General features: G+C 47.2%; 3 protein-coding genes across 3 annotated transcripts in view; 1 reads left to right on the plus strand and 2 right to left on the minus strand.

Annotated features, from left to right (window-relative positions):
* The first annotated feature begins 575 nt into the window (after nucleotides 1-575).
* On the plus strand, nucleotides 576-27,792 carry PHGDH (phosphoglycerate dehydrogenase). The gene is made up of 12 exons (XM_056845456.1): nucleotides 576-714; nucleotides 8,082-8,233; nucleotides 11,052-11,117; nucleotides 12,512-12,566; nucleotides 12,653-12,751; nucleotides 14,438-14,570; nucleotides 20,482-20,630; nucleotides 21,429-21,581; nucleotides 22,613-22,745; nucleotides 24,689-24,816; nucleotides 25,422-25,644; nucleotides 27,609-27,792. The coding sequence occupies exons 1-12, from the start codon at nucleotides 583-585 to the stop codon at nucleotides 27,761-27,763; spliced, it is 1,578 nt and encodes a 525-aa protein (XP_056701434.1). The 5' UTR covers nucleotides 576-582; the 3' UTR covers nucleotides 27,764-27,792.
* Nucleotides 27,793-34,290: 6,498 nt separating this feature from the next.
* On the minus strand, nucleotides 34,291-52,052 carry HMGCS2 (3-hydroxy-3-methylglutaryl-CoA synthase 2). Its single transcript, XM_056844685.1, has 9 exons — nucleotides 51,927-52,052; nucleotides 49,791-50,220; nucleotides 45,608-45,733; nucleotides 40,944-41,108; nucleotides 39,544-39,712; nucleotides 37,567-37,737; nucleotides 35,782-35,888; nucleotides 35,171-35,296; nucleotides 34,291-34,414 (listed from the first exon to the last, which is right to left on the minus strand). Exons 1-9 carry the CDS (start codon nucleotides 52,050-52,052, stop codon nucleotides 34,308-34,310), a joined length of 1,527 nt encoding a protein of 508 aa, XP_056700663.1. The 3' UTR covers nucleotides 34,291-34,307.
* Nucleotides 52,053-70,604: 18,552 nt separating this feature from the next.
* Nucleotides 70,605-71,173, minus strand: part of LOC130473844 (mitotic-spindle organizing protein 2B-like) — a 9,646-nt gene continuing 9,077 nt past the window's right edge. The window contains exon 4 of the mRNA XM_056845455.1: nucleotides 70,605-70,788. Within this exon, the coding sequence (XP_056701433.1) occupies nucleotides 70,655-70,788 (134 nt within the window). The 3' untranslated portion in view covers nucleotides 70,605-70,654. The remainder of the gene's footprint in view (nucleotides 70,789-71,173) is intronic.

Here is a 71,173-nt window from a genome sequence, read left to right on the forward strand (position 1 = left end):
GCAACCCTACTGGGGAGCCAGGATCCAGGAGCGCGCAGAAGGGGAAGCGAAGGGTTCCCAGGCCCTTTACGCACGGGTTTTTTTTGCCCCTCTCTAGATGCGCATTTCCCCCCATCCGAATCCTCCAAACTCAGCCATCACCCCCCATGCAGAGTTCTGAGATTTCGGATGGGGACAACGTGCATCTAGAGAGGGGCAAATCCCAGGCAACCCCGCCCCCCGTGCATAAAGGGCCCCGGAGGGCCTGTCCATCCCCACACCTTTTGGGTATATACACGTGTGCAGCCAGCGGAGGGAGGAAGCGGAGTCCGAAGGGACTTCCACGGGAGGCAGTTTTGGGGATCTTTGGCAGGCGCGCTCGGTGGGCGGCCCCAGAGCCGCCCGGCGCCACGTGTAGAGGAAACCCGCAGGCGGGGGGGGGGCAGAGGGAGGCGTGGGAAAACCCGGGCGGGGAGGGAGGGTCTGCGCGGCGAGCCAATGAAACGGGAGGGCGAGGCCCGGCGGCCCCTAGACCCGGCGCCGGGCTCGCGGCTCCTGCCTCCCTCCCTCCCCGTCTCGCTCCCCTCCTGCCGCCGGGCGACGATGGCGCCGCTGCGCAAAGTGCTGATCAGCGACAGCCTGGACCCGGCTTGCGCGCGGATCCTGCAGGCGGCCGGCCTCCGCGTGCTGGAGAAGGCCGGCCTGGCCAAGGAGCAGCTGCTGGCCGAGATCCGGGTGAGCCGCCGGCGAGGGGAGAGGGGGCGGGAGGGTCTCCTCCACGGCCCGGCCGATGCGCCCCTCTCCCCGGCAGCGGGACCGCCGAGGAGACGCTGGCGATTTACGCGTGGGAGTTTTTGCCTTGGATCTCTCCAGATGCTCATTTTCCCCACCCGAATCCTCCAAACTCTGCATGGGGGGGGGGGCTTCTTGGGGGCTTTCGCGCATCCTAAATAATGCCCTTCCGATCCACTTTCAGTGCGCTCTGACAATCGTTTGCAAATGGGTTTTGCTGTTTCACACTGGCCGTTTATGCCTGGGAGGTTTTGCCTGGGATTTGCCACTCTCTAGATCACTGGTTCCCAACTGGGGGTCCGTGGATCCCCAGGGGTCCGCGAGAACTAAATTAAGGTCCACGAAACAAAGTTATAAACCCATAATAAATTAATATTTTCAATTAAAAGTTCTCCATTATAAAAATATATATATTCAAATATTATTCTAAGTTTAATGTTTAACTAACAGTTATGATTAAAGTTTATTTTCAAATTCTCAGAATTTTTATTTTGAACCTTGGGGTCCCTGCACCGAACAAAAAAGTCCTAGTGGTCCCTGGTCAAAAAAAGGTTGGGAACCAGTGCTCTAGATGCACATTTCCCCCATCCATATTCTCAGAACTCTGCATGGGAGTTTATTGTTGAGTTTTGAGAATTCGGATGGGGGAAATGTGCATCTGAAGCAGTGGGTCCCAAACCTTTTGGGCCACTGCCCCCTCGGTTCCACAAACTAAACCCCAGCACCCCCTACCCTATCCAACAACACAATTGAAGGGGCCTACCTCTAGAGCCCTTCTGTTGCCTCTTAGTGCCCCCCTAGGTAGTCTCACTGCCCCCCAGGGGGCGGTACTACCCACTTTGGCAACCACTGATCTAAAGTGTGGAAAATCCAAGGCAAAACCTCCCATACATAAATGGCCACAGTAAAATCCAGCTGCAAAGTGCATTGAATGTGGATTGAAAGTGCATTATTCGGCATGTGTGAAAGTGCCCACTGAGTTCTGAGAATTCCAATGGGGAAAATGTGCATGAGAGAGTGGCAAATCCAAGGCAAAACTTCCCATGCGTAAATGGCCTCTGTTCCCAGGGCGCAGCAGAGGAGAGGAAAGAGACCCTCCAGTGGGGGGGCTGTAGTGGGCAAGGGGGGGGGAAGGTTGGGTTGGTGGAACACTGCAGCCTGGTAAAATACTGGGGGGGGGCAGCGTGGGTAGGGTCCTGAGAGCCTGGAGATTTGGGGAAGGGGAGGACTTCAGTAGGGTATAATGCCTTAGAGTTCACCCTCCAAAGCAGCCGCTTTCTTCAGGGGAATGGATCTTTGCCGTCTGAAAATCACTTGCAATTGCTGGAGGTCTCCAGGCCCCGCCTGGAGGTTGGCAGCCCTAATAGTGGGGGGTTTCCTCCAGTGTTCAGTCCCCAAGTGACATGTGTAACCCTCCCCCCGGGAACGTGAGTGCCTAGCCCTAGCGCTGCTGGAGCAGAGGGAGGCAAGCCTTGACCCAATTTGTTGGTGTGAAGCTTGGCTCCTCACTGGACAGTGTTGCCATTGGGGAGGGGAGGGGCTCAGTTTGTAGAGCATCTACTTGGCATGCAGAAGGTCCCAGGTTCAATCCCCAGCATCTCCAGTTAAAGGGACCAGGCAAGTAGGTGATGTGAAAAACCTCGGCCTGAGACCCTGGAGAGCTGCTGCCGGTCTGAGTAGACAATACTGACCTGGATGGACCCAAGGGTCTATTTCAGTATAAGGCAGCTTCATGTGTTCATTGTCAGCTGCCTCACATGTAACACTTCTCCCCATCTACACCAGTGATGTGGGCATCCAGACCCACTCACACAGAGAGGAAACAGGTTGGGCCTGGGATCTCTACCCTGCGTAACGTTTAAACCCAGAGTCGAGGGTTCTTATCAGTTCCTGCATTCTGTGCTTTAATGGGACTTGTGGTGGATTGTGCTGGTTGCGTTTCACACATCTTTCACCAACCCTGTTCACATCTCCCAGTGAAGGCATGTGCATCTTGCACGTGCATCTGTTCCTAAGAAAGAGCCAATGCGAGTTCATTTGGCAAATAGACCTGGCATCTAGGTATAGGCGGGGTTTAAATCACATGTTCTGCTGTCTGTGCATGGCAGGTAATAAGAGAACTACTCGACGTACACATAAAAGAGAAATCAAGCGTACGCTGTACATGGGTTGGACTTGCTTACACTAACTGTTGTACAGGACCACTGCCAGTGTGGTGTAGTGGTTAAGAGCAGTGGACTCTAATCTGGAGAACTGGGCTTGATTCCCACTCCACATGAGCGGCGGACTCTAATCTGGAGAACCGGGTTGGTTTCCCCACTCCTCCACACGAGGCTAGCTGGGTGACTTTGGGCTAGTCATAGCTCTCTCCAAACTCTCAGCCCCACCTACCTCACAAGGTTCCTGTTGTGGGGAGAGGAAGGGGAGGCGATTGTTAGCCGGTTTGAGCCCATTGACAGGAGTGTGTGGGCTCCAGCTGAGTTTCAGGCAAGCTGTCTGGGCAACCGTCTGGGAGGCTGGAGACCCCGTGGTGACAGGACTCTGGTGACTGCCAATGGCTGCAGCAGCTGGAGGCAAAGGTGTCCCATTCAGGCTGAGACGCCATTCAGCCGCGGGCGCCTGACCCTGGGGGCCATTCCAACGACTGGGACGGTGGTGAAACGGACTCTTAAGGCAGTGGTGAAACGGGGTTGACCGGAGGAGGAGGAGCCACCCAAGCCTGGAGAACCTGGGAAGTGCCGTGAACTACCGGAGGCAGGAAAGTATAAATCTGGATGGAGGCAATGCCCTCATGAACAGAGAGTACTGCCAAGAATGAGGCAGACCCCAACTGAGCCTGCTGCAATCCCACACGTGCCATGGCGTACGCCCCCCCCCCCCGAATCCAGCCACGGGGTAAACAGAGGTGTTCACATAGGCCTCCTTGCATGCTTTCTGCGTAAAAAGCCAGTGTGGCATAGTGGTTAAGAGCGGTAGACTCTTAATTTGGACAATCGGGTTTGATTTCCCGCTCCTCCACATGAGCGGCAGACTCTAATCTGGCAGGTTGGTTTTCCCACTCCTCCGCATGAAGTCTGCTGGGTGACCTTGGGCTAGTCCCAGTTCTCTCTGAACTCTCTCAGCCCCACCTACCTCACAAGGTGTCTGTTGCGGGGAAGGGGATTGTAAGCCATTTGAGACTCCTTAAAGGTAGAGAAAAGCGGGATATAAAAATCAACTCTTCTGAAATGGTGCTTGGATAATTTCTGACAGAAATCGGATTGGCTTCAAAGAAGCGTTGCCTCTTCCTGGTCTCCAGCTCTACTTGTTTGGACAGGGCCCAAATCATTTGCTTGTGAAGAGAGAGAAGACACTTGCCTCCACCTGCCTGACTGTAGATCATGCCTCTCCGGTAGAGAACATAAAAAAAAAAACAAGCCTTGAAGAGTGAAAGAATCTGAAATCTCTGTCTTGATGCATCAGCATTCCTCACTTAGCCCCTTAGGCCAAAATGGTTACAAATTTCTCTCGCAGTCACAATTCTTCTCGTGAGAAGGACAAGATTGCTCTTTGGAAGCACGTTCACTTAAAATGAGCGGCTGGCCTGAAATCTCACTGCAGAGGCTTGAACAACAGTAGTTTTCCGTGTTTGTGTTTTGTATATGTACCTAAGTAATGATGTATACATAAGTATGTATGTGCCATCAAGTAAAAACTGACATCTGGCAATCCCAGCAAGGAGCTTTCAAGACAAATGAGATGACGACGAAGAAGAGTTGGTTTTTATATGCCGACTTCCTCTAATTTTTTAAAGGCGAATCAAACTGGCTTACAATCTCCTTCCCTCCCTCTCTCCACAACAGCCACCTTGCGAGGTAGGTGGGGCTAGGAGAGTTCTGTGAGAACTGTGACTCGCCCAAGGTCACCCAGCAGGCTTCGTATGGAGGAGTGGGGAAACCAACCCAGTTATTCAGATTAGAGTCCACCATTCTTAACCATGACACCACGCTGGTTAACCATACGTAGAGGCCAATAGCCAAAATGGACAACATCAACCCCAACTGGAAAACATCTGGAAGGGCTTCTGGTAAACATTTGAGCGTGGAATTTGGGGAGACTCCAAGGGGAAAGTGACCGTGGTGTCTCATGAATAAGGTGTTTCTGACCAATCTGAACGTTCGCAAGTGGTTATCATGAAGAGGCACTTCCTTTGAGCTCTCAACATTGAGACTGCTCTGGGTTTTGAAATGAGTTCTCAAAGACTGCAGAAAACTAGTATGGATCCTGGATCAGTGGTGCAAGATGCTCTTGACAGAACTACTTCGATCCCACAGTAGGTGGAGTCTCTGGAGAATCATGAAAAGGAAGCCTCCTGCAGAGTGCTTTATAAAAACATAGAGACCTAAAGCCGGAAGGGAACTCAAGAGTCATCTAGTCCAACCCCCTGTACAACACAGGGCAGTCACAACTACCTTCCCCACCCCACTCCCCCAGTGACCCCTGCTCTATGCCCAGAAGAAGGCAATCCCCCTCCCCCAAACCAACCAGGATCCCTGGCCAATCTGACTTAAGGCTGTATTTTTCAGTTACCATAAGAATGTAAGAAAAGCCCTGCTGGATCAGACCAAGGCCCATCAAGTCCAGCAGTCTGTTCACACAATGGCCAACCAGGTGCCTCCAGGAAGCCCACAAACAAGACGACTGCAGCAGCATTATCCTGTTTCTTTTTATGCATGTCTAAGTAAAAATTATGTCTCGATAAGATTCTAGTCCTCATGATTCCAAAGATGCGGTCGGAAGTGTGCAGGCAGTGAATTGTCTCTGCCGTCTCAGAATGGCGGCTGTGATTTCCGTCCACTGAGAGCGGGCAATTAATGTCATTCCTTTCTCTTTGATAGCTAGACAAGAATAAAATACGTTTGGAGCTTTTTGATCTTTTCAGTTGTTTTACCCAGTGAGAAGCAATGAGTTTCCATCGAAGATGCTGAGTCATCTCCCTAGGATTTACTATGTAGGTGTGAGCTACTCTCACCAGTCTCTGTTAATGTCTGTGTGTAAAAGTGCTGAATCAGACCACGGGGAGCTTTGGAGCCAGGTGTCATCCACATGCTGTTGACAGCCAGCTCTGTTTTTCATTAGCTAAGCAACTGGGAGCGGCTTTCTCTGTCTCAAATCAGTGCTTGGATCCTGCCAGCTTTTCATTAGTAGAAGGACTTCATTCCCTGCTTTCCTCTTCCCCCAGAAGTCCTTTATCACTGTGCTGTTCCTTTTTGCTTGCTAATCAGGAACATACACACACACCCAGCAAAAGGCTGTTCAGGGGACTCCTGAGATCAAAAAGCCATGCAGGACAAGGGGCTGCAGTGAGGAGGGGGAATCAGGTGAGGTCACCATTCCTTCCTCTTACGCATGCAGAAAACGGGTGGTGTCCACCTGGTTTCTAGAAACAGTGATCAAGTGGATGATGGGAGAACAACCTATAAGTGAATCCAGACAGGAAAGAGGTGCTGCTACTGAGGAAGTCCATTTTTATGAATTGCTTTAAATTTTTGTTGCTGTTCTCTTACCTATTTCCATTATTTTTAGTTAATTGTTTTATCTTGTTAGTCACCTGGAATTTTTTAATAACAAAGTATGAATAGATTTTTTTTCTTAAATGAGCATAAAATAAAAATAATATAATGGTGGGGGTCCCCCTCTGTTCATATGAAGAGCCTGTGGGTATTCTTGGACCCTGCCTCCTACTAGGGAAGCAATCCAATAGTGTTACCAAGTAAGTCATTTTACAACGGGTCCATATGTAGAGATAGTGCTATCAGCCATTCTGTTCTGCCCTTCGATTACTTCCAGGTTGGACTACTGTAATGCACTCAACGTGGGGCTGCCCTTGAAGACAACTCAGGAACTTCAGTTGTTGGAAAGTACACCTATGTGTATGTATAGAGCCTAATTTACAGGAACTCCACTGACTTCATATTGGCTGCCAGATCCAGTTCAGAGTGCTGCTTTAGTTCTAAAACCCTTCATGGTCTGGGATCCACATATGATCCCACGATCGCCTCTACCCATACATTGACATGGTTCTACTGAACAGGCCCTTCTGGCAGTACCATCCATCCATATGGGTACAGCTGGAACACATGCCCTTTGAGTGACAACCTCTGTCGAACACCTAAAGCTGCCTTATACCTTATCAGACTGCTTGATCTCTCAAGATCTATATTGTCTGTTCCGATGGGCAGCGGCTTACCAGGGTCCCAGGTAGAAGTCTTTCACACAACCTGCACCTGAATCCTTTTAACTGGAGATGCTGGGGATTGAACTTGGGACTTTCTGCATGTTCTTTGGGACCTTCTTTTTTTCTGCAGTGGACCCAATGCCCTCTTGTGGCTGTCATTTTGCACAAAACAGGCTGACAAGCAATTGCTGACCTCTGTTTGCTAGGCGTTTGGAATTGTATTTTTATATTCTGGTTCATCCTTGTTTCATATTTCAGACTGTAACTGATGTGCTCTGTAATTGTAGTTGATTATACGTGGCTCTGAACTGTAGAAAGACAGGATATTTTTTCTGATGAACACATAGCAAAACTGTGAATAATCTTGTGAAATAAACTAACTTTGCACAGTTTTCCTTCAGTTGTGTAATTCAAACTGGTTGCAGAAGTTGGCTTGGTGCAGGGGTCTATAAAATTATGCATGGTTTGGAGAGAGTGAACAGGGAGAAGTTTTTCTCCCTCTCCCATAATACTAGAACGCGGGGTCATCTGCTGAAGCTGGAGGGTGAGAGATTCAAAACAGATAAAAGGAAGTATTTTTTCACACAACACATAGTTAAATTGTGGAACTCCCTGCCCCAAAATGTGGTGATGGCTGCCAACTTGGAAGGCTTTAAGAGGGGAGTGGACATATTCATGGAGGAAAGGGGTATTCATGGCTACTAGTTGAAATGTATAATAGTCATGCTGCATACCTATTCTCTCCAGGATCAGAGGAGCATGCCTATTATCTTAGGTGCTGTGGAACACAGGCAGGATGGTGCTGCTGCAGTCGTCTTCCTTGTGGGCTTCCTAGAGGCCCCTGGTTGGCCACTGTGTGCACAGACTGCTGGACTTGATGGGCCTTGGTCTGATCCAGCAGGGCCTTTCTTATGTTCTTAGAATTCCAGTCGCAGAATACACATGATGCTGTTTGTGATGCTGCCCTCTGTCCCTGCATGTTGGGAACTGGGGGAGATGCTTCAGGCAGCGGTTTGGGAAATGCTTTTGGAAACCATTCCAGCTTCCAACATCTCTGATCAAGACTGTGTATACCTTGCTTGTGTTCCTTTAGGACTGCGACGGGCTCATCGTTCGCTCAGCAACAAAAGTGACCGCTGACGTCATCAATGCCGCTGAGAAGCTGCAGGTCATCGGGAGGGCTGGCACCGGCGTTGACAATGTGGACGTAGATGCCGCAACGAGGAAGGGGGTCCTTGTTATGAAGTAAGGCACGGTTCTGCCTCCCCAGCGGAGTGCCAAAGATCAGTGGAAGGCTTGGGGTAGCAAGCGTTGGGGGTACAGGGGAGAGGAGGAGCAACTTAATGAGAATCCAGAAGGAGACCTCTCTTGTCAGAGCTTCTTTCCTCTAGCAGAGTAGCTGCAGGATTTTCACCCAACAGGCTTTTTATCCCTTTAGTTATTGAGGTTGTGAGATATGAAGGGACTGTCTAGTTGCACTTAGTTTTGGCGGCAACTGGTTGTTGCACCATCTGTTGTTTTAATTGATTATTGTGAATGTTTTATAGTGGATGGGTTTTATTCTTTTAATGAATTTCTTGGGCCTGTTGGCTGGTTTTAATGTTACCCGCCCTGAGCCTGGCTTCGGCTGGGGAGGGCCAGATAGAAATTGAACATAATAAATACATATTTATTTATACCCTGCTCCAGCCATTTGTTGCTGGCATATTTATTTATACCCCACTCTACCCAACCCATGGGGCAGAGTTTTAAGCTGCAGTACTTCAGTCAAAAGCTCTGCTCATGACCTGAGTTCAATCCCGATGGAAGTTGGTTTCAGGTAGCCGACTCAAGGTTGACTCAGCCTTCCTTCCTTCCGAGGTTGGTGAAACGAGCTCCCAGCTTGCTGCTGGGGGTAAAGGGAAGATTACTGGGGAAGGTCACCCCGTAAACATAGTCTGCCTAGTAAACGTCGGGATGTGAGGAAGGCAATGGCAAACCACCTCTGCTTATCTTCATGTTGTAGTGGTTTGGAGCAATGGACTCTGATCTGGAGAACAGGGTTTGATTCCCCCACTCCTCCACATGAGTGGCGGAGGCTAATCTGGTGAACTGGATTTGTTTCCCCACTCCTACGCATGCAGCCAGCTGGGTGACCCTGGGCTAGGCACAGTTCTTTAGAGCTCTCTCAGCCCCACCTACCTCACAGGGTGTCTTTTGTGGGGAAGGGAAGGTGATTGTAAGCTGGTTTGATTCTGCCTTAAGTGGTAGAGAAAGTCGGCATATAAAAACCAACTTCTCCTCCTCCTCCTCCTTCCTTGAAAACTCCATGAGGTAGAACTTCATAGGGTTGCTATGGGCTGGCTATAATAATAATTTATTAATACGGTCACTGATCAGCAAAAACAAACAGCTATGGGCTGGCTGTGTCTCGATGGTGTCGCAGCGTTTTGATTATATCATCAATTTTCTTGCTGATCATGCATGTTTTCCCTAAAGCATGCACTTATACTAAGTTCAACTATTGGTGAACTCTGATTGCATAAAGATAGATCACGATGGGTAGCTATGTCAATAGCAGCAAAAAAGAGCAAGAGTCCAGTAGCACCTTCAAAACTAACAAAATTTCTGACAGGGTATGAGCTTTAGGCTTTAAGGTGCTACTGGACTCTGCATAAGGTTTTTCTTTTATCTTTTCTATCTTTGACAGCTATTTAAAACAGTTACAGACCTATTAGGTTGATTAGTTTTTAATAGATATTAAGAGATAAGTTTGTCCTTCCTATCTTTCTTTAGAAAAGATAATGAGGACATACCAGATGTATTCTTAGTTATACCTATTTGATTAGCTCATAATCCATTAAGAACCAATCATTTATCTAGGAAAATTAATTACTAAAAATTAATTACTATAATATGGTTAAGAAATGTTAGGAGCTTTGATAAATCTGGCACTTGTTTTTGTAGTAGCTATAGGGTTAATGTTCACCTACTTGGACTTTCAAACGTCTTGCCTAATAAAGATAATTTTTTTCCCAATGAAAGATAAACCTCTCTGCTCTAACGGTGTCCTGCCTGGTTTGCTGGTCTTAGTTCAAAGGACAGAACTCAGTTATTTTATTTCTACTAACAGAATTTAAGAAGAAAGCTGATAGGAAGAAAGTAGATTCCTTTGAAATGTGGTGCTGGAAGAGAGTGTAACCGATACCGTGGATTACCCCCCCAAAAAAACAAATCAGTGGGTTGTAAATCAAATCAAGCCTGAACTGACCCTAGAAGCTAAAATGACTAAACTGAGGCTAATCGTACTTTTGCCAGATTATGAGAAGACAAGTCACTGGAAAAGACTGTCATGCTAGGAAAAGTTGAGGGCAGCAGGAAAAGAGGAAGACCCAACAAGAGATGGACTGACTCTATAAAGGAAGCCCCAGCCCTCAATTTGCAAGACCTGAGCAAGGCTGTCAAAGACAGGACATTTCAGAAGATGTTGATTCATAGAGTCACCGTGAGTCGGAAGCGACCTGTTGGCACTTAACACACACACACACACATCAGAATTTAAAGGTCGATAGACAGCTTTTATCAGATAGCTCCTGGAAATATCTGATACTAAGTTTTAAAATACATTAATTCTTTTTAGAAATATTTAGTCTGGGTTCCCTAATCGGGTGTGGGAGTAAAACATTTCATAACAATGGCACACTTTACATTTTAACATAGGGCTGGAAGCTTCCCTGAGGAGTAGTTATAACCCCTTGTTGGTAAATCTGAACCTCTACTGCAGCAGAATCGGATACAGGAGACACTGAAAAGTCCTTGTGAGCTTTTATGGCTTCCTGTACTCACTGTAGGCTCAATCCAAGGGCGAGTTTGTGAGGCCAGGTCTTAACGTAGGAACATAAGCCTACAAATAAGTGCCTAAGCATGTCCAGAGTGCACAGGCACTTACTATAACTACTAGGAGGCAGGACTTCTTTGCGTGGCCCCAATCAGCCTTGAACCCTTGTATCTTTTGAAAGCTGTGCGCCATGGTCTCTGCCAGGCATGGAATCTAACTTCTTCCTCCCTCTGCTGTACTCCTCAGCACACCTACTGGCAACAGTCTCAGTGCAGCGGAGCTGACATGCGGTATGATCCTGAGCCTAGCCAGGTAAGTGGGTTTGATTCCCCACTCCTCCAAATGAGTGGCGGACTCTAATCTAGAGAACTGGGTTTGTTTCCTTGCTCCTTCACATGAGCGGCAGACTCTAATCTGGAGAATTGGGTTTGTTTCCCCACTCCTTCCTAATAGAGTTGCCAGCTTCCATGTACTATCATAAACTCAAATAACAATAATTACTTAATATATTGTGTTATAACTTCACACAATCATATAAATAATTTTCATATATGTTTGCAGCAATAGATGATTTTCATACACATTTGCAGCAATGAAAAAATAATAATAAAGTACTTGTTTACTTCACAAGTTAAAGAGTTCTTTTCTTTTCTTTTTAACCCAAATAAAGGAAATGAGGTACTTGTTATATTCACAAGTCCAAATGAAAGATTCTTTTCTTATCAACTATATTGTAATCAAGATCTCCTGCTGTTACAACTGATCTCCAGCCGATAGAAATCGGTTCCCCTGGAGAAAATGGCTGCTTTGGCAATTGGAATCTGTGGCTCTGAAGTCCCTCCCCTTTCCAAACCCCACCCTCAGGCTCCGCCCCCAAAATCTCCAGGTATTTCCCAACCCGTAGCTGGCACCCCTACTTCCTAAGGAGGGGAACAGCTAGCAAGTGGCAGCTCAAAGACCACAGCCGGTGCGTGGCAAGAGGCAGTCCTTCATAAAACCATAAAGCAGGGGTGGGGAACGTCAGGCCCGGGGACCATTTAAGGCCCACGAAATCATTCGGTCTGGCCCTTTGTGGGTCCTGGCAGATCTCTAGCTCAGAAGGATCTCAGACTGGTGATCCACCCACTCCTGCAGGCAGGAACAGCCTCCATTCAAGGCAGATGTGAGTTTGTTTTACCAAGAAAAGGAACATTCCCCCCCCCCCCTTGCAGAAGAGTCATTAGTTATGGAGCTGCTAGGACCGCCCAAGAAACTAATTTTTAAGTTGATAACTTTGTACGGCCCATGAATGAAGTTATAAATATCCAAATGGCCCTTGGCAGAAAAAAGGTTCCCCACCCCTGCCATAAAGGGTTTTAAAGGTCATAACCGGCACCTTGAATTGGACTAGGGAACCATCTGGCAGCCGATGTAGCTGTTTCAAATAGGTGTCCTGTTTTCCAATTAGCTAGTCCTTGACAGTAGTGAGGCTGCCGCATTGTGAACCAGCTTCAGTTTCTGGGCTGTCTTTAAGGGCAACCCCATTGTAACTTCCCAGAGCCTAAAGTTAGGACAGCCAGGCTGCCGCGCTGACTTGGAATACCTTCAGGTTGAAAGGTGGCACAGCAGTGCTTTAAATAAATAAAAAATAAAATTTTCAGACTAAGACTTTGACTTGCACCCATGCCTGATTCTGTTCCTGCTAAAGTGGAGATTTTTCGTTCCAGGCAAATCCCACAGGCTGCCGCCTCGATGAAGGAGGGGAAATGGGACCGCAAGAAAGTAAGAGAAAGATGCCATCTCCATCACTGGGGGTGGGGGTCAAGAAAGGAGCGCCTGTTCACAGCTGTACACCTCTTCTGTCCTAGTTCATGGGGATGGAGCTTGAAGGGAAGACCTTAGGCATCCTAGGCCTGGGCAGGATTGGACGAGAAGTGGCCATCCGGATGCAGTCCTTTGGCATGAAGGTAAGAAGACCGTGCTGCTGGTCAGCCATGGTGAATGGAGGAGGTGCATCTGGTTGTCCTTCCCTATTGCTCTGGACTTCATTTTTTCTGAAGGGCTGTTATCCTGTGTGAATCATAGAATCATAGAGTTGGAAGGGGCCATACAGGCCATGTAGTCCAACCTCCTGCCCATTGCAGGATCAGCCTAGAGCATCCCTGATAAGAATTTGGCCAGTCACTGCTTGAAGACTGACAGAGAGGGGGAGCCCACCACCTCCCTAGGCAGCTGATTCCACTGCTGAACTACCCTCACTGTAAAAAATTTCCCCCTAATATCCAGACGGTACCTTTCCGTCCATAATTTAAACCCATTATTGTGAGTCTGTCAGATTTCAGCAAACCTACGGCGTCTCAGGCAATAGAACTCAAATCCAGATGGAGCAGTGATTCAGAGAGTTTATTCATGAGGTAGTAGTTTCAGCAAGACGGAGAAGGTTAGAATACAGAGCATTGGGACATTGCTATATTTATAGAACGGATACAATGGATGAGATTGAGTTACAGCAATACAAAGGAAACAATGAGATTTCTTTCTCCCGGTAATGACTTCAGCAAACCAAGTACTGGGTACTTAAGGGCAATCAGAGAAGGGGCTGGTGGAGTTCCTGGCATTGTGAGCGAGGCCCGGTATCAGATGAAAGATTTACACGGGTGGGTCTCCATACAATTGTAGATCTCTGACCGGAGCTTGTGGCTCGTGTGCAAAACAGATGGGGAGAGGGGAGTGCACGGAAGGATCCATATTGTTTACAGAGGAACCATCTTGTTTGGCCCATGCTGTCAGAAACCCTATCTGACAGAGTCCTATCCTCTGCTGCTAACAGGAACAGCTCCCTGCCCTCCTGTAAGTGACAGCCCTTCAAATACTTAAAGAGAGCAATTATGTCCCCCCTCAATCTCCTCTTCTCCAGACTAAACCTTCCCAGGTCCCTCAGCCTTTCCTTGTAGGGCTTGGTCTCCAGGCCTGATAATCTTCGTCGCTCTCCTCTGCACCCGCTTGGTTCTGTCCACATCCTTTTTGAAGTGAGGCCTCGAGAACTGCACACAGTACTCCAGGTTTGGCCTGACCAATGCAGCATACAGCGGGACTGACATCTTGCGATCTGGATCTTATGCCTCTGTTTGGATGTTATGCTGCTGTTAATACACCCCAAGATCACATTAGCCTTTTTTGCCGCTGCATCACACTGGCTGCTCATGTTTAGCTTATGGTCCACCCATACCCCAAGATCTTGTTCACACACACTGCTACTCCATCCAGTATGCGTTGTTCTCATTTTTGTTACCTAAATGTAGAACTTAGCCCTTGCCCTTGTTCACATCTGCCCACTTTTCTAGAGTGTTCAGATCTTGTTGAGTTCTCTTTCTATCTTATGGGCTGTTTGCTGCTCCTCCCAATTTCGGGTCATCTGCAAATTTAGTGAGTAGTCCCTCCACCACCCTCATCCAGATCATTTATAAAATATTGAAAAGTACTGGGTCCAGAACGGGGCCCTATAGCACCCCACTGGACACCTCCCTCCATTCAGATGAAATGCCATTGACTCTTTGAGTGCGGTACTCCAACCAGCTCCCTGTCCACCTAACTATCCTGGAGTGTAGGGGTCCCAGCCAATAATTCATGAGTTGTCCTTCCTCTATCATTAGACCATAGGCTACGACCCCATCATCACTCCTGAGGAATCGGCTGCATTTGGCGTTCAGCAGCTGCCTTTGGAACAGATCTGGCCTCTGTGTGACTTCATCACGGTTCACACGCCGCTCCTGCCTTCCACCACAGGTAGGGGGTCGCTCTCCACAGGCTTGCAAGAGATCACGCGACCTGTCAGACAAATGCTCGCAGAGATTGAATTCTTCCTTCTGGAAACCTGTCAGGCAGAGCATACAATGAGGGGAAAAAAGTATTTGATCCCCTGCTGAATTTGCCCATTTGCCCTCTGACAAAGAAATGACCAGTCCATAATTTTAATGGTAGGTCTATTGTAGCTGGGTGTCATGAGTCAGCCTGCAGAGACCTCCTCTGATGAAGAGGAAGTAGAGGCCAGAATAGAGGATCAGCCAAAGTCAGGAGATGACTCACCATGCCTGCAGCCTGCCAGCTCAAGGACTCCAGTTGGACCTGACACTTTATAACATGCAGTGTCTCCAGAGGCCTCGCCAAGGCCCACTGGAGCAGAAAAGAAAACAGGTTCGTCTGGCAATGCAGCAGAGACGGCAGAGTGCTAGACTGAAGGCTTTACACAGGAACCTCCCCAGTAGCAGTGATGAGGAAGAGCAGGGCTGAAGCACCACCTGTGAACTCAGCCTCATCAGCATCAGCTGGCTCTGCTACAGCAGCAGGGGAAGGGATTTAAGCCATCAGTTAGGCTTGGCTGTTGTGCAAGCAACTTGTCACCAACCTCCTGGTGTACCGGCCTTGTTTCCCTGCTATCCTTTGGATTCCTGGTATCCTGACTTCTTGGACTGGCTCCGACGAACACCTTGGACTTCCCTTGCCTGTATTGATATCTCGGTCTTCCTTCACTGTGAATGACCTTGGACTGTTCCCCAGACTACACTTACAGTTTACAGCCCTCGCTCCTCGCCTGCACCACGACACTGTGAGAGACAGAATAACAACAGGAAAACCCCCAGAAACCCAGAAGACAAAAGTCAGACATTGATGTGCATTATAATGAGTGAAATAAGTATTTGATCCCGTATCAACCAGCCAGATTCGATCCCCTATCAACCAGCCAGAAGTCAGGCTACCTGGTATCTTCACTGTATGTAAAGAGCTGAGATTAGAAGCACCTGCTGTAAGGGAGAGGTCTTACCTGTAATCCCAGCTCATTACAGTACCTGTACAAAAGACGCCTGTCGACAGAAGCAATCAATCCATCAGATTCCAAACTAGCCACCATGACCAAGACCAAAGAGCTGTCCAAGGATGTCAGGGACAAGATTGTAGACCGGCACAAGGCTGGACTGGGCTACAAGACTATTCCCAAGCAGCTTGGTGAGAAGGTGACAACAGTTGGTGCAATAATTCGCAAATGGAAGAAACACAAAATAACTGTCAACCTCCCTCAGTCTGGGGCTCCATGCAAGATCTCATCTCGTGGAGTTGCAATGATCATGAGAACGGTGATGAAGAGGCCCGGAACTACACGGGGGGAACTTGTCAATGATCTCAGGGCAGCTGCTGCATATAAATATTTGGTGGATTCAAAAGAGAGAGGAGGTCTTGCACTTCCTAATTTTAAACTATATGCTGAGGCGGCTGCTTTAGTATGGCTGAAAGACTGGATGGATTTAAAAAATACACGTTTATTCGACTTGGAGGGTTTTGATAATAGAAGTGGTTGGCACGGTTATTTGTGGTACAATAAAGTTAAAACTCATGCATCATTTCAACAACATATGGTTAAATCATCCCTTTATAGGATATGGATTAGATATAAACATTTATTAGAAACAAAAACTCCGTTATGGATTTCATCTCAAGAAATGTTAACATTACCCCCATTAAGACCAGCTCAATTTGTAACATATCAGGATCTTTAGAAATGGGAAGGTACAAAATGCTTACTAAAAGAATATGAAGAAGTTAAAGACTTATTATCTTGGTTCCAGTATCATCAAATAAACTCGGTCTTTTTACAGGATTTGAAAACAGGATTTTCTAAAACTAAATCAACTTTACAGAAACTTTTGCTAGATACAAATGATCTTCTTATTTCCAAGATGTATAAATTATTGTTAGAACTTTATTGTGAACAAGAACGAATAAAACCTACCATGATTAGCTGGGCACAAATGTTGGGTCATGATATAATGTTACAAAAATGGGAAAGGCTTTGGACGAGAGATCTGAAACTTATATCTTCGCAACTACTAAGAGACAATGTATACAAGATGATGTATAAATGGTATTTAACACCGAAGAAATTAGCAAAATCATATGCTTCAATGTCACCAAACTGTTGGAAATGCAATAAAGAAATAGGATCTTTTCATCATATGTGGTGAACTTGTGAAAAAGCTAAGAAATTTTGGGAGATGATATATAATGAAATAAGGTTGATTTTACAACAAAATATCCCTAAAACACCTGAAATGATGCTATTAAGTATGATACCGGATACCATTTTTACTCACAGAACCTTTTTGATTTATGCCACCACGGCTGCACGATTGATATATGCAGCTAAATGGAAGACAGTCGAGATACCAGACAAAAAAGACTGGATAAAAAAGATGCTGGAATTGACCGAGATGGCAAAGCTTACAGCTTTGATAAACCAGGATGATAATGTACAATTTTGGGGGGAATGAGAGGTTTGGAGAACTTACTGTGAAAATCATTTTTTAATGGGACCATTTAAAGGATACTCTTTGATCTAATCCCTTATTTATACTTTGTATTAATTTTTATATTAGGTATTGGTTTAATAATGTTGGATAGGATAAGAAAAGGTTAATTAAAATAATAGTGGGATTAGTTCCGTTAGCAAAAGTTTATACAATTTATTTTTAGATGGAAGAAGAAGAGGGGGAAGTCATTTTATTGTTAAATTAGAGATATTACTTGTTTTTCTTTTTATTATTACTATTATATCATTTCTGTTTTTTTTCCCCTTTTAAAATATTTTTTTTAATTAGTTTTTGAAAATACATGGGTAAAAAGGAAGGGAAAAGGGTAGGGAGAGTATTGACAAAAAGAAAGTACATTTACCCCCTGATATAGTTTACATAGTCATCATTTTTTAAACAAACGGTGATAAACAAACAAATATAATCACCAGCATCATTTTTATAACATTTAAACAAATTGTTTACTATTTTCTGGTTTTAATAAATTCCTAAATAATGCATCGTTTGTCTTTGTAAAATTTTAGATATTTAATTGAAGTATTTCTGTTGGATATTCTCATTTTTTAATAGGCTATATTTAATCACTAGCTTTATTTTCATAATAGAGGATTATATTATTGTTTTTTTGGTTTTAATAAATTCATAGAAAGTTTGCCATTTGTCTTTATTTGATTTTTGAATATCTGGCTGTAGAAGTTCTGTTAAATGCGCCATTGTTATAAATTCATATACTTTGTCAATCCAGAGTTTGGTTTTTGGTATGTTTTCTGTTTTCCACAGTGATGCTAGGACTATTCTTGCCGCCGTTATTAAGTATTTTAATATAGTCTGATGATCTTTACTATATTTGTCTGGTACTTTGCTTAGAAGGAAGAGTTTAGGATCATATACAATAGGTTGACCAATTATAGTTTCCATATCCTTATGAATCTTTTTCCAATATTTTTGCACTAACGTGCACGTCCACCAACAATGATAAAAAGTGCCTCTCGCTTTCCTACATTTCCAACACTGACCGGATGTTGAGCTATTTATATTTTGAATGTCACTCGGGGTGATGTACCATCTGTGTAACATTTTTAGTCAATTTTCTTGGATTCCGTGGTTGAGAGTGAATTTGAGATTTCCCCGGAATAGCTGTTCCCATTTGTCTGTAGTTATACCTCATTGAAATTTTCCATCCACTTGATTTGGCATGATTTTATTTGTTCATCTTCTGTATCATATGTCAGCAGCAACCGATAAATTTTGCCTAATAAATGATCTGTTGGCTTACTTATCAGTTGTTCAAAATCTGTTTTGCCTTGCAAAATTCCTCGGTTCCAGCAATCCTCTTTAAATCTTGAGATTAGTTGATAATATACCAGCCAGGGCATCTGTGGGTGGTCAGTTTGAATTTCAGTTAACGTCTTAAAAGCTCCATCTGTTTTTATAAGGTCCTGGTACTGTATTGTCCCGTATATTTTCCTCACAATTATTGATCCATAGGCGTTAAATGGTGCCATCAACAACGATTTTTCAAAACTTAGTCTGGGTTTCAGTTTTCGCCACACCTCCACGATATTTTCTACAATAGGATGGCCTTTCATTTCTTCTAGTCTTTTCTTCCAGTCTGTTGATATATTAAATAAAGAAAATAAAAAAAAATATTATAAAAAAATGATCTCAGGGCAGCTGGGACCATAGTCACCATGAAAACAGTTGGTAACACACTACGCCGTGAAGGACTGAGATCTTGCAGAGCCCGCAAGGTCCCCTTGCTCAAGACAGCACATGTACAGGCCCGTCTGCAGTTTGCCAATGCACATCTGAATGACCCAGAGGAGAACTGGGTGAAAGTGTTGTGGTCAGATGAGACCAAAATCGAGCTCTTTGGCATCAACTCAACTCGCCGTGTTTGGAGGAGGAGGAATGGTACCTACGACCCCAAGAACACCATTCCCCACCGTCAAACATGGAGGGGGACATATTATGCTTTACGGGTGTTTTTCTGCTAAGGGGACAGGACACCTTCACCACATCAAAGGGACGATGGACGGGACCATGTATCGTCAAATCTTGGGTGAGCACCTCCTTCCCTCAGCCAGGGCATTGAAAATGGGTCAGGATGGGTATTCCAGCATGACAATGACCCAAAACACATGGCCAAGGCAACAAAGGAGTGGCTCAAGAAGAAGCACATTAAGGTCCTGCAGTGACCTAGCCAGTTCCAGACCTTAATCCCATTGAAAATCTGTGGAGGGAGCTGAAGGTTCGAGAAGCTACACATCAGCCTCGAAAGCTTACTGACTTGGAGAAGATCTGCAAAGAGGAGTGGGACAAAATACCTCCTGAGCTGTGTGCAAACCTGGTGGCCACCTACAAGAAACGTCTGACCTTTGTAATTTTGCCACCAAGTACTAAGTCATCTTTTGCAAAGGGATCAAATACTTATTTCAGTCATTATAATGCACATCAATGTCTGACTTTTGTCTTCTGGATTTCTGGGGGTTTTCCTGTTGTTATTCTGTCTCTCACAGCTACAATAGACCTACCATTAAAATTATGGACTGGTCATTTCTTTGTCAGAGGGCAAACGGGCAAATTCAGCAGGGGATCAAATACTTTTCCCCCTCACTGTACTTCAAAATTAAACCTTGAGAACTGGGGGTGAGGACAGGCAGGAGAGAGAAACCTGCAGTTGTGGATGAAAGTCCACTAAAACTTTCCTGGAGGTGCTGAGACAATTACTGCTTGGAGCGGAGTAGGTATCACCTGCTCTGACTCTGAAAATTGTATCAGGTGAATCTTAAACATTCACAACCCCTTGAGGGCTAGAAACATGCTTTTCAAAACCAAGGTTCTAAGGAGAGTGCCCAGTTCCCCTCCTGCATGCTATAGTCCTGGAAATGCATCCTGGAATCAAATTTGGATAAAGGCTGGGGAACCCCCTTGGGGTTTGTGTGGAGTGTTTGGAGCGGACCGTAAGTACAGATGTGTATTGTTTGGCGGTGGGGGGGGGGGAAAGAAGAAGAGTTGGTTTTTATATGCCGACTTTCTGTACCACTTAAGGAAGAATCAAACCGGCTTACAATCACTTTCCCTTCCCCTCCCCACAACAGACACCCTGTGAGGTAGGTGGGGCTGAGAGAGCTGTGATTAGCCCAAGATCACCCAGCTGGCTTCATGTGTAGGAGCGGGGGAACAAATCCAGTTCACCAGATTAGTCTCCGTTGCTCACGTGGAGGGGTAGGGTATCAAACTGGGTTCTCCAGATCAGAGTCCACCACTCCAAACCACTGCTCTTAACCACTGCTCCAGAAGAGTTCTTCTTCCACTCCTGTTCTTTTCTCTAGGGCTGCTGAGTGACACCACGTTTGCTCAGTGCCGGCGTGGGGTCCAGGTGATCAACTGCGCCAGAGGGGGCATTATCGACGAGGGAGCTCTACTGCGGGCTCTGCAGTCCGGCCAGTGTGGGGGAGCAGCCCTGGATGTCTTCACAGAGGTGAGACTGCCTGATGCTTATGTCCCGCCCACCCCGGGATCTCTCCTGGCTGCGGAATAGGCACAAGGCTGGGGGAAGACGTTGGTGCTTCTGTTGAACACACACACATACATAAACACATGAAGCTGTCTTATACTGAATCAGACCCTTGGTCCATCAAAGTCAGTATTGTCTACTCAGACCGGCAGCGGCTCTCCAGGGTCTCAGGCAGAAAGACCTCAGCCGAGACCCTGAAGAGCCGCTGCCGGTCTGAGTAGACAATACTGACTTTGATGGACCAAGGATCTGATTCAGTATAAGGCAGCTTCATGTGTTCATGTGTCTAGTCTAGTAACTTTAATATGGTCCAAGACCAGCAGATAAAATATATATATACATAGTAGCAGGATAATGACTATATACACCAATAAATATTTGACAAAAATAGTTGCTCACTCATAGGGGAGCCATTAAGAGCATGATTTTAAAATATGGTACATAAAATATGATACAAAATTGCAGTCAATATAAATAAATATCGCTCATCCATTAAGTTCAACCCAAGCTCGCCTAGTCTTCATAGCTCGCCATCCAAATTTGGCCACTTTAAAGGTTAGCTCCATGTGTTCATGTATTCATGCCCTACTTCTCCAGTGCCCGTGCTTCTCCTGGCGGGTTTCCCAATGATGGCAGCCAAAACATTGGCAGTCTGTACCAAGATAGCAGCCTCACCCATTAAATGCTATCAAGATCTCTTAGAGGGAAGATGCAGGTCTTGGTTTAACTGGCTTGGCTGTTCCTATCCCCCCTCCCTTCCAGGAACCACCCAAGGACAAGGCCTTGGTGAACCACCCCAATGTGATCAGCTGTCCTCATCTGGGGGCCAGCACCAGGGAGGCCCAGAACCGCTGCGGCAGGGAGATCGCCCAGCAGATAGTGGACTTGGCCCAGGGCAAAGCCCTGATCGGCGCGGTGAGTCTTCCTCTTCTCAAGTTGCTCCTGTCGGTCAGTTCTTAACAGAGCGTTACTCATCATTTACGCAGCCCTTTTACCGGGCAATCCTCAGCAGAGTTACGCGTGTCTAAGTCCGCTGAAGTCAATGGGCTTAGGAAGGTGTAAGTCGTTTTAAAGGTAAAGGTAGTCCTTCGTGTGAGCACCGGGTCATTCCTGACCCATGGGGTGACTTCACATCACGACGTTTACTTGGCAGACTATGTTTTACGGGGTGGTTTGCCAGTGCCTTCCCCAATCGTCTACACTTTATCTCCAGGAAGCTGGGTGCTCCTCAGAGTGGCATTATTAATTGTCAAAAGTGCTGAAATAATCTTTAGAGTGCTCGTTCCACTATAAATAGGATGATGGTTAGTACTTGGAGGGGAGACCACTATGGCTGTGCATATCAGTAAACCCGAGCCAAAAATAAACCAGAAAATCGCCGTTTCGGCTTATTTTTGGCTCAGGTTTACCGGAAAACAAACAAACATTTGAATCAGCCAAGCCAAATAGGCGATTCTCTGATAAAGCCGAATAATTATTTGCAATATTTCTCTATGAAGGGGGGGGGGGCAACCCATTCCAGACAACATAAAATCGGACCCCCTTACCCAACCTTCACCAAATATCAGGGGTTGTGCAACGAGAGTCCCTTCAAGCTACCCTGTGAATTTGGGGGCTCTACCTCCAAAAATGCCCCCAGGAGCTTTAAAAAACCCCATAAATGGTCCCGAATTCTTCTGGTAAACCCGGAAATAGGTCAAATTCCCATATTCCCATATGGGTATTCAGGTTATTTCAGGTTTACTGGAAAAAATTGGGCCCAATAAACCTGAACCCGAAATTTACCGGATTTTATTTTTTTGCATAGCCCTAGAGAACACCAAAGAAGATTAGGGTTGCTATGCAGAGGCAGGCCATGGCAAACCACCTCTGTTCGAAAACACCACCGACGTTGCCTCTGGCCCTCCTTTTATGCAGTCTCATGCTCCTGTTCTTCCTTTCCTCAGGTGAATGGGCAAGCCCTCATCAGCGCATACACGCCCCATTCAAAGCCATGGATCGCGCTGGCTAGAGCCCTGGGTGCCGTGCTGCACGCACTGTCCCAGCAAGTGAACGGAGGCGTGCAGGTCATCACCCACGGTGAGATGAGAGATCCAGGAAAGAGCGGACGTAGCTTCCGATTTTAGCTTCTTGCCCAGCAGACTCTTTGCCTTTTCTGGCTTTGCTCTCTCGTCTCCCTTTACCGGCAGAGCGGTGTGTCCTCTGTGTTTGCAAGGATCCTAAACTCTCTTTACAGAAAAATCTGCCTGTTTATATCATGTAAATGAAACATGCCTATTTTTACTTAAAAACAAACAAACAAATTTTGCTTTTATAAATAAGAGTCAAGAAGCCAGTCGCCTGATACACTCTTTCTTAAAGCTCGGTTTAACAGGATACCTTTTTATCTGCACAACAGCCAATCAGAAGCCCTGTTGGGCAAAAAAGCCCAACTTTCTGAAAGCACGTAGTGGGCACCTATTTCCCTGTGCACTTTTTAATCCGACATTTGCGGCCTTAAGGGCTAGAATCTTGCTTTAAAAGAGACATAACGGAGACTCTGAGCCTGTTGGGTTCTGGTTCCAATACCCCATACCTTGCATTTGCAGAATACACACAGCCCTGCTTCTTCTGCCTCTTGTTCTGCCAGATATACTCCACCCTATCTGTATCATCACTCCCGTCCCCCAGTTCTTTCTCCTCTTTGGCTTTCGGGTCAGCATTTCTTCTTCCTCCTCTGCACCCCCCTTTTAAAAACCTCTGTTGCAGATCACCAGCTTTTCCTGTGTGGTCTTAGGGTTGCCAGGTCCCTCTTCGCCACCAGTGGGAGGTTTTTGGGGTGGAGCCTGAGGAGGGTGAGGTTTGGGGAGAGGAGGGACTTCAATGCCATAGAGTCCAATTGCCAAGGAGGCCATTTTCTCCAGGTGAATGGGTCTTTATCAGAGATCAGTTGTAATAGCAGGATGTCTCCAGCTAGTACCTGGAGGTTGGCAACCCTATCTTCCAGGAATTCTTCCTCTTCTCTGTTTCTCTGTCAAACTTGCCTGTTCTCAACTGCCACCACACCCATAGTTGGAGGCCCTTTGGTCAGGGTTTTTTGCTTAAGACCTCTGCTGTGGGCTCTAAATCAATGTTAGGCTTAGCTACTATTCGGTACCTGCTTACTCAGAGGAGAGAGTCAATTGTGCAGTGTGGAGCCTGCAGCTCAGAGGTAGAGCATCTGCTTTGCATGTAGAAGAGCCCCAGGTTCAATCCCTGGCAGCTCCAGTTTAAAGCTCAGGTAGTAGGTGATGGGAAAGACCTGTGCCTGAGACCCAGGAGAACCACTGGCCAATCAGAGTAGACAGTTCCGATCTGGATAGATTTGACAGGCAGCTATTATAAAGAGCTATGTGTCGGCGGTAGAGCATATGGTGGCATGCAGCATCTCTAGCTCACAGCTGGTAAAGACCTCAGCCTGAGATTCTGGAGAACAGCTAGTCAAAGTAAACAATGACCTTGATAGACCAAGGGTCACCCTCTGTATAAGGCAGCTTCTTGTGCCCCTGTGGGTTCCCGATCGCATTCAAGAGCAAAAGAGGTCAGGCCCTCCTACGTTCTCTGCTACTATTGCTGTTGGGGTGGGGTCGCCTTTTTATTGGCCCTGCATCCGTCTCTAATAGTCACCTGTCGATTAAGGCAAGTCAGCTTTCCCCGTCCCTTTACCTGAATGGGCAGGGAAAGCTTTGCCTGCTGAATTTCTGTGTGTTGGGCTGCTGTTCAAAGCACTTGAGGTGGGACAGTAAAGGGGGGGGAAAAGGAAAGAACTGGCAAACCTGTCAGGGGGCTGCCGCCTCCCGTTTCCCTGGAGGACTGGAGATGGGGAAGAGACAGGCTGAGGTCTGGTTTCATGGTCATGCCACTGGAGAATTCTGTGGCTGGTTATAGTTTAGCCCTTGATCAGAGATTCTCTGATCTGTTGAATGGTGCTACTGAGCCTTGGGCGGGAAGGGAACGTTTCCAGGCGTTGCAGTGACTCATTCGTCCTCTGTAACAATCACCAGGACCAACTTTGCAGAAGGCCGGCAACTACTTGATCCCTGCGGTGGCCACGGGCCTCCTTAAAGAAATGGCGCAGAAGGATGTGAACCTTGTGAATGGGATGCTCCTGGCACAGGAGGCGGGGTTGAAGGTACTCCTGGGTCCAAAGTCCAATTCATTTGGGGAACATTCACACGACTGCAAGATCATCCACTGTGAGATCTCTGTGGGCTATTTATTTATTTATTAGATTTTTATTTTTTTTTAGCCACCACTCACCTGAAGGGTCTTGTGGCTACTCACAACATTAAAACAGTTTAAATGAGTTAAGAGAAGAAGAAGAAGAGTTGGTTTTTTAATATGCCAACTTTCTCTACCACTTAAGGAAGAATCAAACCGGCCTACAATCACCTTCCCCTCCCCACAACAGACACCCTGTGAGGTAGGTGGGGCTGAGAGATCTGTGTCTAGCCCAAGGTCACCCAGCTGGCTTCATGTGGAGGAGTGAGGAGACCAACCCAGTTCACCAGATTAGTGTCTGCTGCTCACGTGAAGGAGTGGGGACTCAAACCCGGTTCTCCAGATTAGGGTCCACCGCTCCAAACCATCACTCTTAACCACTACACCACGCTGGCTCTGCTCACTGGCATGTATTGCCAAGCTGAGTCTGGTAGGGAGGACCCGGAACCTCTCTTCTCCAATAGAAGGATGAACATTCCTTAGCATCTGACTCTTGTCTTCCCCATTTCATCGCAGATCACGACCTCCCACAGCGACGGGACACCGGGTACCGAAGGGGGCCTGCTGAAAATTGCCGCTCAGGGCACCCCCTGCAGTTTAGTTGGCTCCGTGCAAGGCAGCATGCTGGTCCTCCACGAACTCAACGGAGCCGTCTTCAAGCAGCTCGTCCCGCTCACCGGTGTATTGCTGTTCTATAGATCCAAAGTCTCCAATGCCAGTCTGTTGCCAACCATCGCTGGTAAGGGAGAGGCATCTCCTCTAAGCCAGAATTGTCTATTAACTAGAACTGAAAAGGCCTGTCCTGCTGAACTGGAACAGGGGAAAGGACATCTTTGTTGTGGGCAGAAGTCCTTCCCCTTTCTCAAAAGTGTATTTTCTACTGGAAACATGTGCCCCTGCTGACCTGGGGGTTGCTATTTTAATGTCATCCCCTTGCCCTTCTATTTTTGCTAATCCTGTTCTACAGATTGCTGGTACAGCATCATTGGTACCCATGTGACATAGCCAGATTAGTGATGAAAGGCTAATCTGATGGAAGCCATCAGGTGGTCAACCATGGAGGTTGACGGCAGGGCAAACTCCCTTGTGTACCAGCTTGGAGTGAAATACTGTTGTAGCTTTTGGGAGAGTTAGTAGAATGTGTAGGGACAATGTGGATGGCCCAGCCTAGCCTGATCATAAGAACATAAGAAAGCCCATGCTGGATCAGACCAAGGTTCATCACATCTAGCAGTCTGTTCACACAGTGGCCAACCAGATGCCTCTAGGAGGCCCACAAGCAAGACAACTGCAGCATCGTTGTCCTGCCTGTGTTCCACAACACCTAATATAATAGGCATGCTCATCTGATCCTGGAGAGAGTAGGTATGCATCATGACTAGTATCCTTTTTTACTAGTAGCCATGAATAGCCCTGTCCTCCATGAACATGTCCACTCCCCTCTTAAAGCCTTCAAAGTTGGCAGCCATCACCACATCCTGGGGCAGGGAGTTCCACAATTTCATCAGATGTTGGAAGTGAAGCTGGGTCAGCCCCACTGCATACTTGGGTGGGAAATCATCGAGGAAGTCCTGGTTTGCTATGCTGAGGGAGGCAGTGGCAAACCACCTCTGTTCAACTCTTGCCTTGAAAACTCTATTGAGTTGCCATAAATTGACTGACTTGACATTGCTTTCCACCACCATGGGAATGGTTCGAGGTTATAGCTGCCGACATTTGGTGGTTTGGGGATTTGGATGGGATGTTGGGAACAGGGCTCCAAGATAAAGGAAGGTAGAAGGCAACTGAGGAGGGACACGTGGGGGGCATGATCAAGGAAGACATTTTAATGCTGGGATCTAATGAACAACATAACATGATCCTTGGGAGAGAGGGAGAGGATGCAGAGTAGAGCTTCTGAGTGGAGGAGAAGAGGAACCATGGTATTCAGGTGAGGAAACAAGTCCTGTCTTGACCCCCTCAGGAATACTACTAGCTAGGGTTGCAAACAGGCCTGAATAAAAGAGTCCTGTTCCTATAAAAGAGGCTTAATGTATGAAAACCAGTAGTGAAAGGTTTTCATGGCATGGAGGTCAACCACATCCCCTGTAAATAATGTCCCATGGAACCTCTTAAAAGGACAGCGTTCTTCTCAAGGCTTGTTTAAACAATTTCTCAGCCGCTCTTTCTCCCCCCAAAATTGGATATCTACACATCCTTGTGTGAGAACAGAGGCCTGGGATCAAGCACATCCATCTCTGAGGAGGGGCCGTGGCTCAGCCTCTGCTTGGCGTGCAGAAGGTCCCCGGTTCAATCCCCGGCATCTCCAGTTAAAGGGACTATGCAAGGAGGTGAAGACCTCAGCCTGAGACTCTGGAGAGCTGCTGCTGGTCTGAGTAGACAATACTGACTTTGATGGACCAAGGGTCTGATTCAGTATAAGGCAGCTTCATGTGTTCAGAAACGACTGTTTATGGGAGGAGCTGTGGCTCAGTGGTAGAGCATCTGCTTGGCATGCAGAAGGTCCCAGGTTCAATCCCCGACATCTCCAGTTAAAAGGACTAGGCCTATAGGTGATGTGAAAGACCTCTACCTCTGAGACCCTGGAGAGCTGCTGCTGGTCTGAGTAGACAGTACTGACTTTGAAGGACCCAGGTTCTGATTCAGTCGAAGGCAGCTTCATGTGTTGATGTGATGCGCAAACCATGTTCCTCTCTTTTGAAGGTCTGTTGGGGAAGGCCCGAGTCGAGCTGCTGTCCTACCACCATTCCAGCGCCGTCGCAGGAGAGGAGTGGAGCATCCTGGGCCTGTCCTCTGCTCTACCGAGCCTGCAGGAGCTGAAGCAGCACGTCTTGGAAGTGGCTCAGGTCACTTTGTAAGCCGCCGAGAGAGACCCCCAGCAAAGCAAAGCCCATTGCACATGCAAGCAAGTGTCCTTAACAGAAACATTCCATGTCTCAATAAAGAGATTGCCAGGCGTTTTATTTATTTATCATTTTATTTATTGAGGGCACTGCTTATCCTGACGGGCCACCCCTTTGGAATTATATGGTAGACTGCCCTGCCTACTCGGCCATTTCATCTCCTAAGTATTCTATATGTGGCAGACATCAGTTTCACTTCTTGCCAAACACATACAAATGTCCTCTACATTGTGGCAAGCCATAGGAAGGTGTTTTGGAAAAGTGGGATTCGAGTCCAGTAGCGCCTTAGAAACCAACAAGATTTTTGGGATATAAGCTTTTGAAAGTCAAAGCTCCCTTTGTCAATCAGACAAAAACTTACACCCCAAAAATCATGCTGGTCTCTAAGGTGGTCTTGGACTTGAATCTAGCTCTTGTACTGCAGACCAGCATGGCTACCCTCCTGCAACTTTGCAAACATGGCTGCTCTTTGTCCAGCTGGGTGTAGCTACTCCAACCTCCTGACTTTGCTGTGTGTGTGGGTGTGTGTGTGTGGCACAGAAATGATAGGGAGGAAGCAGTGGGTGTGGCTGGAGAGGGAGCCCAGGGGCATGATCATAGAATCTTACAGTTGGAAGGGACCACCAGGGCCATCTAGTCCAACCCCCCTGCACTATGCAGGAAATTCACAACTATCTCCACCCCACACCCCCAGTGACCCCCTACTTCATGCCCAGACGATGGCCAAGGTGCCCTCCCTCTCATCATCTGCCTAAGGTAATTGAATCAGCACTGCTGACAGATGGCCATCTAGCCTCTGCTTAAAAACTTCCAGGGAAGGAGAGATTACTACCTTCCGAGGAAGCCTGTTCCGCTGAGGAACTGCTCTGTTAGAAAATTCTTCCTAATATCTAGACGGGAACTCTTGATTTAATTTCAACCCGCTGGTTCTGGTCCAACCTTCTGGAGCAACAGAAAACAACTCAGCACCCTCCTCTATACCACAGCCCTTCAAGTTCTTGAAGATGGTTATCATATCCCCTCTTGGTCTTATCCTCTTCAGGCTAAACATACCCAGCTCCTTCAACCTTTCCTCATAGAACTTGGTCTCCAGACCCCTCACCATCTTCGTCACCCTCCTCTGGACACGTTCCAGCTTGTCTACATCCTTAAATTGCGGTGCCCAAATCTGAACACAATATTCTAGGTGAGGTTTAACCAGAGCAGAGTAATGAGGGCTAGCAAATGGTCATTGACTGAGTCCAGAAACTGGAAGAGCTTTTTTGATTGGTAGCTCAAGAGATACCTGTTAACTAACAGGAGGAGCAAAGGATTAGGATCTTCACACTCAGGCAAGAGCAGCTATCTCACCGCCCTTAAGGGCAGGAAGAAATGGTCATGCAAAAGCCTGGGGAGGGGTAGAGGAAATAGCACACTGATGTAGTGATCTCCAACAGGGTGCCCCCTCACTCCCTTCTTTCACCATCTCTTCCTCAGCTGCACTGGAGCAGAAGGCAATTCAGAAGAACCCAGGAGGTATCACTTGTGTGGAGCACCCATTCCAGAACAGTCACCTTCATCAATGGAGGATGCTTGGCTTGGCACCTCCCGATATTTTGTAGAACTTCCCAACGTTTTTGTACTCAGTCGCAGCCCACGTTGTAGCCATTTTGTAGTAGTTCCCATGACATGTTCCACTACATAAATTCTGAAAGTGCCCACAGGTTCAACAAAGTGGGGAACCTGAAAACCATACTTTTTTTTAGGGAAGGAGGCTAAATACTTTACACTGACCTGATGGACAGCTCTATTACTGTATGATACAGAATTGGAAGGGATGACCAGGGTCGTCTAGTCCAACCCCCTGAACAATGCAGGAAATGATAAGCCTTGACTGAGTATTGCTTAAACTGAAGTGACAGGGTTGCCAACCTCCAGGTACTAGCTGGAGATTTCCTGCTATTACAATGGGTCTCCAGCCAATAGAGATCAGTTCACCTGGAGAAAATGGCCACTTTGGCAATTGGATTCTATGGCATTGAAGTCCCTCCTCTCCCCGTACTCCACCTTCCTCAGGCTCCATCCCAAAACCTCCCACCGGTGGCGAAGGGGGACCTTAGCAACCCTAGTGACAAGGGGTTTATTCTCTGGGGCCCTCCCCTACTGATTGAGCCTGTTTCACTGGTGCTTTCAGGCTGGGAGGGGTTGCTAGCCCTCATGCTCTTTTTGGGAGGATGTGTGCTCCCCTTTGCCTATAGCTAGATTGCATTCAAAGAACTCAAGGTGGGTGTGCTGCTCTTCACTTCCCCGGGACAGCGAAGACCGCTCTTGCAGTAACCGCAGCTCTGTCATCTGATTTTCCAAGCGGCGAGGAGCACATCTCACCAGGTTTTAAGGAGTGCTTGAGCATTGTGGCAGACCAACATGCTGTGTGCGTGTGGTAGATGACTGCAGCCAACATATGCAAAGCCAGGAATGTTCTGCAGAGGATACACATCAGAGAGACTAGGGGAAGCTTGGCTTCTCTTTACCGCCCTGTTGGGGCTCCTGAGTGGGGAGTTTGGGGAGGAGAGAGAAGTGGGATGGAATCTTTGAGCCAAAACACTGCTGGAAGTTCCCTTTCTCTTGCCTCATTCAACACCTAGATCCAAGAAGAAACAGCAGCCCTTTCCTACCTGACCACCAGGTTCTTCAGAACCTCCGATGCTGTAAAGTAAACAAGATTGCAGTCTACTCCACAGCCATCATAGTATTTCCTACTATCTCCTATATTCCTACTATGAGGAAAGCCAGTGTGGTGTAGCAGTTAAGAACGGTGGTTGGAGCAGTGGAGTCTGATCTGGAGAACTGGGTTCGATTCCCCTACTCCTCTACATGAGCGGCAGAGGCTAATCTGGTGATCTGGATTTGTTTTCCCACTCCTACACACAAAGCCAGCTGGTTGACCTTGGGCTAGTCACACTCTCAGCCCCACCTACCTCAAAGGGTGTCTGTTGTGGGGAGGGGAAGGTGATTGTAAGCTGGTTTGATTCTCCCTTAAGTAGTAGAGAAAGTCAACATATAAAAATCAACTCTTCTTCTTCTATCTATGGAAGGAATAACGTTTTTTCCAGAACAGCCAGATTTGAGTCCAACAGCACCTTAGAGATTTTCGGGGTACAAGCTTTCGAGAGTCGAAGCTCCCTCATTGGTCTCTAGGGGTGCTACTGAATCTAGCTGTTCTAGTGCAGACCAACACAGCTACCCCCGAAACATTTCCCCCCCCCAGGAACAAATATTCCAATGCAAGGACTAGTAAAATGTGATAAGCCCACACCCAGAAGGCAACCTGTGCTTGAAGCGCAAACTGTTCTTTGCCAAATGAGGCATGCTATTATTGTGCCCAAAAGCAAGAGATGTTGTACTGCTCTGGGTGTCATGCAGAGTTCACCTTCAACCAATTTGTAGCTCTGGCTTGCATTGAATCACAGCAGTAGAACATCTGTGTGTCTTAAGTACCGTCAAGTCGCTTCTGACTCATGGCGACCCTATGAATCAAAGTCCTCCAAAATGTCCTGTCTTTGACAGCCTTGCTCAGATCTTGCAAACTGAGGGCCGTGGCTTCCTTTATTGAGTTGATCCATCTCTCGTTGGGTCTTCCTCTTTTCCTGCTGCCCTAAACTTTTCCTAGCATGACTGTCTTTTCCAGTGACTCTTGCCTTCTCATAATGTGACCAAAATATGATAGCCTCAGTTTAGTCATTTTAGCTTCTAGGGTTAGTTCAGGCTTGATTTGATCCACGGTATCCGTAACACTCTCCTCCAACACCACGTTTCAAAGGAGTCTACTTTCTTCCTATCAGCTTTCTTCAATGTCCAGCTTTCAGAGAATACGATGGCATGAATTAACCTAATCTTGGTGGCCACTGACACATCCTTACACTTCAGAATCTTTTCTAGCTCCTTCATGGCTGCCCTTCCCACTAATCCCAGTAGAACATCTACTGAAACTTATAGCCTAGAATTTCAGAAATAAGTGGCTGAGGGACGACTGAGAGGTGATATGATAGCCATCTTCAGGTATTTGATGGGGTGTCATATAGAGGATGGGGCAGAGTTGTTTTCTGTTGCCCCAGAAGGTCAGACCAGGACCAATGGATTTAAATTAAATCAAAAAGAGTTTTTGCCTAAACATTAGGAAGAACTTCCTGTCAGTTAGAGTGGTTCCTCAATGGAATAGGTTTCCTTGGGGAGGTGGCAGGCTCTCCTTTGGAGGTTTTTAAGCAGAAGCAAGAAGGCCATCTGGCAGCAATGCTCATTCTGTGAACTTGGGCAGATCATGACAGCTAGGGCACAAAGGGAGGAGTCAGTGCTTGGCTCTCGTGGCCCTTCCTTACATTCCCAGGATGATAAAGATCAACACTTTGGGGCCAGGAAGGAATTTTCCTCCAGGCCAGATTGGCCAAGGATCCTGGAGGGTTTTTTTGCCTTCCTCTGGGCATAGAGCCCCGTGGCACAGAGTGGTAAGCTGCAGTCCTGCAGTCAAAAGCTCTGCTCACGACCTGAGTTCGATCCTGACGGGAGTCGGTTTCAGGTAGCCGGCTCAAGGTTGATGCAGCCTTCTATCCTTCCGAGTACCCAGCTTGCTGGGGGTAAAGAAAGATGACTGGGGAAGGCACTGGCAAACCACCCCGTAAACATAGTCTGCCTAGTAAATGTCGGGATGTGACGTCACCTCATGGGTCAGGAATGGCCCGGTGCTTGCACAGGGGACTACCTTCTTTACCTTTACCCTGTGCATAAAGCAGGGATCACTGGGCAAGTGTGGGGAAGGTGGTTGTAAATTTCCTGAGTTGTGCAGGGGGTTGGACTAGATAACCCTTGAGGTTCTTTCCATCTTTATGTTTCTATGTTTGTTTGTTTCTCTGTTTAAACAAATCCACTCCCTTTATCCTGAAGAGCTTCTGCCTCATGTAAGCTGTGTCTCTTCTCTGGGTTTGTTTTGATTTATCCAGTGGTATCTAGTGGTATCAAATGCACTCCAGCTCTGCACAGAATGGCTTTTTCATTTATTCTTTTATTATCTTTCAAAGCTGTACAAAAATCCAAAAATCCCGCAAGAGCTGAAAGGAGGTTGAGGTGGGAAGAGAATACAGCTAACAAAGTGCTTGTGCACAATGGAGGGGGGGATCCTAAAGGCATGGTATCTATAGGGTAGAACTATCACAAAACTAATTCCCACTCCTTTTGCTCAGTAACTTCATCCATCGGTGTTAACATGCTTGATGTGCCCATGCAAACCTTTCACAAGTCAGCAAAGGATGCAGTCCAAAATGACGATAAAGGAAAAAAGGAGATGCCTCCTCCAGAGACAACCAGGGAACACAGTAATACAGACAAGCCAATCAGTGATGTGAACTCTGCTATGTCACTGGGACCCAGAGTCCATCTTCAGACACTTTGCTTGTTGTATTTCTTGGTGGTAAAGCTTTCATCTCTGTATGCTAGAGTCTGTGAGGGAAGCAAAAGGAACGCCGGTTAACTGGTTAGTAGTGATCCCTTCTGCCTCCTTCAGGTCCACTAAGGTCATTTATGCGTGGGTACTTTCACTCACATTCGCCCCTGGTCTGAATTGGTTGTTCCTTGGAGTTATGCATGAGTTTCCCCTCTATTAGAGATGACCTCGTGCCCAGCCCTCGCAATGTCCGGGTCTTTCCATTCCTCTGTTAAGCCGACTTTTCCATCTTTCCTGAGCAAAGCCCGGGTGAAATTCCCATGCATAAGGCAAAGTGTGGGGCACACAAGCTTGGTTTTGCTCGCAGCCAATTACAAAGCAGCATATCCAGAGGCAGGGGCTGAAATGCTTCCTGCTTCCTCTGAGCTCTTTCTGAGCAGAAGGAAATCTTTTTAAAACCGAGTTTTGGATTTCTCCCCCCCCCCTTTCAGATTGCTCCATCATTATTTTTTTGTTATTCTTAAAATGCTTTTTATGCAGCAATTGGGTTTGGGGGGGGGGTTCTCTCACAGTAAGCTCTACAAAGTAAGCCAATTTCAAAGCAGCATTTAAAGGGGCGGGGACTTGATTTGAGCTTGGAGACTGCTGGTGCCTAGATTCCCAACAGGAAAGTGTGGGTCCAGCGAGCAACGAACCTCAGGTAAAACTCCCATGCATAAATGACCTAAGATAGTATTATAAAGTACTGTGGAGATCCCCAACATGGTGCCCATGGGTGCTATGATAGAGTATTTCCAGGTGCCCACTTACTTCTTCCCCAAAATTCCTCCTCTACAATCCTGGCTTTCCTCCATTGGAGCAGGAGGTGCCTCAGAAGAATCCAGGAGGCATCACCTTTGTATCTGCAGGAAGCACCCTTTCGGAGATAGCTTCCCCAACACAGGAGGATGTTTGGCTTGGGACCTGCCTACCTGTGGTAACTGTCCCATGGCTGGTTATGTTTAGCCCACCCTTTCATACTTCCCTGCCATAATAGCTTCTTGTGCCCAGGATCCTGACCTACCGGGATGGCAGCTTCTTCCTCTCCTACAGTGGCCTCCGAGCATATTTCCTGCGGTTCTTGTCGTCCACTCGTTCCAAGTACCAGGTTCCTGGAAACAGGTCACTGCTTGACCCATGGGGAGTGTGGTCCACTGAAGAAAGACAGGAAGAGGTGTGTTATGTAGAGGAGGATTGGGAAGATGGTTACCCTCATGACTTTCTGTGTAGGCTTTGGGCAGTGGTTTTTTCACTGTGTTTGTTGATGGGAGATGGTTCAGGTCCTCAGGAAATGAAAGCATAAGATGTTGAGGAAGACCACTCTGGAAAACTATGGTTCTCCTGCAAACATCTGGGAGAGATACCCATGGTCAACTGGTGCTCTGGTGCCTGGGAAATGGAGGAGTTGGTGTGCTGGGAAAGTCAACCATATTTCATCTTTTTGTCACGTAAAGAAGAAGAGTTGGTTTTTATATGCTGACTTTCTCTGCCACTTAAGGAAGAATTAAACACGCTTACAATCACCTTCCCCCCCACAACAGACACTCTGTGAGGTAGGTGGGGCTGAGAGAGCTCAAAGAGAACCATGACTAGCCCAAGATCACCCAGCTGGCTCCATTGTAGGAGTAGGGAAACCAACCCGGTTCACCAGATTAGCCTCCGCCACTCATGTGGAGGAGTGGGGAATCAAACCCAGTTCTCCAGATTAAAATCCACTGCTCCAAACCACTGCCCTTAACCACTACACCATGCTGGCTCTCAAAGCCATCAAGTGTCTCCTTACAAAGCTCAGCAATTGTAAGACCAGGGGGAATATGATCTTGGGAATCTCCGGTAAATTAAGTAGATGCCAGGGAAATTAAGTATACCCCAGGGAAAATTAAATCTGTCCTCTGTTATGCTGTACTCACCCAAATGATGAGTTTCCTCTCTGATCTTCATCATCTCAGCAAATTGCTCTGGTGGAACACATTTACGGGATTCCAGCCGAGCCCCCAGATCTGAAAGGCTGGACACCAACTTTTCCAGAGGGGAGCCTTCAAGACAGAGTTTCATCAGTATGTCATCAGTAATGGCCTCCCCCCTCCCCCTCCATTTATCTGTGTTGTTCAATTTAGGAGGGGCTGGCCTGTATCTGCTTTAGCGGCGAGCTTGTATTTTAACGCCATCAAATGCTGTTGTGTTTTAGGTTGAAGATTAGGGTTGCCAAGTCCCTCTTCGCCACTGGCGGGAGGTTTTTGGGGTGGAGCCTGAGGAGGGCGGGGTTTGGGGAGGGAAGAGACTTTAACGCCATAGAATCCAATTGCCAAAGCGGCCATTTTCTCCAGGTGAACTGATTTCTATTGGCTGGAGAACAGTTGTAACCCCAAGAGATCTCCAGGCCCCAACTGGAGGTAGGCAACCCTAACCAGGGGCCAGAGCAACAAGCATGCAATTTGGCCCTCTCAGCAACCAAAAGAGTCACCATATACTCCAACAGGCTAACAGCTTTGGGAAGAAGAGAAAAGGGAGGACCCCTCACCTGGAGCTGAATTCTCTGACACCTTCAGGGAGAACATGCTGGCCGCCAGGCCTGAACCATAGGAGAAGACCCCAATTCTGGAGCCAGCCAACTGCTGGGCAGAGTACCTGTAGCAATTCAAATGAGCCCATTAAGTCAAACTTTGTGAACTGAAAACCACTTCTGCTGGAACTAAACAATCCTTCAAAGATGAGACACAGCTAGAAACTGCTGTAAAGCTAAAACATTTGCATTCCTGTAAGGTCACATCCATACAAAAAAGCCAACCTACTTCCAAACAAGGCTACAGGTTCACTCAGATGACAAAACCAAACTCAGGAATACTCCATGCTGTACAGATATCTCAACAAAACTAGCAGCATGCAAAATAAGCAGTGGAAAAATCTATTCAAAAAGCCTAATACAACACTGACATACAATAAATATACTAAATACACTAAATACAAATGCTACTATAACATTAACACACAACGAATATACTATTACAGCAATTGTTTAACAAATAAATTCCCTCATGTGTCCAATAAGGCAAACACAGTTCGTAGCGATGAGGGAAAGAGGGCTTCAAAAGAAACAGTTTCATTAATGAGCCCTGGGTGAGTTCAATATGCAAAGTGAGTGGTTGAGAGTTCCTGTAATACTAGGGTTGCCAGGTGCCTCCTCTCCTCCGGCGGGAAGCTTTTCTTTGTAAGTGCGCCAATGCATGCGCGGCACTTCCGGTTTAGAACAGGAAGTGCCGCCTCGCAAGGGGCCTTTAGCTCTTCGTTTTATTGGTAAAATACCATTTACCATTACCATTCAATACCTTTACCATTCAAACTAAGAGGTAAAGGCCCCTCGCGAGGTGGCACTTCCAGTTCTAAACCGGAAGTGACGCGCACGGTATGCACAAGTGCATGCACGTTTGCCTGCCGACCCTCAGGTGGTCGGCAGGAAGAGGGGTAAATGGCTAGGGGTTTGCTCGCAGCTAGTGGGCACCTGGCAACCCTATGTAATACTCTTATCTCTATTGCGAGGAAGATATCCACAAAGGCTGTGTACTGGAGACCGAAGACCACTTTGCTAGCTGAGTTGCAGTCGTTTCGCCATGCCCCCAAGGAGTTTCTGGCTTTTTCAGTTCTTCTCCAATGCAAAAGTTGTTGACATTCACGAATTCCTTAAAGCCATAACATTTTACTGTGTCTCTATCAACAGAGTTCTGGTTTCTTTTTGAAGCCCTCTTTTCCTCATCGCTACGAACTTTGTTTGCCTTATTGGATACATGAAGAAATTTATTTGTTAAACAATTGCTGTAAAAGTATATTCATTGTGTGTTAATGTTATTTGGATTTAGTATATTTACTGTATGTCAGTGTTACAGTCACTCAGATGACACCCTGTGATCCTCATAAGAAATAAGGGAGAGAAATGAGGTTGGAAAGGATATGTTAGTACATGCAGAGATCTTGAGCTGATGGCAATTGGCTCGTTGCCTCTTGCCCTTGGGCTGGGAGAAGAATCCCACCATTGGGTATGAGCTAAGCAAGCCAACGGTGCCCCCATCATTCCAGATTGTAAAAATTTAGCAGTGGGATAGCTAAACGGTAGAGTTTTGCAGTGCAGCGTGCCATGACTTCTGATTAAGAAGGCTTATTATTTGGAAGCTATAAATATTAATATTTTGCGACATCCATATCGTCACCCATATGGATGTTGGCCCGTTTTTGGAGTGGAAAACGTCTGCTGCTGGAGAGAGTGAGGAAGCCATGGCTTGTGTCACTGGAGGAAGGAAAAGGTGCAACTTACTGTGCCAGGAGCGATGCGAGGCAGCCGTACACTGACGGTGTGTACATGTTGCCATTGCGAGCCGAAAGGAAGAGGGAGGGTTGGGTCTTCTGCTTGAAGAGCTCTTGGCTGGCCTTCTGGAAAGCTTTGTCCAACTCCTTGCTGGAGTAAGTGTCTTCTAATTTCACATTCCTAAAAGAGAGGAAAAGCCAGAACTATAGGTATCTTTGGTAGTGCTGCATATGAATATTCCTTTTTGTATTTATGGGGTCTGTGCTCGTCTGTATGACTGTACTACTTCAGGCATGACAAATGGCCACATTCAGGAACCCAAGGAGGGACATCTCAATTTTCCAAGACACTCTATGGAACCATTCTCTGCTCCCCAAAGAAAAGCTTCAAAGGGGGATGCCAGTGTGCTGAATTAGTATTCATCAAGAAGTTTTGAGACTATCTCCCAAGGGTTTAACAAGGACCTGGATTTCCTGAGTGATTACAGCTGTTAACCAGTGTAGCAAAACTAGGGATGATTGTTAATGGGAATGGCGTCTGTACTTGATCACTTCTCAATTTTACGTAATGACATATCAGCCAGTACATCCTCTTGTGGAAACGTTGGCAGCCCCACAACCTTCAGAATGTGTAGTGTGGCTTTTTTTTTTACAATTTATCCAGCGCTTTCAGTGTGGATGGTCCTTTTTACATGGCAAGACAAGTCCTTGTGCTGAAGTCTTGCAGAAGGGCAAGTAGAAGCAGGATTCGATAAATGAATGGCCTTTTATGCATGGCTGTTTCCCTCGCGGCCACTTCTCTGATGACATCGGGTCTTTGTTGTGATTATGCATGCTGTCTCCGACCGTCAGAGGTCACCTCACTCTCCCCCTGCATTTCCCCATGTTTTGCCAGCATTTTCAAATTTGAGATAAAACAGGTTCCTGAAAACTCGGGCAAAACACGAGGAAATGCAGGGGGAGAGCGAGGCAACCCCAGAGAGTTGGAAATGGCATGCATAATCACAACAAAGACCCAAAGTCATCGGAGGGGTGACAGCAAGGGAAACAGCCATGCATAAAAGACCAATGTCTGCAGTTGTGATGTGCTTGGGTTGCGTTTCAATTAGGGATGAGAAGAAGAACAGTTGGTTTTCATAGGCCGACTTTCTCTACCACTTAAGGAAGAATCAAACCAGCTTACAATCACCTTCCCTTCCCCTCCCCACAACTGACACCCTGTGAGGTAGGTGGGGCTCAGAGAGCTCGAAGAGCTGTGACTTGCCCAAGGTCACCCAGCTCGCTTCATGTATAGGAGTGGGAAAACCAAATTAGCGTCTGCCGCTCATGTGGAAGAGTGGGGAATTGAACCCGGTTCTCCGGATCAGAGTCCACCGCTCCAAACCACCGCTCTTAACCACTACACCATGCTGGCTCTAAAGGACACTATCACTGTGACCATGAAATGTCATTTCCCTTTAGGGAACCAAGTCGTACACCCCCCTAAGAACAATCTTGCTTCCTATCATAACGCCTTTCATAGGCTTGCCAGACCCCGTAGCTCCACCGGCGGCAGCTTTCCAGGGCAGTGGCTGTGGTGTGTGCAACCCGCGCAACGCGCCTACGTCACTTCTGGGTTTACCCGGAAGCAACGCAGACACTTTAGTGATCTCGGCCAAAACTCTATGGTTTCCATAGAGTTTTATCCGAGATTGCCAGAGCGTCCGTGTCACTTTTGGGTTTACATATGCGCACGCATGCATGCAGTGCCCACCGGCCATCAGCTGGCTGGCGGGCAGCCCGGTGGATAGCCGGGATTTTACCCGCTACCACCGAGCACTTGGCAACCATAGCCTTACACCAGTAATTCCCACCATACCACCCAGAGGTGTCTTGGCACCCTACAGTGAGTGTTCTCATCAGTGTTCACCTTTACATATTTTGTAATTTCACTCTCCATATCCCCACTCCCCACTGCTAGATGTGGGACCCCTGCGGCCTCACTGACCTGAAGTCCTGCAGCCCTTTGTAGACCCCACTCTCAACATCAGGACTGGGGGATGCCAGGAAATCGTTGAACAAAACGCGTGCCAGGGACTTCTGCACCAGCTTACAGAAGGGGGTGTGGAAGATCATGAACTGGAAGTCTTCGAGAGTGCACTGCTTGTTAATGCCGGCTGCCTCAGAGGAGAAGGAAGTGAAAAGTTAGAAAGAGGAAAACCAGCAACCATGGCCAGTAAAGAAGGGTTATGGTAGAAAAGGGAGAGACTGGAAGGGACCTGGAATAATAAACACATGAAGCAACCTTATCCTGAGTCTGACCTTTGGTCTGTCAATGTCTGGATTGTCTACATGGACTAGCGGTAGATCTCCTATGTGAGTCAGCGTGGTGTAGTGGTTAAGGGCAGCAGACTGTAATCTGGAGAACCAGGTTTGATTCCTCGCTCTGCCGCATGCAGCTTGCTAGGTGACTTTGGGCTAGTCACTGTTCTCTCAGAACTCTCTCAGTCTCACCTACCTCACAAGGTGCCTGTTGTGGGGGAAGGGAAGGTGATTGTAAGCTGCTTTGGGGTAGAGAAAAGTGGGGTATAAAAACCAACCTTCTTCTATGTCTCAGACTGTGGTCTTTCACATCACCTTCTACATTGTCCTTTCAACTGGAAATGAGAACCTGGAACCTTCTGCAGATGTTCCACCACTGAGCATTGGACACTTATTTAATCTGCCCATTGGTCTATTCAAGTCAATACTGTCTACTGTGACTTCCATTGGCTCTCCAGATTCTCAAGACAGAGGTCTTTCATGTGACCAACTATCTGGTCTTTATAGCTGAAGATGCTGGGGATTGAACCAGGGACCTCCTGCATGCCAAGCAGATGATCAGTTGCTGAACCATGGCTCCTCATGTGTTCCAGCGACCTGTGTTGGGCCAAGGAGAGGGAGTTCTTCTCCCCGTCACTCTCACATCCTGTTACCCTTCCCCTACTGCTGCTTCCTGCTCTTCCCTTCCTGCTGCTCCCAAACTGTCCCCAGCTCAACTCACCTGCTTTTCTCTGCATCCCTACTCTATAGCTCTTTCTCAGCTCTCATACCCTTCTACCTTGTACTCATTCTGTCAGGGCTCCCCTCCCTATTGTCCACAGCTCATCACCTTTCCTTGCTTGTCCTAAGCTCATCTTTCCTTACCAGGCACCTGATTTCCCCCCAGTCCAAGGGGTGAAGAAAGAAGACTGGGAGAAAAAGCTGGCTGGATCCAACCCACAGCACTGTGTGACATAAGCCTCTTGAATGGGCAGCTGTTTGTTCTTCCAAGGAGGTGGACCTTTCCTAAACAGCAGCTTATGCCCACCACGACAGAAGTGGGGAAAGACACTGGAAGGGGTGTTTTTATGTACTTCTGGTACAAACCTTTCTGCCACTGGCTTTCAATCTTCATGCGGTATGTGGCGTAGCATCGATCCAGAGCTCGGAAATAACATTGGATGGAGAGCTGCCCGTCCACCATAGGATATTCCGAAGCCAGATCTGGCTTGTAGAAGTCATAGACGTGCTCCATATGGGTTCCCCGGAGACCTTGGGAGGAAAAAGCCACGGATTTTCTAACAAGCGCAGTGACAGACTGGGTCTAAAAATATTGGTTGCCAGGAGACAACCAATCATTTAATTGGTTTACTTTTTACTTTTTACTTTTAACGTATTGTTTAATGTTTAAGGGGGGCCACTTCATCAGGGGCCCACAGGGCCCACTTGCCATCGGACAAGCTGACACAATGGCCAGTCCACCGCTGTACAAGCGTGTGAAAGGGAATAAGACCCATGCAGAATCAATATTCTTCCAAACTACAGACTGCTGAATTACAACTAATAATGATGCTCAAGACAATGCATTCTCCTGGACTGAATAGAGATCTGGGATTCCTGTCTCATTACCAATGCTAATTTCTCCATGCCTACTACCCCTCTGCTTATCACACCTAATCCAATCATGCCTGCTAATGTCATTTACTTTCTTTTGACATTTACATTGCCATCGTGTGTCTAATTCACTGTTCTCTACTTAAGGATAGATGGAATCACATTCTAGCTGTATCTGAAGAAGTGAGCTGTGGCTCACGAAAGCTCATACCCTGCCAGAAATCTTGTTAGTCTTTAAGGTGCTACTGGACTCTTCCTCTTTGCTATTGTTATTGACCGACTAACATGGCTACCCATCCTGATCTATCTGCCAAACGACAGACAAGGATATCACAAACAGTTGCAGCTAGGGTTGCCAACTCAAGGATGGAAAATTCCTGGAGACGGGGTGGAGTCTGGGGAGGGCAGGGTTTGGGGAGGGGAGGGATCTCAGCAGGGTATAATACCCCAGAGGCCATGCTCCAGAGCAGCCATTTTTTCCAGAGGAACCGATCTCCATCAACTGGAGATCAGTTGTTATTCTGGGAGATCTCCAGGCTCCACCTGTAGGTTGGCAACCCTAGTTGCAACCCACCTCTGTAATACTGTGAACATCTAGAATGTCTAACTACATGATACATTATCCCCGGTTCCATCCCTAGGCCTTGTCAATCAGATGTGCGCACCAGAGCTTTCTGAATGAAACTAAGATCCTCAGATTCTCAGAAATGTGGGCCCCCACATTTCATTCAGAATTGGGACGATAGTGCAAGGGGAAAATAGAGCGTAACCTTCCCCCCCACCCACAATGTCTTCCCAACCTGAAATGGTCCCGGGAAGCTGTTATTTACCCCAATGAAGAAACTTATATCTGTGCTGGTAGGCTATAGGAATACCAATGGGTTTGCGTGTAAATTTCCCCAGTGGGGCAAATAGTGCACCCCAGGGCTGTTTCGGGTTTACAAAATGGAAAGCAGAGGGAAGGCTTAAACTCCCTCTCCCAGTGTGCAGTGATCCCGATCCAAATTGGCCCACGTGTACCTCAGCATCAAGGTTTCAGTTGGGAACTCTCAACTGCTTAAAAAAGACCTGAGGACCAGCCCGGGAATGATATATCATGTAGTTAGACCCTCAGTGTGCTACTCATAAACCAAGGGTTCAGTCTCTTCAGACTTATGATACTTAAAATACTGATATATCCTAACTTTCTACCAAGAAGCACTCAACAGAGTTTATCTATACCCCTTAGACTTTGGTAGAGTCACTGCCAGCTTCTTGTTTAAACAGGAAGGAAGTCCAACTTGAGGTAAGTACCATGTTTACTCTGGATGGAAGTCAAGGTTTGCTCTTCTGCATTACTAACCCTGAGATCCTACAACTCCTCGAAACAACGTTTAAATAATAAATAACACTTTGATCAGCAGCATTTTAAGGCTTAAAAAAGGTAAAGGTCCCTTGTACAAGCACCGAGTCATTCCTAACCCATGGGGAGATGTCACATCCCAACGTTTACTAGGCAGACTTTGTTTACGGGGTGGTTTGCCAGTGCCTTCCCCAGTCATCTTCCCTTCACCCCCAGCAGCAAGCTGGGTCCTCATTTTACCGACCTCGGAAGGATGGAAGGCTGAGTCAACCTTGAGCCGGCTACCTGAAACCAGCTTCCGCTGGGATTGAACTCAGGTCGTGAGCAGAGCTTGGACTGCAGAACTGCAGCTTACCACTCTGTGCCACAGGGCTCCTTTTAAGGCTCAAGAAACACAAAGAATACTTTAATAAAGAAAGGAGAAAGAGGAGTATAATTAAAGCATTGGGAGAAATAACGGCTGGTTGTGATAATTATTAGTGATTGTGACAGGTCTGCAAACCACACAGTTTATGGTAGATCGATGGGGGAATTTCCTCTTTAGAATTCAGAAATCCTGGTTGGAAAGTGCCTGAGACATAATTTTCAATCCAACCCAGCCCTTAATTCTTGAAGTTTCTGCATAAATAGGGTATTTAAATTTCCAGACTATAACATGATTTTATAGAGAAATCAAACAACCTAAAGTGATTGCAGTGATGGGAAAACTAACAGGAGTGCCTGGCAAATGGTTTGTTTTGTAGCGGTTAGTTAATTAAGAAAATGGAGTTGCCTTTGCTAAATAAAACAACCTAAATGGATGACCCAGCCCTTGAGATAAATGGGAGGACAGTATAATCAGTAAACAGCCATTCAGTTTTCTAACTATTTTTCCCAGAAAAGGGAAATATCCATCTTAATGAAAGTCAGATCCACATCTGGCATTCCTAGATTCAGTATGGGCGAAAACGCATGGTCGCTTTAGCCTCCTTTATTCCGTTTCAGCCAGGATTCAGCCAGGATTGAAGGCATGCGTTTTCGCTGAACGTGCGTTTGATCCTGGCTGAATCCTGGCTGAAACAGGGAATAAAGCGACTGTGCATTTTCACCCTGTGTCTCAGATAAAGACACAGCTCCACACACTCAAAGTCGTCACTAATAACATCTGCTTAATACTCAGAACTTGATTTCTAATATGTAAGGCAACGGATTTCAACAGTATAATAAAGGAGATTGTATTGTAGTATAACCCTAAACAGATTGACACCTATTTAAACCCATTGACTTCAATGGGCTTAGAAGGGTGTAACTCTGTTTAGGATTGCACTGTACATCTATTCAGTCACTTCTTCTGATCTGGAAGCTGACCCTCGCCCAAATCTCAAATGTGTGGGGGCAGCTGAGTAGGTTATTGCTCCCCCATTTTGGTCAACATTCATCCAGAAGATGTTGCCGACCAAAATGAAAATGAAGATTATTCTAAACTCTACAGCGTTGGTGATGTGGAACAGATCTGGGCATGAAACCAAAGCAGGAACTCTGAAAACAACGTTCGCATACTGATATTTCAGACATGAAAGGGCCCATTGTCCCAGATGTCAAGTCTGCCGCTGCGTGTGAAGCAAACCAAGCTCCCTAATTCGTTCAGGCCTTTCACATTCCTGAAAATCTGTGTGAAATAGGGATACATTTTACTGACACAGACGTATTTTCCCTCCCGCAAGATGTTTGAGAACTCCTGGCGCAGCAAATTTGGATGAATTAATTCATGCACATTTAATTTGACTGCTGTGTATACAGTGGGGCTTAGGAAGCCTGACAGAATTCCCTCTTTGAGGAGGAAGTCTTCTACATTTGCAAATGAACCAACAGAGCACATTCAGAGCTAGGGTTTCCAACCTCCGGGTGGTGGCTGGAGATCTCCTGGAATTACAACGGATCTCTACAGCCTGGAGAAAATGGCCACTTTAGAAGGTGCGCTCTAAGAGATTACGTCAAGTGAAGTCCCTCCTCACCCCAAACCCTGCCCTCCACAGGCTCCACCCCAAAAGACTCCAGGTATTTCCCAAGTCGGAGCTGGCAACCTTATCAGAGAACTCACATTTTTCACTTCTCCTGTGCTGTAACTGTCCACCATGTTTTAAGAAGAAGGAGAAGAGTTGGTTTTTATATGCCGACTTTCTCTACCACTCAAGGAAGAATCCAACTGGTTTACAATCTCCTTGCCTTCCTCCTCCCACAACAGACACCTTGTGAGGTAGGTGGGGCTGAGAGAGTTCTGAGAGAACTGTGACTGGCCCAAGGTCACCCAGCTGGCTTCATGTGGAGGAGTAGGGAATCAAACCTGGCTTGCCAGATTACAGTCCGCCACTCCTAACCACCACACCACACTGACTAGCCTAACTTTTTATGTAGCTAGCTTTTGATCGGATTGCCAACCTCCAGGTGGGGCCCAGTGACCTCCCAGAATTCCAATGGATCTCCAGATTATACATACCAGTTCCTCTGGAGGAAATTGATGTTTTGGGGGGTGGACCCTGTTGAGGTCCCTTCCTCAAACCCCACCCTTCCCAAGTTCCACCCTGCAAATCTAGGAATTTCTAGCTCGGAGTTGGCAACCATAAATTGTGTTAGCATTGCTGCAGCAAGACTCATGGTCATCCTCAAAATTTATCTTGCAAAGGAACGGTGTTTCCTGCCGCCATTCCAGCTCCTTCAGCCAACCCAGAATAATGTCACGTTCGGGTACCACAAAAACGGCAAGAAAAAGGGGTCGTGTCTGAAATTGATAACTGAGCAAAGAATACAGCTGCTCAATCAGAATCTGGATACTAACCTCTTTCCAAAGTCAGAGGGGCGTCTGGTCCAACCAGCATAGCAACAGCTCCTGCTCCACCTGTCGGCCGGGCATTCCCAGTAGCATAGACAGCAATGTCCCCGCAGACCACCAAGGCATAGCGTCCTGACATGAGAAACGGATTTTGAGAGCTTGAACATATTGAGGAAGGCAGGCAGGCAGGCAGGCATCTAGATCTTAAAAGTTATCAGACTTGAGAGCTGACTTGTAGACTATAAAGCACGATCCAGCCAAAGGGAGTACCGTGTCTGTTACGGCACTTGCAATATTTCGACTGTTCTTGCTGAACTTCTCAATGACAGCCAGTGTGGTGTAGTGGTTAGAAAACAACCCAGGAGATCCAGGGGTTCAAATCTCCACTTGGCCGTGGAAGCCCACTGGGTGACTTTGGGCCAGTCACTCTGTCTCATTCGAATCTACTTCACAGGGTTGTTGAGAGGATCAAATGGGGGAGGGAGGGAGAGGTTGTAAGCCACCTTGGGGAGAAAAGCAGGGTATGACTATCTAAATACATAAATAATAAAAATACAGTTGTGCAAAAACGCAGGGCCCTGCCCCAAGAAGCTTACAATTGAAGTACTGCAACCTGTCTCCATTGCTTAACCACTACAGCATGGTGTAGTGGTTAAAGAGCAGTGGTTTGGAGTGGTGGGCTCTGATCTGGAGAATTGGGTTTGATTCCCCACTCCTCCACATGAGCGGCGGACGCTAATCTGGTGAACTAGATTTGTTTCCCCACTCCTACACACGAAGCTGGGTGACCTTGGGCAAGTTACAGCTCTGTTAGAGCTCTCTCAGCCCCACCTACCTCACAGGGTGTCTGTTGTGGGGAGGGGAAGGGAAGGCGATTGTAAGCCGGTTTGAGTCTCCCTTAAGTGGTAGAGAAAGTCGGCAAATAAAAACCAACTCTTCTTCTTGCACTACGCCCAATCATACCCATCCCTTCTGTATATCCATCTCCCCATTACCCTTGTCTCTCTCGAGCCTGCCCATGTCTCCCCCTGGCTTCCACGCCCACTAAAGCAGCACAGAATAGGCTGTTATTTTCTCCCCCTGAGAGGCTGTGAATCACAGAGGTGGGGAGGGGGGTCACTTGTCAAAGGCCGTGCCATGAAGTCCTCACTGAACTCAAAGTCCACAAGTTTATCTGCTGTTCCAACAATTGTTCTCAGTAAACCCTTGGTCAAGTACCGAGGTGAGCTGGGGCTACAGCTGCAGAAGTGGAAGGCAGCTAGGGTTGCCAGCCTCCAGGTACTAGCTGGAGATCTCCTGCTATTACAACTGAAGTGCCTATAAACTTCATTTATGGGAAAACATATATTCTTTCACATGTATGCACACTCACAGAATTATAAGGTGCTATGCTCAGGTATGAGAGCATAAGCATCAGGCATATATCTATTCTGCACACATATGTAAAGGCATTGCCCCATGTATAAGGGGCAAGAGAACTAATCTTTGGTTCATATTCACTAGTGTGTGAATATGAGTTAGCAGAAGCTGGCAGCCATTGCGATTGTAATGCCCTAATTACTTATAGCATTCAATCAAGTAATTCAAGACAGAGGTTAACAATTAAGCAGGTCTTTTATTGATCAATAAAAGAGCAGAGCGCACGTGGAAGAGACTCTTTTTAAAAGTCAGAGCTCTCCACCTAGAACAAAGAAAACAGCATGTTTTATAGGTGGTTAAACAGACAGCACTAATGATAATTACGTCTAAGACTTGAGCCACTGACCATTAAGAACGTATAAACAGATATTTACATATCCTATAAGAATCTTGTAAAGGCGTTGACTGTAGCTAATGATGAAGACATTCCATAATGACATTTCTTGTCTTAAATCAAAGCTTCAGCCTTAATTAGAGAGCCTGCCTGTACCAAGTGAGAATGATCTCACTTGCAGCTGACTTGTTAACAGTTCTGGGTCAATCTGACCCAGGCCTCACACTAGTAAATGTCTCTTGACCAAAGAATACATGTTACCCATAATGCATAGTGATTCTAGACTTGTATATAAGAATATATATATATATATGTATGTGTGTCTTATGCTACGTGAATATGCATATATATAAAAGAATATATGTTTTCCCTTAAACTAAATTAATAAGGCACTACACGATCAGGTGTCCATGAGCTCATCCTGCAGGCCTGGTAAAACCAGGCTCCCTAACAAGGCCTAAAACCAAATGATTGAAGACACCAGAAGTGTCAGAAAAGAATGTTAGGTTGCGGTTCTTCATTAAGGGATCATATGGCCACCTAAAGTGAACATGCAAATGAGAGCATATACGACTCTAATATGTATTGGCTCTAATGTTCTACGCAACTGTAATTATTGCTGTCAATCCTAACGTCTATAAAACACTATGTATGCCTCTGTTCTTGGTGGGCAATGCTCTGACGCCTTAGGGGCATTCTCCATGCGCGCTGCTTCTTTCATTGGCCTAATAAAAGAATCGTTTACTCCTGATAACCTCTCCTGAATTACTTTATTGGGCAATTGAAGTAATTGAGGCATTTCACAACTGATCTCCAAGTGACAGAGATCAGCTCGCCTAGAGAAAATGGCCGCTTTGGCAATTGGACTCTATGGCATTAAGTCCCTTTTCTCCCCAAACCCCGCCCTCCTCAGGCTCCATCCCAAAAACCTCCCGCCGGTGGCAAAGAGGGACCTGGCAACCCTACCTTTATCACAGCCTCCATCCCATATGGCTTTTGTCCATGCAGGTATCTGATCCCCAGAATAAACTTTTTAGAGGTCAAAGGTCACTTATGCCTCCTGTTTTCATCGGCGGAAAAACTAGTTGGATTTAATCCGATATCCACAGAACAATATCTGTCTGTCTATCTGTCTATCCATGCATCCATCCATCAGGTACCTTTACATAATGATGGGCTAACAGCAATTGCAGTGTTCAGAGTACAATTACTAAAAATGTAATATTGTAAACTTTGTCCTTTTGCAAAAAACAAAACAAAAACAAAGGAAGAAAAACAAGCTTAAAAGGGTTATGAAAATTTGGTTATGAAAAATTGTATTGTGAATCTCAAAAGACCTTTTAAAACCATCTCATGTAGATTTCCTCACTTCTCTTTATGCATAGCCCATGAGCATAAAAGATCAGCCCTGCTGGAGTAATAGGGTTGCCAGGTCGGAGGAGATTGGGCTAGCCTGAAATGTTTCCAGGAAGAGGGAATCTGCCAATTTATTTTATGCCGGTTTCTTCACACACCACAGTGGCTTAGCATTGGATCCAGCTGGCAGCAGTGTGGGCCCAAGAATGGATGCCAATCATGCCCCCTTGTCATTAATGTCTGGGAGTGAGCCATTCTTTGGGGTGTAAGGGGGGGTCTTTTTCACTGCCCTGCCCCAAGCAACGGCTTGGGTGGTTTGGCTGGAGACTTGAGCTCTGTTTTCAATGGACAGGTCTCAGACACAGGATGAAGGCTGTCTATCCCACCGAAACAGCAATGACAGGCCCTGTATGGAATAGGGTTGCCAGGTCCTCCTTCGCCACTTACAGGAGGTTTTTGGGGTGGAGCCTGAGGAGGGCGGAGTTTGGAGAGGGGAGGGACTTCAATGCCATAGAGTCCAATTGCCAAAGTGGCCATGTTCTCCAGGGAAACTGATCTCTATCGGCTGGAGATCAGTTGTAATAGTGGGCGATTTCCAGCTAGTACCTGGATTAGGGTTGCCAGCCTGCAGGTACTAGCTGGAGATCTCCTGCTATTACAACTGATCTCCAGCTGATAGAGATCAGTTCATCAGGAGAAAACAGCCACTTGGCAATTGGACTCTATGGCATTGAAGTCTCTCCCCTCCCCAAACCCCACCCTCCTCAGGCTTCGCCCCCAAAACCTCCCGCTGGTGGTGAAGAAGGACCTGGCAACCCTAACCTGGATGTTGGCAACCCTAGGAAGCACTTATAGGGTTGCCAGCTCCGGGTTGGGAAATACCTGGAGATTTTGGTGGTGGAGCCTGAGGAGGGCAGACTTTGAGGAGGGAAGGGACTTCAGTAGGGTATAATGCCGTGGAGTCCACCTTCCAAAGTGGCCATTTTCTCCAGGGGAACTGATCTCTATCGGCTGGCTATCAGTTGTAATAGCAGGAGATCTCCAGCCACCACCTGGAAGTTGGCAACCCTAATCACTTACCATCCCAGGAGCTGGATTCCACCCAGTCCGCTGCGTTGAAGAGGGAAGCTGTTCCTCCATAGCAGGCGTTGGTGGTGTCGATACCCTCCACGTCAGTGTTCCCAGAGTCCTCAAAGAGCTGCATCAGAACCGTCTTGACCGCCTTGGATTTGTCAATTATGGTCTCTGTGCCCACTTCCAGCCGGCCGATGGAGTCCCAGGAAATGCGGCTTCGCTCCACCAGACGGTGCACCACGGTCAGGCACAGGGAGTTGATGTCCTCGTGAGCGGCACAGAAACCCATCTGCTTCTGGCCGAGGCCTATGGTATACTTCCCTGCCTCCACCCCATCGTACTTCTCCAGCTCAACCTGGTCCACATACTGAGAAGGGAAATACACCTCGAGAGCGAGGATGCCCACGTCCTTGGGCCACAAGGAGCTCGTCTGGGCCTGGGTTGGATTAGAAGTTGTAGAGAATCTGGAAGAGAAGCATAGAGGAAAGATTCTTCATGTGAGGAAGAGGGCTGCCATATTCAAAAGTCTACTCCATGTTTTATTATCGTTCCGGGATATGAGAATCTGAGGACGTTCCAGGCCAGGGCTGACTTATAGCTCTCTTAGGGTCGCCAGGTCCCTCTTTGCCACCGGCGGGAGCTTTTTGGGGTGGAGCCTGAGGAGTGCGGGGTTTGTGGAAGGGAAGGACTTCAACGCCATAGAGTCCAATGGTCAAAGTGGCCATTTTCTCCTGGTGAACTGATCTCTATCAGCTGTAGATCAGTTGTAATAGCAGATCTCCAGCCGCCACCTGGCAGTTGGCAACCCTAAGCTCTCTACAGCTCTGGGTCTAGGCAAGGTGCCCTGATGGATGCTGGTGGGAACCAACAGTTCCCCAGAATCTGCTTGACTTCCAACCCACAGCACTTCTGTCATGTCTGGATTAATTTTCAGTTTATTTACCCCCACCCGGTCCTTCACTGCCTTCAGACAGCAAATGTTTGGTTCATAGGGTTGCCAACCTCCAGGTACTAGCTGGAGATCTCCTGCTATTACAACTGATCTCCAGCCGATAGAGATCAGTTCACCTGGAGAAAGTGGCCGCTTTGGCAATGGGACTCTATGGCATTGAAGTTCCTGCCCTTCCCAAACCCCGCCCTCCTCAGGCTCCACCCCAAAAACCTCCCACTGGCGGCGAAGAGGGGCCTGGCAACCCTATTGGTTCAGTATTTCCCCTGCCTTGTTGCATTTAGACGGGAAAAAGAGACAGGGATTTGCCACCAAACTCTGAACTCTCCTAGTGGCTTCATGGCGCTATCAAATAACACAGAGGCCAGGCTGGATGCCTGAAGAGCTCCATAAGCCAAAGGTCATGTAATGCCTGAAATTATTATATACTATGGAAAATATATTTGAACGTATGTTCTCATGTTCAGTCTGTACATTTGCAGTTATGAAAATGCTAAGCCCAGAATGTAAGGGCTGGTTTGGAATGCTGTGTATTCATATGCACACACACATGAGGACTCTTTGGGACTGGTGGCATCCACAACTAAGAGACCAAGCAAGCACGGTAATCCGTTGGTGCTTGCTTGGTACGGCCTGTTACCAATAGAGCTTCAGAGTTACCTATTACTTAAGGAATGTGTTTTGTACAAGACCTAGCATCTGCTTAGAGACAGCTTCTACCAATCTCTATACACTATGTTAATTAAAGTAAGATAGATAACCAACGTCTAGTAAGTCTACGTAATTGGAACATCCCTAACCAGAAGTTATAATTGGGGTTGCAATCCTTGGTTCGGTGTGCGAGCTGTCCTGCGCTTTTTGGGAAGCTCCCACCCGGTATGTATTATTAAGCTTAATAAAACAAACTGCTTCAAATTATCAACCTCTTCCTGATTTACGGTCATTGGGACGTTACACCATAAATTAGGCATTTCAGTCATGGGGCAGAACAAAAGTCCCTCAGGAATACCTTCTGGAACCTGCTTGCCAAAAACAAAACAAAACACAAAAACCCTGAAATCAGTGCAGGACTGTACCCTACACCCATTTCTGCCAAGCAGCCCAGAAAGATACCATAGTTGATGGTACCAAATGTCGCAGAGAAATCTAGTAAAACGAACAGAGGCCCAGAATGCATCAGTGACCGGGATTACCAAGGCAGTTTCCATACCCTGGCCAAACTCATTCAAGAACATCTGGAGTTGCTTTGCTACCACTTTTTCCAAAACTTTCCCCAAGAATGTAATTTGGGAGATGGAATGGGAATGATTCAACGCCATCGTGTCCTTTATGGTAAAGGTTCGACTGTGGTCTCTTTCGAAGCCAGAGATGCCAAAGTCCTTCCACAAGTGAATCGTTTACAAGTAGCAACAACCACTGGACCTGTTGTTATGTGTGTTCAGTAACGCCTCCATGCCAAATTCCAAGTCTGTTTATTAGTCTCAGCCAAGCAATATTTAAAGCACATCATCACATACTCTAAAGTAAGGCAACAGCTTTGAATCAATTCCCTTTTAATTATTAGGCCATTTATTTTAATTATTAGGCCATTTAGGTCTATAAAATTATGCATAGTATGGAGAGAGTGGACAGGGAGAAGCTTTTCTCCCTCTCTCATAATACTAGCATGCGGGGTCATCTGCTGAAGCTGGAGGGTGAGAGATTCAAAACACAATGCATAGTTAAATTGTGGAACTCCCTGCCCCAGGATGTGGTGATGGCTGCCAACTTGGAAGGCTTTAAGAGGGGAATGGACATGTTCATGGAGGAGAGGGGTTCACAAGTTCACAAGGCTGGAAGAGCCCACAAGTAGGGTTGCCAGGTCCCTCTTTTCCTCTGGAGGGAGGCTTTCGTGTTTAAGCGTGCGTGCGCCGACACGCACGCGGCACTTCCCGTTTAGAACGGGAAGTGCCACCTCGCAAAGGGCCTTTACCTCTTTGTTTGAGTGGTAAAGCGGCCCTTTACCAATCAAACTAAGAGATAAAGGCCCCTCGTGAGGCAGTATGCATGTGCGCATGCACGTTTGCCCACCGACCCTCAGGTGGTCGGCGGGCAGAGGGGGCGATTGCCGGGGGTTTGCCCACCACCAGCGGGCACCTGGCAACCCTAACCACAAGGGCCATCCAGTCCAACCCCCTGGCATGCAGGATCCCACAATCAAAGCAATTAATGGCTACTAGTAAAAATGGATACTAGTCATTCTCTCCAGGATCAGAGGAGCATGCTTATTGTATTAGGTGCTGTGGAACACAGGCAGGACAATGCAGCTTTAGTCGTCTTGTTTGTGGGCTTCCTGGAGGCACCTGGTCGGCCACTGTGTGAACAAACTGCTGGACTTGATGGGCCTTGGTCTGATCCAGCAGGGCTTTTCTTATGTTCTTAATAAAAAATCTCCTTAATCTCTGCTGGATTGGGCATGCTAAACACACAGCCTGGAATTTCTCCTGTGTAACTGCAACTGGGATACTTGAAAGAAGTGCAACAACTTCTACATCCTCTTCTGACTATATATCTGAGGATTGCAAGGTCAGCCAAGACAATCAGCTGTTACATTTTCTGTTCCTATTTTATATTCCATCTCATAAGTAAAGAAAAGCAACTGTGCTGACCGTCTAGCAATTTGATTCCCTGCCCTTCCCAATCCTTTTGATGTCAACAATGTTATCAGGAGACTAAGATCAGTCTATAATTTAAATGCATGGCCCCCCAAGTTCTCCACTTTTCTGTGGCCCAGACACATGCAAGTGCCTTCTTTTCAACAACAAAATACTTCCTCTCCGCCAAAGTCAATGTTCTTGATGCAAACGCAACCATCTTTTCCACCTTAGCCTCATGGAGCAGCTGAGTCAACACAGCGCCCGATCCATATTCAGAAGCATCAATTGTCACAATTATAGGCAATCTTGGATTAAACAATGCCAAAGCTGGACTATGAACAATCAGATCTTTTACAGTATCAAAACTGGCCTGAACCACAGGTGACCATACCAGATTTGCACTCAATATCTCTCTAAGTGGTTCAATAACTGAAGCATAATTAGGAGTAATCTTCACACACCATGAAGTCAAATCCAAAAAAGAACGCAAACATTGTAAATCAGTTGGAGGTGGTGCCTGCAAAATTGCTTCAACATGGTTTAAATCAGGTTTCGAACCAGCTGAAGAAACACTATTGTCCCAAAAAGGAAAGTTCTGTCTGTCTAAATTCATATTTTTCCATGTTAAGTGTCAGCCCAGCTGCACTAACGCACCTTAGGGTTGCCAACCTCCAGGTAGTAGCTGGAGATCTCCTGCTATTACAACTCATCTCCAGCCTATAGAGGTCAGATCACCTGGAGAAAATGGCCACTTTGGAAATTGGACTCTATGGCATTGAAGTCCCTCCCTCCCCAAACCCTGCCTTCCTCAGGCTCTGCCCCAAAAACCTCCCGCCGGTGGCAAAGAGGGACCTGGCAACCCTAACCATGGAAGAATGCCAGGGAAGTGGAAGAAACGTGCAGGATGCAAGTGCTTTCAAAACAATACCTCTCTTATTCCCATTTTACTGATGGGACAGAGAAAGTGACTTGCCCAAGGCTGATGAATGACAATGCTAAGGCTTGATGAAGATCCAAATCCAGCTCTTTTTGCCTGTCTGCATGTCCACCTGTCGCTCTCAAGTCCTGAAGGCAATAGCTTTCTGGCAGTCTGATTAATCTGTGTTCTGTTCCTGCCCTTTACCATCCCTCTTCCGTAGCCACTGCCCCTTGATAAAAAGCCTAGCTTGCTACCTCCCTTTCCTCACTGACCTCCTTTCCATTCTATAGCCTAATCCTAAAAGAAGAAGAAGAAGAGTTGGTTTTTATACCCCACTTTTCTCTACCTTTTATGGAGTCTCAAACTGGCTCACAGTCGCCTTCCTTTCCTCTCCCCACAACAGACACCTTGTGAGGTAGGTGGGGCTGAGACAGTTTTGAGACAACTGTGACTAGCTCAAGGTCACCAAGCAGGCTTCATGTGTAGGGGTGGGGAAACCAACCAGTTCCCCAGATTGGAATCTGCCGCTCTTAACCACTACACCACGCTGGCTCTCATGACCTTCCCATCTCTAAATCTCTTAGACTGGCTCTAGAGGTTAATGTTTAATGCAGAGGCCTTTGGTTAGGCCAGTGAAAGGTCAACATTGCTGGATGAGACTGAGGATTGGGGACAAAGGGCATTTCCCCCCCAAACTCAACTCATGTTGCTAACCTCCACACAATGATTACACTTCACTAAGATGTCCCCACGTTGGTTAACCTGTTCACAATCTGGTTCAGATGTACACAAGAACACTATGAAGCTACCTCATACTGAATAAGACCCCTAGTCCATCAAAGTCAGTCTTGTCTCCTCAGACTGGGAGAAGCTGTCCTAGGGTTGCCAATGTCCAAGTGGTGGCTGGAGATCTCCTGGGATTACAGTGTTTTGTTCAGCATACGTAGCATTCAATTTAGATTTAACTATACTATGGCTCGTAAAATGGAAATGTCCAGGTGGTGGCTGGAGATCTCCTGGGATTACAACTGATCCCCAGGATATAGAGACCAGTTCACCTGGAGAAAATGGCTGCACTGTAGGGTGAATTCTATGGCATTATACCCCTTTGAAGTTCTTCAACACACACATGAAGCAGCCTTATACTGAATCAGACCCTTGGTCCATCAAAATCAGTATTGTCTACTCAGACCGGCAGCAGCTCTCCGGGGTCTCAGGCAGAGGTCTTTCACATCACCTACTTACCTAATCCCTTTAACTGGAGATGCCGGGGATTGAACCTGGGTTCTGCCTGCAAAACAGATGCTCTACCACTGAGCTATGGCCCTTCCCCTCCCCTCCCCAAAACCTGCTTTCCTCAGGCTCCACCCCCCAAATATCCACATATTTTCCTACCCGGAGCTGGCAATCCTGGGCACTCCAGGGTCTCAGGACAGGTATTTCATATCACCTACTACCTGATCCTTAGTTGGAGATGCTGAGTATTGAACCTGTGACCTTCTGCATTCCAAGCAGATGCTTTACTGCTAAGCCATGGACCTTCTCTAGCATCTTTCCTTCCTAAAGAAACACCAGTATATAGAATTATGTAAAGAAAATCTTATGAAAAGAAAAGAAATCCATGTGAATTCTGTAGGAATGATTCGTGAACAAGAATGGCAGGGATTTCGCTTCCTGCCCAGGGATTTTCTTCTTTTGCAAAAGACAAGGGGATTTAGCAACTGGATGTAATATTTTTATGTGCCTTTCTCTGGGTGGAAACCTGATCAATAGAACTGGCTCCTTGGCATGCCTGAAAAATGGGAGATGCAGCCAGTTGTAGGAAGCGTTTCATGCATGAAAAAAATAATAAAGAGGTGCAATATTTAGTTTATAAATTGATTAGATGAATGGATTAAAATGCATGATAGACTCAAAAGATTCCCTCAGTTAACTGGGCAGTAGATATCATGATCATTATTTTTAATACATCAGTTTATAAATAAAACTGGTAGCAGACATTGGGGGGGTTGTTTTCTTTTAAACTAACACACTTGATCAGCGCAGGAGGACTGGGATAGAGATGCTGTATTACCAGCATGTCCCCTTCTCCACTGGGATTGCCAGGTCCCCTCTGGCCACCAGAAGTCCCACAATTTAACTGTGCATTGTGTCAAGAAATACAGATGGCTGTACGACAGGCCTGAATGAAGAGCGCATGCTACGGAGCCTGAAGTTGTTAAGATTGCCCCCCAGGACATACCTGTTTTGCTGCACTGCTGCAGGAAAACGGACGGAGCAAAGGGACCTCTGCAATCCCCGTTTCACCGGCAAGCAACGCTTTGCCTGGCTGAAAAGCCGGAACATTGTCACAGGTTGGCTTGGTAATCGAGCTGGGCGCAGAAGTAACTGTCCTCCCCAGCACCGCTGGCTTTTAAAAGGGATTTTACTGCGCCCCTGGTCCAGCTGAGTCCCTCCCTGTCCTTATCAAGGGAACAAATCGTATGTACAACACTGTTGCACAAAGGTCATTGCACACATTGGCAAACTGAACAAAGCTTCAGTACCTCTTCTACAGCGTCCAAGTTACAGGAGATTCCTTTTTCAGGACTGGTCATCTCTGAACAAGGAGCTCTCCAAATTCATTCACATGAATACATGTGAACATGTGAAGCTGCCTTATACTGAATCAGACCATCAAAGTCTATCAAAGTCAGTATTGTCTACTCAGACCAGCAGTGGCTCTCCAGGGTCTCAGGCAGAGGTCTTTCACATCACCTACCTGCCTAGTCCCTTTAACTGGAGATGCCGGGGATTGAACCTGGTGTCAGGCCTGCTTTCCACTGCTCTCAGCAGCCTGTGAATGTTTTAGTTTCGATTCCACCAGGTGCCTCTCAAGGTCGAACTTGCTAACTACTGAATTCTTGTTCCAGTGCTATCTCCCGTGGGAATGGCCCCTCGTTAGGGGGGGGCCGCCTTGACCCGTTGTGACTAATACTTTCCCTTATAGGCCTGCACTGTGCTCCCAATTGCCATTCGTGCCAATGTACCTGTAAGCTCTGCGTACCTGTATGTTTTCCAATAAATCAGCTCTCTTTTGGATTCCTTGTCTGTGGATGCTGTTTGTGGGATTACCACGGGGACAAGTGCTTACATTTTGGCACGAATCCCTCCTCTATTTTTTCCCTGCCTGGCTGGAGCCCTGGAGGGTTCGCTGGGCCCTCGGATTGGAGCAGGGGACGTGCTCTCCAAGTGAATTGCCTGTGGCTGGAGCCCTGGAGGGTTCTCCTAGGCGAGTAGAGGTGTCATGAGTCAGCCTGCAGAGAGTCAGCCTGCAGAGACCTCCTCTGATGAAGAGGAAGTAGAGACCAGAATAGAGGATCAGCCAAAGTCAGCAGATGACTCACCATGTCTGCAGCCTGCCAGCTCAAGGACTCCAGTTGGACCTGACACCTTGCAACATGCAGCGTCTCCAGAGGCCTCACCAGGGCCACTGGAGCAGAGAAGAAAACAGGTCCGTCTGGCAATGCAGCAGAGACGGCAGAGTGCTAGGCTATACAGAGGAACCTCCCCAGTAGCAGTGATGAGGAAGAGCAGGGCTGAAGCACCACCTGTGAACTCAGCCTCATCAGCATCAGCTGGCTGCTACAGCAGCAGGGGAAGGGATTTAAGCCATCACTTAGGCTTGGCTGTTGTGCAAGCAACTTGTCACCAACCTCCTTGAGTACCTGCCTTGTTTCCCTGCTATCCTTTGGATTCCTGGTATCCTGACTTCTTGGACTGACTGTGACTAACGCCTTGGACTTCCCTTGCCTGTATTGATATCTCGGACTCTGGCTTCACTGTGAATGACCTTGGACTGTTCCCCAGACTACGCTTACAGCCCTCGCTCCTCACCTGTACCACGACAAGAGGCGATGCTCCCCGGGTAGGGGGTTTCTGGCCGAAACCCTGGAGGGTCCTGAACCTTGGTACCCTCCGTTGGAACCGTCGGACGAGTACCCCGACGACCCTTCTTTGCTAGATGATGTTCTTGCTGAGGCGCTGCGGATGGATGCGGAGATCAATCGCCTGATTGTATTCATTCGAGTTCAGTGGCGTCGCCTAGCTGACACGACCCCCTGGACGGACCCCGATGCAGATCAAAGTGCCCAGCATGAACTCTGCATACTGGACAGTTTGGTGGAAGAAGTTCGACTGGCGCAGGAGGATTTAGCCACTTTAACCCGTTTGCTAGCGGGGTTAACTATAGGTGAGAAGCAACAGGAACCGGCAGCGGCCCCGATCCATCCCCGATCCATGGCGGGGGCACGGGCGGAAGAAGTCCCCGTCCCAACCACCCCTGACCCCAAATTGAGCTTGGCAGAAGCACGGGATGTAGCGGCCCGGACGGCCTTGCAGTTTGTGGGACTGACCTCGGCCACAGCCATGGTGGTTGAACTCACGAAGCTTCTAACCCCTGAGTTTGGGACAGACGCTGCTGCTCTGGCTGTTCGGGTGCAACCGTTGTTGGACCTAAAAGATTCCTCTGAACTCCTTCTACTTTTGGAGAACGAAGCTCTCCCGATTGTCACCACAGCGATTGCCGCCAAGCTCAAGGCCGACCAAGTGCTCGCAGACCGACAGCGAGCCGAGGAACAGTTACGGGCAGCGGATGCGGCGGCGGCTTGGGCGCGGGCTGCGCAAGAAGAGGAGCAACGTTTGGCCGCCGCTCGGGCCCGCACGATCATGGACGTACGTCCCAGAGACAGCACTGAGTTTGGATTTATTCCCTCATTTCCCCCGAGTTTTGGTCCATCTCGCGATGCACAGCGCGCACATCGGCGTGCAGGTCGCTTCACTGAGCCGGACTACTTGGATGAGGAAGACCTGTATGGTGAGGAACCCCACTGGGCTACTGATCTCTGGGTCAGCCAGTCCCGACGCATGGGGGGAGCTGGGGACGAAATGCATCTCTTGCGGGGCCAAAACTGGGACTTGATTGATCGTGTGGCCCGACTGCAGGACCAAATGGAACAATTGCTTCAAGAAAATAAACACTTACAACAAGCCCAAACTACCCCAGTCCAACCGGTGCCAACTCAGCCGACTCTGCCGGCTCGACGACCGAAGCTTCCGCCGCTGGGGGCACCACTTCTCCCTCCTCCAAGTCTCCCAACTCAGCCGGTTCCCAGAGCACCAGTTTTGCCAGCCCCCGGAGTGCCAGTTTTACCGGCCCCAGGAGCACCGGTTTTGCCGCTTCCGGGGCAACCGCCAGCGCCCCTTCCCATACAATGGAAACAACCTCGGTTGAGAGTGACCTACGACGGCTCAGTGGAAGCCCTACCCTGTTTCCTACACCAAGTGGACAGTTATATGCGGGAACAGGGACAGCAGTTCCCCACCGAAGACAGCCGGGTGCGCTTTGCTGCCTCCCTCTTGACTGTAAAAGCCACCGACTGGATGGTCCTCCAGTTTGACACTCGGGCCCGATCCATACTCTCACTCAACGAGTTCATGCGAGCGTTACGGCGCCGTTTTGAGGACCCTTTCCTAGGAGAAAAGGCCAAGGCAGCCCTCCTACAATTTCGACAAGGCTCTACACCAGTGCGGGAATTCACAGACGAATTCCAGAGACTCGCCAGTAAAATAGTGGACTGGACCGAGGCTACCCGAATACATTATTTCCGGGAAGCCTTACATCCGGAGATATTGAACTGGGCTTATATGCAACGAGACCCAGACACTCTTGAAGAATGGATTCTACTGGCCGAGGAAGTGGAGAGTCGTTGCCAATTCATTTCGCTGGCCCGCCGTCGAGCCAAGGAGGGGGGGCAACCAAAAGTCCCCGACTAAGGCTGCACCTCCAATGCCGCGGAGACCTGCTCTACCCTCGCAAGACCACGTGTCTCGGTTTCAGAGGGGAGCCTGTCTCATTTGCGGAACCATGGGCCACTTTGCAGCCGCCTGCCCGCTTCGGCCGGACCGGTTGGCCCCTGCTCGACAGGATGGACCGCCCCGGAGCTGGGGGTGACCTCTGCGCAGAGGCACCATGGCCAACCGTAGCGCTGCTCCTGGACGGATCGCGCCATCAGCTCTCCACGTCGGAGATGCGCCCCACGAACCTGCACCAGCGAACCCATCAGGGTTCCTGATTACAAGTGCCCCACTTGGGGACAACTCGGCATCTTCGGATGAAGACAGGGACTAGGACTCCCCTGCCTTGAATCTCGAATCTCCTCTAGACCTGTCAAAAAATGGGCAGGGTCTGCGGTGAGTGGAGCGACACCGCGGACCCTCGCAGCTGTTCCTGCAAAACCCAAAGCTCCAATGAAGGTGAGTGAGATCGAAGATACTGAGTATGTAGACGTAGTGTTACAGCACCATAAAGGGGGCCCCCAGTTACAAGTTAAAGCACTCATAGACTCTGGGTGTGCCCGCTCCCTGATCAACGAAACCACTTTCAAAGTGCTCAAAGCCAAGTCAGAGACCCTGCCTGCTCCCATCCAGTTCACCCAGATGGATGGCAGCGACTTCAAAGGGGGGCCAGTGGATTGTCGCACTCGCGGATTGGCGATGGGCATTGGCCACCACTGGGAACAAATTGACTTTACCATAGCCCCTATCAGATATGCTGTGGTATTGGGAATTAACTGGCTCAAAGGCACAGCCCTTGGATTGACTGGGTGGCTGGAACTATAAAATTTTCTGATCCTAATTGCGTCTCGAGGTAGCTGTTGTACCTCCGTCAGCCTCGGCTTTCGTCTCAGACCCCCCTTCGTCCTTTCCTCTACCTGTTGAATATCGAGACTTTTCAGACGTCTTTGATGTACAGGAATGTGATGTACTGCCCCCCCATCGCCAGACAGACTGTGCTATTGAAGTAGTGGGAAATGAAAAACTGCCTAAAAGTAAGATTTACCCCATGAGCGCTACCGAACGAACTGTGCTACGTGAATTCTTAGACAAGAATTTGGCGCGGGGTTTCATTCGGCCGTCTACCACCCCTTTTTCGGCCCCTGCCTTCTTTGTACACAAAAAGACGGGTGACTTGCGCTTATGCATTGACTTCCGAAAACTTAATGCAGTCACCCAATCCAATGCCTACCCCATTCCTTTAATCTTGGATCTCTTGGGACAACTAAAGGAAGGGCGTATCTTTACAAAACTTGACTTGGTGGAAGCCTACTACAGAATCAGGATTCATGAGAGCGATGTACCTCTCACAGCCTTTTCCAGTTGCTTTGGCATGTATGAATTCTTAGTGATGCCTTTCGGATTAAAAGGGGCCCCTGGGGTCTTCATGCAATTCATTAATGAGATCCTACATGACTTGTTGTATAGGGGCGTGGTGGTTTATTTGGATTATATATTTACTCTAAAACTATGGACGAACACGTTGACTTGGTAAGGGAAGTATTGCAACGCCTCAGAGACAATCAGCTCTATGCTAAAGTGTCCAAGTGTGAATTTCACCAAAAACAGTTAACCTTCCTGGGGTATATAATTTCACACCACGGACTTACTATGGACCCTGACAAGGTGCAATCAGTAACCAATTGGGGACCACCCTCCACCCGTAAGCAAGTTCAGCAATTTCTTGGGTTCGCTAACTTCTACAGGGGGTTCATCCCCAACTTCGCTCAAATCGCACTCCCCATCACAGATCTCCTTAAGACTAAGGGAAAAGGCAGCGCCGCCACGTTGCCCTCAGCTAAAATCAACTGGACCCCACAGTGCCAAACCGCTTTTGATACTCTCAAGTGACTGTTTACCTCTGAACCAGTATTAAAGCACCCCGATCCCGATCAGATGTTTGTAGTTCAGGTTAACGCCTCAGACGTGGCAATGGGGGGTGCACTTTTACAGAAGGGGATGGTCTTCTGCATCCATGCACTTACTTCTCTAAGAAGTTCGCGCAATCTCAGCTCAATTGGCCAATCTGGGAAAAGGAAGCGGCTGCCGTCCACCATTCCCTGATGGTGTGAAGACAGTTTTTGGAGGGTTCTAAAGTCCCTTTTGAAGTATGGAGCGATCACAAGAACCTGGAGGCGCTCACGGGGGCCCATAAACTGTCTGCGAAACAAGTTTGCTGGGCAGACTTCTTTGCTCAGTTCCGTTTTGTATTAAAACATGTGCTGGGGAAACAAAATGTCCTGGCTGATGCTCTATCCAGACTTCCCCAATATCCAACCAAGGTTGAACACCCCACGGAGTCCCTGTTCACTCCTGCTCAAAGGGGTTTGCTGCCCACTCTAGCGGTCCAAACCCAATCACAAGCCCGGCTCCCACCGCAACCTCCACAGGGGGGGCACTTCAAGCCCAACCACGCTGGTCAGCCTGACCACGCCACCCCCTCGCCTCCTTCGCCAGCCCCGCCAGCACCCAGTTACTCTGACAGTCCAGCCATTCCACCCCCCTCGGGGACATCCCCTCCCTCCAACATGGAACCCACACCGCCAGATGGGTTGGATCTCACAGACTCTTTTTTGGCCTCACTTCGTTCCTCTTGCCAAGCCGAACTCTCTGAACAAGCCTCCCCTCCGCTCTAACTGAATGTGGGGGTTTATGGTACAAAGACTCTAAGCTGTATGTGCCTAAGGAGCTCCGAAAAGAAGTCCTACAACTAGTCCATGGAGCCAAGACCGCAGGACACTTTGGGTTTCTAAAAACGTTGCATTTGTTACGGAGGCAGTTTTGGTGGGCGGGCATGCGGACTGATGTGGATTTGTTCATTCGCAGTTGCCCAGTTTGCGCTACAGTCAAACGAGCCCAAGGGAAACCTCCCGGATTACTACAACCGTTAGAGACCCCCACTAGACCTTGGGAAGTGATTGCTATGGATTTTATGACTGACCTCCCCCTCAGCAAGGGGAAAACTGTACTTTGGGTAATCACGGACCTGTTCTCTAAACAGGTACATCTCGTCTCTTGCGCAGGTATCCTATCTGCCCCAAAACTGGCCCGCCTCTTTGTGTCACATGTCTTCCATCTACATTCCTTTCCGAGCAAGGTGATAAGCGACTGCGGAAGTAGCTACGTGGCTAAATTTTGGAAAGCTTTCTTAAAATTAGTGGGGGTAGAACAAGGTCTTTCAAGTGCTTTCCACCCCCAACCGATGGCCAAACTGAACGAGTGAATGCTGTACTAGAATGCTACTTGCGCTATGTTAACTATCATCAGGATGATTGGGTTGAATTGTTACCCTTTGCTGAATATGCGTACAATAATGCTGTCCATCAATCCACTGGATTTAACCCCTTTCAGGCCGTTTATGGGCAAGACTTCGGACCCATAAGCCATAACGACATCTCCAGGGTGGAGGGGGGTGAAAGTGTTGCTGACTGGGTTCACACGATTCAGACAACCTGGCCTTGGCTGGTACGAAATCTGGAGCGAGCTAAACGTAAATACAAAGCCCAAGCTGATAAACACCGCTCACCAAGCAAAGACTACTCAGTGGGGGACATGGTTTATTTGTCTACCAAAAATTTACGGTCCAACCGCCCGTGTAACAAACTCAGTGCCAAGTACGTGGGTCCCTTCCCCATTACCAGTGACTGTGGAACTTGCACTCCCAAAATCTCTCAGGCGGATGCATCCTGTCTTTCATGTCAGTTTGCTGAAACCACATGTGCCTTCTCCCGAATGGCATCCTGAACCACTTCCTGAAGTACCAGTGATGGTTGGGGGGGAGGAACATTTTGAGATTGCAAAAATCTTGGACTCGCGTATCCATCATGGATCTCTCCACTATTTAGTTTGTTGGAAACATTTCGGTTCCGCTCTCGATGAGTGGGTACGCGCACGTGATGTATCTGCGCCCCGTTTGGTACGCCAATTCCATACTGCCTACCCTCACAAACCTGCGCCTCCAGATGGACCGGTGGGGGAGCGGTAGGGGGGGCCTTAAGGAGGGCAGGATGTCAGGCCTGCTTTCCACTGCTCTCAGCAGCCTGTGAATGTTTTAGTTTCGATTCCACCAGGTGCCTCTCAAGGTCGAACTTGCTAACTACTGAATTCTTGTTCCAGACCTATCTCCCGTGGGAACGGCCCCTCATTAGAGGCGGGGGGGCGCCTTGACCTTCTGCATGCCAAGTGGATGCTCTTCCACTGAGCTACGGCCTTCTACCGTGGACTCCTTGAGGACTTCCCATCCCCATCGAGGCTGTTTCCTCTTCTTCTGCTGGCATTCAGCTCCAAACCATGGCAACTGCAAAATGATCACCTTGACAAAAGGATGTACACACATCTGGAAACACTGACAGTTCTATACCAGATTGTGTGAGCAATTTTCCATGTGGCAAGACTCAAGGTTTGGGTTAAGAGCTTACATACGACCACATAAGATTTAAGACAAGAATACGTCATAAGGTCCACTTCTGGATGTGTTTTTAGTAATCATGTATATTTATGACCACTGAGGAAGGCCTATTCAAACACAAAAGGCTCACCTTAACAAACACACTTCCTCCCCGGTACTGAAATTGATGCCCAGAGGAAATAAAAATCAGGATGACTGCTGGTGAATCATCAGCTCCCCCCCCCAAAAAAGGGAGGGGAGCTAGCAACTGTCAGAAGATTGGGAACGAGGATTCTTGGTTCAACATGAACAGAGCATACTGTCGAAAAGGCAGTTAAGGGGAGACATGATAGAGGTCTACAAAATGATGTATGGTCTGGAGAGAATGCTTCTCCCTCTTCCATAAAACTAGAATGCAGGGTCATCTGCTGAAGCTGGAGGCTGAGGTCCCTATGGCTGCTGAGGTCCCTCCCCTCCCAAAATCCTGCCCTACCCAGGCCCCGCCCCCAAATCTCCAGGAAATTCCCAGCCTAGAGCTGGCAACCCTAATGCAGTCTCCTTATCATCTTGTCACATGACTGTGATGTCACATGACCTCTGAAACCCAGTGTTCAGAGTAGGATTGCCAACCTCCAGGTACTAGCTGGAGATCTCCCGCTATTACAACTGATCTCCAGCTGATAGAGATCAGTTCATCTAGAGAAAATGGCCACTTTGGCCATTGGACTCTATGGCATTGAAGTCCCTCCCCTCCTCAAACTCCGCCATCCTCAGGCTCTGCCCCAAAAATCTCCAGGTGTTTTCCAACCTGGAGCTGGCAACCCCAGTTCAGAGGCAGCATCAGTGGAAGGCCCTGTTTGTTTGGCTCTCTAGGACAACTGTTGGACCACTGTCTCCATCTTGCAGGCTCAACTGATGTTCTTGTGTTCTTCTGACTTCCTGTCAAATGCTTGCAGTTCAGTTGGTCCCATGCTGTTGCTTGGGAGTTAAAAGTGAGTCCTGGGTCTAGAAAGCTTGAAGACAACTGTGCTTAGTTCAATGTGGTGAATTAACTGAAACTGTATTAGATAGCTTTATAGAGCCGACTTCTGACCAAGAGCTTTGCTTAAAGTGTGTTGGATAGTTCCGGAACAAAACATTTAACAGTGCTTGTGCCTTTTGTTCTTTGGTTAAGATTGCTAGATAGACTATATTTTACGGCTTATTTACAAGGTGCATATTGGGAGGGTCCAGGATTCCCACCTTATGTGATGTTTAACAGTCAAGCATGAGTTGCAGGTTCTCAATTCCCACGTGCGCTGCACCCAACTTGGATCAAGACTGCAGTTCGTTTTATTGAATTAGCTCAAAGCCATAGCAAAACAATAAAAAACAAGAAACAAGACAAGACAATCACAGTATCAAGTAAAATCTGTAAAATATCCATTAGAAGATTAAAATACATAAGCATTTAAAACACAAGATTAAAAGCCAGTGCGGTGTAGTGGTTAAGAGCGGCGTACTCTAATCTGGAGAACCGAGTTTGATTCCCCACTCCTCCACATGAGCAGCAAACTTTAATTTGGCGAACCGGGTTTGTTTCCGCACTCCTACACATGAAGCCTGCTGGGTGACCTTGGGCTAGTCATAGTTCTCTCCAAACTCTTTCCACCCCACCAGGTGCATATTGGGAGGGGGCGGGTGAAGGAAAGGCGATTGCAAGCCGCTTTGAGACTCCTTATGGTCGAGAAAAGCAGGGTATAAAAAAACCAACTCTTCCTCTTCTTGCTAAAAGAAACAGAATTAACAATAGCTTATTATTCCTATAATAATAAGGAGTGATCCAGGGTAAAGCCAGTAAACTATTCATTGACCAACCTTCAACAAGAGGGTTTTGACTGTGGCTTTATAACCCAGGTCACGGACATTGTCAGTTGTAGTGTTGCCATTTATCTCAGTCTGCAAATTATAGCGCCAGTTTGTTCTGGTGTGACCTTCCTGACTTTTGTGATAAAATATTCCCAAGATATCTTTCACGGTCTACTGAAAATATCGGGCACCAAAGAATCACTCGAGCCAGATCCTGCGAACAAGACTGCAATGTGTGTGGGAAAGGGCGTCAGACTCCCCATGCCATTTTTCTGACCTTAAACTGTTCACTGGGGGAGGGACACTCTTTGCCCCACTGGGGAAACCCACAGTCTGTTACACATTACACAGGGTGAGGACCCTTAGACCCAATCTGTGCATTTCCTAATATACTCAGAGCACCTTCCCTGTAAGTTCAGCAAGAGATCTGTCCACATGTTGCCCTTCAAAGTCCCCTGATGTAACTGATGAATAGTAATTTACAGTGCAAATCTAATTAATGTTGATTTACAATGGACAGGAAGATGCAGCCTGGGTTAATAATATAATTTCTAATTCCTGTTATACTCACAGGACATAGTGATGGGGGTTTTCTAGATATATTTTGAGATAGCTCCAGGTCTGTCTTCTGAAAGCAAGACTAAGGGGATATTGGAGTCTTCATCTCATTTTATGAGCCTCAAGCTGTGTACCCAAAGTGGCAGGGAGAGCTATCATTATCTTCCTGAACCTCAACAAGACAACTGTTACTAGGGTTGCCAACCTCCAGGTACAAGCCGGAGATCTCCCTCTATTACAACTGATCTCTAGCTGACAGAGATCAGTTCTCCTGGAGAAAATGGCCACTTTGGCATTTGGACTCTATGGCATTGAAGTTCCTCCCCAAACCCCGCCCTCCTCAGGCTCTGCTCCCAGAAACCTCCTGCTGGTGGCGAAGAGGGACCTGGTAACCCTATTCATCGTCCTTGCCCACACTCCTTGCTCCATTTCCTCCCTCTCACATGCACAATCTTTTCCTTCTCTCCACTAGTCACTCCTTGATCTTGCTTCCTGTTCGCCCACCTACCCACCTTTTCCTCCCCAGGCTGCTCAACCCCCACCCCCAATCTGAGCAGATCTCCTCACCCTCCAACAGCAGCTTCTGCAGTATCTTCTTTTCTCTCTCGCTCCTGGCCCTCCCCCAACTCATTGCAGCTTGCAGCACTGGTTTTCATGTGCCATTGTGTGTGTGTGAAGTACTGTCAAGTGGCTTCCGACTCATGGCGACCCTATGAATCAATGTCCTCCAAAACATCCTATCTTTGACAGCCTTGCTCAGGTCTTGCAAATTGAGGGCTGTGGCTTCCTTTATAGAGTCAATCCCTCTCTTGTTGGGTCTTCCTCTTTTCCTACTGCCCTCTGTCACTGGTGATGGTCTTTTCCAGTGACTCTTGACTTCTCATAATGAGACCAAAGTACGACAGCCTGAGTTTAGTCATTTTAGCTTCTACGGTCAGTTCAGGCCTGATTTGATCTAGAACCCACTGGTTTGTTTTTTTGGCAGTCCACAGTATCAGTAACACTCTCCTCCAACACATTTCAAAGGAATTTACTTTCTTCCTATCATGTGCCATTATGGGAACACAATTACTGTTTCTGGTTTCTTGTTTTAAAAAAAAGCATTTATCTGCACACCTGGGCTTTCCAGATACCCATACCCTAAGCCTGGGTAGTCCCATTGTGTAGATTTCTTGATCCACAGCAGAAGTGAGGAATCCATGGCTATTATTTAATCGTGATGCTACTATTGTATTATTTGTATAGAACGGAAGAGACCACAGGAAACTATTTTGACCCATCCATCAAGCTGTACCCACCCCCAATTTATCTCAGGCCAAACTACAGTGGATTTGTGGGACGAAAGATTAGCTCAGTTAATATTTTACATCTTGGGTGAGCAAGTGAGGCACTTTGCAATGAGAGGGTTGTTTTGAAGGTACAACAGTACCCAAAAAGCACACTTGACCAAAGGTAATATTTAGCCTGTGCACGGCAGTATTGACAGAAGTACTAGGGTATTTCTCAGCTTATAATGTGATTTCATCCTTGACAGTGTAATGCAGGAGACCAATTAAAGCTTCCTCTTGAGAAGTTCCACAATACATTGAGCCAAGGGAGGAGTCTCAGTCATGCATAGACTTACAACTCAGGGATCCTTTTGATTCAATTGGTTTTGTATTATTACATAATGACAATTCTCCCATCCAGTGCAAAATTACATATTTAACTAAGGACTCCAGAACCCTACAACTATATGAGAATAATGATACATGCTACCACCTACATAGAGGAGGCACAAAACTCTAGCAGCTGCAGAAACTTGTTTTAATATATTTTTCAGAACTTTACCAGTAGGGTTGCCAGGTCCCTCTTTGCCACCGGCGGGAGGTTTCTGGGGCGGAGCCTGAGGAGGGTGGGGTTTGGGTAGGGGAGGGACTTCAATGCCACAGCATCCAATTGCCAAAGCGTCATTTTCTCCAGGTGAACAGATCCCTATCGGCTGGAGATCAGTTGTAATAGCAGGAGATCTCCAACTATCACCTGGAGGTTGGCAACCCTATTTACCGAGCAGCAGAACATTTACAGAAAAACAAATACCAGTAGTGTGTCCAGGACAAAGACGTTGTTGGCACACTGCAAACATTACCTGGCTTAGGAAGGAAACCATGAAGCTGCTTTATATATAAATTATGTATGTCTATTTTTGACATATATTTAATAGGACAAGTAGGGGTCTCTGAGGCACAGAGGACAAGCAAGACAAGTAGGGGTTTCTGGGGCACAGAGTTCAAGGCGGGGCATTTCCTCAGCCTGCCTCTTTCCGATTTTCATGCGTTTGCTACACATGCACGCGTTCCAATCAAGGCGAAAGGTCACAGAGAAAATGCAGGGGAGAGATCAAGACAGCAGACAAATACCTTTGAAACTGCTGAGGAATCAGGATAGCACAAGGATAAGAAATCAGACTGGAGGATTACTAAACCACAACAGAAGGGCAGGGTTAGGGATAACCTGCGGACGGCATTTACGGGACAAGTCAAGCAGCCATGTACTATCCTAGATGGAATAGCTGGCTGCTTTCTGAAGCCACATCTCTGTGGATCATCCTTTGAACACAGACATATTTATGACCTCTTTGTACACACACACATATATGAATCCTAGATTTGGTCCAGTTGTTGACAGCTTGAGCACACACTCACAAAATAGGCCTATGCTGTAATGTGAGAATCTCTACAAAACACAACAGCATGCTGGCTAATCTCTAACAAATGTAATAATCTCTAGTCTCAAATAAATATAATAACAATCTCAAACAAGGTTACTGGAAACATAACTATAAAGACATATCAATAACAAAAAAACCAACCAATTGTAAGTGCCCTAATTGGGCTGATTTACAATCCTAGATGGATTAGCTCATTGCTTTCTGGAGCTACATCTCTGTGGATCATCCTTTGAACAGACATATTTATGACCTCTTTGTTCCTTTATACACACACACAAATACGAATCCTAGATTTGGCCCAGTTGCTGACAGACTGAGCACACAGGCAGTCTTTACTTGGTTTGTACTAGGCCATTGAATGGTGCAAAATATAAACCTCAAAAGCTCTTTCTCTCTTTCAGTAATGATATTGCCTCACCAAAATATACCCTTTTTAGAAATTTGTAACTTTACACAACCCACAGCCTTTGAAAAATAAAGGTAGGCTATAAATATGGGAGGATCTGCAAACAAAGGCTGTAAATCCTTTGTATACTTCCTTGGGTGTAAACCCAACCGAACTCATGCAATGTCTCTCGCTGCATGGTAGAGAAAGGTGGTTTTTTAAAAAACACACGAAACCTAAGACCTTTGAGGGGCTGGAGAGAAATGTCATCAAGTGATGTGTACGAAAATAACCACGCAAACACAGAGAAGTAAGAGACAACTGCAAGGAAAGTTCTTTTTACTAAGAACACAAAAGCAACCACGACAGATTTATTAGCCAGCTACATAAAGGTAGCTTTTCACTAGCGAATGTGTCTGAGGTTTATGTAGCGTTCGTTCCATTCTTGGCAGTGACTTTCTTGCTATGTGCTTCGCATAACTTATTATGAAATACACTTTGAGTTCCAGGAGTAATTCGTCGCGACAAGCTCTCTGCTTGCTAAGCTGCGATTTCACCGTGATCCTAGAGCTAGGCACCTTTCTGCCCTTCTCTTTCCAAACGTCTATGTGCTTTTCCCGGTCTTCTGCAGCCGGCTGGCACTTGGCTGCCGAGGTACTCGTTGGCTGGATCCTTCCCGGCTGCTGTGATCCGACAGGGTTTGGGGCCCGGCTGCTGCAGAACCGGTTCTGGTTCTCCCTGGAAGGGCAAGGCAAACACCAAAGTTCAGGGCTTTGTTAGGAACAAACTGCAAGCTAGTGTTGCTCAAATGTAAATAAACCACAATCTAAATTTCACTCAGGTGATGATGCAGCCTCCAGTTCAGTATGAGCTGCAATCTAACCGGAACTTAGAAGAGCAGCTACACCAAGCTACACTCAAACAGGAGGTCAGTTCAATTTCACGGAAATCTGTGATACGCTACGGGCTTGTTTACTTGATTAACTCTTATTTAGGGTCCTTATCCTGATTTGGAGCAGCCAAACCAAACTGTTGTGGCTGCAATCCTGAGAACAGTTTCCTGGGAGTAAGCCCCACCGAATAGAATGGGTCGTTATTTCAAACTAGACCCGCTTGGGATTTC

Source organism: Euleptes europaea, chromosome 2 (genome assembly GCF_029931775.1).
Source record: "Euleptes europaea isolate rEulEur1 chromosome 2, rEulEur1.hap1, whole genome shotgun sequence".
Classification (NCBI taxonomy): Eukaryota; Metazoa; Chordata; class Lepidosauria; order Squamata; family Sphaerodactylidae; genus Euleptes; species Euleptes europaea.

Coding starts and splice junctions, on each gene's coding strand:
- PHGDH (XM_056845456.1), top strand. CDS start 583: ATGGCGCCGCTGCGCAAAGTGCTGATCAGCGACAGCCTGGACCCGGCT. Junction 715..8,081: donor AGCTGCTGGCCGAGATCCGG/GTGAGCCGCCGG, acceptor GTGTTCCTTTAG/GACTGCGACGGGCTCATCGT. Junction 14,571..20,481: donor GCTCCTGCCTTCCACCACAG/GTAGGGGGTCGC, acceptor TCTTTTCTCTAG/GGCTGCTGAGTGACACCACG.
- HMGCS2 (XM_056844685.1), bottom strand. CDS start 52,052: ATGGCGTTGAATCATTCCCATTCCATCTCCCAAATTACATTCTTGGGG. Junction 37,738..39,543: donor AAAGGGCTGCAGGACTTCAG/GTCAGTGAGGCC, acceptor CCTCTCTTTTAG/GAATGTGAAATTAGAAGACA. Junction 35,297..35,781: donor GTCAGAGAATTCAGCTCCAG/GTGAGGGGTCCT, acceptor TCTGTCTTGAAG/GCTCCCCTCTGGAAAAGTTG.